The sequence below is a fragment of the Prionailurus viverrinus genome, chromosome B1 (genome assembly GCF_022837055.1).
Source record: "Prionailurus viverrinus isolate Anna chromosome B1, UM_Priviv_1.0, whole genome shotgun sequence".
NCBI lineage: Eukaryota > Metazoa > Chordata > Mammalia > Carnivora > Felidae > Prionailurus > Prionailurus viverrinus.
The window spans coordinates 143,502,729-143,567,445 of record NC_062564.1 but is presented as its reverse complement, the minus strand read 5'-3'; the positions used below and the strand labels follow the sequence as shown (position 1 = coordinate 143,567,445).

Sequence of the window (64,717 nt, the reverse complement as noted above, 5' to 3'; positions counted from 1 at the left end):
CCAATCCACTGTATCTACCAAATGAAACTTCCTTCTTAGTTATTGATGGGTTTTTGCCTATTGGCCTAGCTTATAAGTAAACCGTTCTGGATGTCTGAAAAACTACAGAACCTTCACTGTATTTCAATGCTGTTTCTACACCAAACCTTTTGCTTTGCAGATGACTGTCCTTTCCACCCTGGAGACAGACAGTGGTATCAGTGTGGATCCCTTTGAAGATCCTTGCACTTGAGTTCTTAAGACCATGGCATTTAGTCCTTGTGATTGGTACCATCTGGCTTTCAGATCAGTCTCTAGCAAGTAGCTGAAACCCCCTTGGCTATCAAAGGGATTTAATGTGTTGATTTGAAAAGACTAATTGTAGTTTTGCATAGTTGCACTACAAGAAGAAAAGATGAATTGTGAGCCTAGATATCAACTCACCTCCCTTCCCAACCTTCCTAACCTGACAGGTAGCTATACAGAAATGAGATCTCTTGGCTGTCAGTGGAATATTGTTGAAGCACAAATGAAGATCTAACATCTGCCTCAAATCAGTTACTTGCAGTGCTGTGAGTTGAATGGCACTTTGGTCCATGTAGAAACTTTCAAAATTACAGCACCTAGATCAGAGGAGGCAGAGGCTATTATAATGAGGCTGGCCCCTGTCCCACATTTAAAACAAACAAAAACCCAAAAGTGTGTATGGGGTAGTGCAGAATAATAATTGTTCAAAGAGTCCAACTTAACCATGCCTTCTCTGCCCAATGCTCTTAGAACTGTGAAGGCGCCATTCTAGCACTCCTGCCCTTTATTCACATCCATCCACCCACCTTCCCCACCCTGTCCCTCTCTCTCTTTACAAACACTTTATTCTCTATACCAGGCCTACATTAGATGCTGGGAATGTAGCCAAACACTATGAATTGCACTTGTCTCTGTATATCTTATGAACACAGCAAGTTTTTGGAGCAAAAGGTAAGCCCTTTCAATGCTAAATTGCTTAAAGACATTGTATTCTGAAAAGCAAAAGCTCTCTCCCCCACCTTGCCCAGATTGCTTTTCATTGATTGCTTAAGGTTGCCCTTCAGTCTGGAGTGTCCTCTTTCCTAACAAAATAAGCTGTTTCTGAGAAATGAGAAACCAGTTCACCGGGCCTATACTTTTCTACTACTCTGCTGTTGTGTAACACATTAAGATCAACAATTCTGGCATTTGATAGGCTATGAAGATTGTACTTTATAGTCAAGACAAAGGGAGAGGTTTTTCCCAGTTCACCCTTAACTCAGAAGCTCCTGGAAACTAAAAATGAATTGTGAGCGCTGCCCAAATTTCTCTGGTAAGATATTCTTGGTTACCTCTTATTACACTTTCCAATAATAAAGGGCTTGCAAGACAAGAGGTCTCTATCCTACACCTGGGTCTTAGGCATATTGGTACATCATAGAAACCATAAACTCGTGGTGAGTGAAAGCTTTAATTCCTTGATGCAATCTATGCTATATAAGCATGTACTTCATCTTTTCTGTCTTAATGAATTTGGTCAAATCAACTCAACTCAAAGCTTGCTGGACTCAAATCCAGCAAGGTTTTGGGGGTTGGCTATTTTCAAGTATTCTCAATCGCATTTCTAGGTTATTTTGCAGGACTAGACAACTCACAAAAATTATGATTAGTTTTGTAAAACTGGTTTTGTTTCTGTTTTTGGTAGGAGACCTGTCGTCACAATCTGCTCCATACCATGGCAGATCTTGGGCATTTCCCCTCAGTCCCAGATACATACACAGGTCTCCTGTGCTTAAATGTGAATTTATAACTGCAAATGATGTTAATGTTTAACAAGAGACAAGTGTTCAACTCCTCACTCTCCTACAGTCAGCCCAAGTGACTCAATTTCTCCCAGATACTTAAAAAGATGTTTTATTTTCCTCGAGGCACCACCTAGTGGCCAAAGCTCAAAACATTTAATAACAGGAAGAGGAGACATTCTATTAACAATTTAAAGGCTAATTTCAAGAAATTTGGAGGTTTCAGAAGTAATTACATTAGACAACGCTTTGTGTTATCAAATATAAAGGGCAAAGGTTTGAGTTAGAAATTGAGCCTTATTAAAAATTCTTAGCTATGTGGCATTAGATAATTCTCTAACCCTCAACTTGCTAATGCAGACCAGGGGTAGGAGTTTTCAGGATGGTTGTGAGACCATCTGGCATAGTACCTTCCCTTTCCACCTGAAAATGTACAAACTACCTTTAGGACAAAGACAAGCTCCTTACCATGTTGGCCTAGCATCAGCAGTCACATTAAGTGAAAGGCCAGTGTTGCTCTGGGCAGTAATGTTCAAGCACTTTATTTCAGGAACTCCAGAATGAGTAAATTAGGAAGCTTGAAAATCCAGGTATGTAGAGTACAGCGGACACACATATGTTGTTTCTAACAGAAGAAAATAAATACTACCTGGGGGACAGACACCAATGTCTTAATTCCAACAGTGGAGATGTTAAGCTCCGTCTAATCAGCTCAACTGAGTGAAGAGCTATGCTCTAGCTTCCTTCAAACCAAAGGCAGTGTCAGTGTCAACAACACTTGAGGCAAATTGGTTTTACCTTTTTACTGGCATTTGGGAACACTCCCCATTCCCAGCCTTCCCCCTCCCCCACACTAATACATCATCTGTGGAAAAAACATTCAATTCTCCACAGATAACTTTATACTCTCAAATTGAACAAGAAATAGCTTCTTCGCTATAGTCTGAATTTCAAGAGGTAGAGCATTCACTTTAACTTTTTCTGTTAAATGAAAGATTGGATAATTTATACCTATTTATTCCCTTGCCTTTGTGGAAGTTTCATGGAATGATAGGCTTTCTAACCACGTGGAGATACCAATTACCCATAAAACTCAAGTTTCCAAATACTGAAAGAATAATTTGTGATGTGATGCCAAGATTTAAGACAAGTAACTTGGGACAGAGTAATGAGCAGGAACATAATCAATGAAAAACTCCATGCTGTTCAAGAATATTGTGCTTTTTCTGTCTCGATCCATGAGTTCAGGCTCCTCAGAGCCAAGAACCCATGGTAGCTCAGGTCTCTGGAACAGTGAACTGAAAAGCGTGCTCAGGAAGGTCTGGTCCCCTAAGTACCTTCATTTAATTGAACTATGGGCTAACTAGCTTTGAAGCATGAAAGCTGGCAGCCCAACCATCCCAACTCAGTTTCCCAGAAGAACTACCATGTTCTGGGGCACCTGGGTGGCTCAGTCAGTTAAGAGTCTGACTTTGGCTCAGTTTATGATCTCTTGATTCATGAGTTCGAGCCCCACGTTGGGCTCTGTGCTGACGGCTCAGAGCCTGTAGCCTGCTTTGAATTCTGTGTCTCCCTCTCTCTCTGCTGTCCTGCTTGTGTGCACTCCCTCTCCAAAATATTTTTAAAAACACTTTTTTTTAGAAACAATACTATGTTCCAAACTGATTTATCAGTTTTTGGTAAGATTAGAAAACCTCAAAGTCAACTAATTAAAATCTTATTGCCCTCTTATATTCAATCTCTAGTGGCTGGACTAGAAATATTCTAATGTTAGGCTCAGTTTCATCCCTAGCTTGAACATCTGTTAAATGGAGGTAGGGGGGATTAAGTGCCATTTATTTAACAGAAATGGTGAACATGTGTAGTTGTAAATTTCTTAGAGCTCCCCAACGCAGGAGAATTAAGTAACAGACCAGATGAAAATTAGGGTAAGTGTGATTTTTTAAAATGTGTATCTACAAAGCCAATCTCTTGCTATCTTCACCCATAAACAGTTCATGTTTTTAAAACTTCCCTCCCACTGCCTGTACTTACACGGAAGTAAAAGTTTCCCATTTGAATGGATTGCAAGGTTGTGCAGGCAGTCAAACCTTAGTAATTTCAAAGAAGTGGTGACCTAAGAATACTCTTGCTCTGCTAAACAGGACGAAACCAGTGGGCTAAAAATGATGTCATCCAGACATGGGTGTTCTCACAAACCATTCCATCAAATGAAAATTTACTATTTGGAAGGTAAGAAAAAGAGATAATAGAAAAATTCTTTACGTCAAAACCTACATTCCTCAGTCACATTTAAATCCTGTTTTATTTTCTGTGAGCATATATTTGGGATTTTTGTCCCAATACCAGTGTCTAAGCAATCAGGAACTTGTACCTCTTCACAAGCAGAAAAAAAGTTAAAGATACAAAGGTTAAGGACAACTTTTATTGCTACCAGAGGCTTTTTATCATCAGCACATGGTTCTGACTGCAATACCTTCTTCAGACTGAACAGGGAGCTGAGGATCCAGAAGTCATTAAGAGAAATACAGGGAGGGTGAATAACTTCCATCAAGAAAATCCTAATAGCTTAACATAAATCTAGGGCACTGAATTCAGTTATTACATGTTATAGACCCAAATCACAGAGCTGCCCCGACATCTAGACAGTCTCTCCTACTGATTACAAATGAATGAAAACTGATCAGTTACCAAAAAAAAAAAAAAAAAAAAAATCTTAGTTGTTACATGTTTCTTTGGTGAGCACCTGGATACATTAACTTTATCACAAATTCTTTTATATAAATTTCAAAAATGCTTTCAACAAATCGAACCATATCCTAATTACATGCCACTTTTAAGCTTCAATTTAAGAAAAACAAAAATAAAAACAATAATTTTGTTTCCAGACTCCAGGAATTGAAATAAGAAACACAAAATCAATGTGGTAATGTCAGTCCTTTTTCTATTACCACTTCTCATTCATATGGGGCAATTTTAAAGTACCCTTTTGGATTAATTTGAATCATGGATCAAACATGGCTGTCACACTGAAATGAATTTATTCACTAAATTGCTAAAAAATAATTTTGAGGGTTTCCTAATCAGTGGAAGTCAGGCTATAGATCAACATGCATAAAGTTCATTTAGTATTCAATAAACAAGCAAGCAAAAATGAGGAAAATTAAATCAGGATGCTGGTGACAGAGTGTGCTAGCTATGAATTTTGGAACTTAAAACACTTGAATATAAATTTTTGACATGGGGTCAATCTCCATTACATCTTAGCAGAGAAAAGAATGGAACTGACAAATACTAAAAAAATTTAACTTAAAAAAAAATTTGATCTTTTTTGAAGTTTCTAACTTTTTTGGTCTTTAAATGCTTAAATAATGTTGATTATAATTTGCTACCCAAGTAAATGGGTTTTTTCTGGCTCACTTCAAATCGGCCTGATAAGGTATATAACTTTATAGAACCTTTCCTGGTTTTCCATGTTCCTAATTCCCAGAGTAGTCTACCTTAGTTTGCACTTGAAGGTAACACTTGAAGCTACATGACAGAAACTGGCTGCAAAGGTGGACAAGGAGAAGCATGTCCCTCTTGCCTTGACAGATCGGTGCCACAAACAGAACCCACACTTTCTGAAGCATTATCTTCATTATAGAGCCGTTTGATTCCATCATAGAAGTCATCCACTTCCATTTCCTCTACTTTGCGTTTAGCAGAGGTATGCTTGCACCCACTGGCAGCTGGGAGATGATGGTAGAAGGCTGCTGCACCTCTGACTGGCACTTCTGGTTTGCTGTTGTCCTTGGAGAAATCTAAATCTGGGCCTGGGACAGAGGAGGGATGTAATCTGAACACTCCTTTGTCACAGGTCACCAGGGTGTGCTTGAGGGGACGGTAGACATAAACGGAATTTAGAGGCAGGGAAGACTGCAGAGAAGAAAGGTGATGTGCCACAAGCTCCCGACAGTGGATCAGCTGGGAGCTAGCCATCTGGGCCAGGAAGAAAAAAAAACAAAGGTTGATCATTTAATTAATATGCTGGCAGCTTTTCCTCACTGCGCCCTCTGTCCTCCCCAGCTTTGTCTCTCCCCACATCTTCTACTTGAAATTCAGCTATTCCTCCAGTCTACCCATCATCTTCTTAGGGATTATGACCAAATCTGTACTTCTAATGGAAGTCTCTTTGGAACTTTAATTCTGTAACTGCAATTATATGCAACATCTTCATGAAAACAGAAACTATTCTCTTTTGTTCACTGTGTATATGCAATGTCCACTCTTGTCCAGTGTATTCCTCTTGTCTACAGGGCCCTTCACTCCACCCTCTGCCACTTCCAATCTCTTCATGAGGACCAAGGAACAGATAAACACAAAATTCATTAAAAATTTAAGGAAAAAACCAGAGGCACAAAAAAATTTAAGTAAGGGATGGGGACGATCATCTAGCTAAGAATTTAGAACAATTTAAGTATTTTGTTTTTAAAACAGCAAATGAGAACTTTTGACAAATTATATTTTTGTAGAAATTAGCAGGCTTGACAACTTTAAGAAGAAATGTTTTTAATTTGGGGTTTGACTAATTTCTTCTTAACCTTCAGGATAGTTCAGGTATCCTTTCTGAAGCTACCCTTAACTCCTCTTGCCACCACACACCCAAATTCCAGGGCCATCTACATATCTATTTCAACCTGTCATTACACACCACATCGTATTAAAATAATCAATTAAACATTTACTTTTTCCATTACAGACTATAAGCCCCCAAAAGGCATCCATTGTATCATATTCATTTCTATTCCCAAACTTTCTTTTCTAGCACAGTGACTATAATAGGAGGCTTTCAAGGAGTCCAATTAGTCTCTCTGTCCTCCTTTCCCTGTAATTATAGCTCTAGTTAAAATAATCTTCCTCTAGGCAACATACATTTCTTCCCCTATTCAATTTTTTTAGCGGCACCCCAATGCCTACCAGAAATAAGCTAACCTCTTTAGCTTGGTATAAAGGCTCTCTACAATCTGACCCCAACCCTCTTTTTCAGTCTTATTCCCTGACTTATCCCAATTTCTGCCAAACAGGCCTGCTTTCTCTATTCTGTGTAAATCTTGCCCTTTCTTACTTTATCCTTGCTCATCCTGTTTCTACCTGTTAAAAGTGGATTACCAATTCCATCCAGACCTGCTAACTGCCACCACCTCCAGGAAGCCTATTTAAACTATTAACTATCGGGATCACTTTCTAGTCTTGTATATTTTACAAGTATTTTTGGACATTTCTTAACCACATCTTATTTATACCTATATAACCTGCAGTACACAGCATAACTATGTGAGATACCAGAGAGAAAATAAAGTAATATGGTCTGCGATAACAGAAACATATTTGGTCACAATACTATTTTTATCTGTAAGGATATTATTTGTTATGCAGGAAAGCATCAGTGGAAAGAAGAAATCAACAGCAGGTGTTATCACAGTACAAATGTTAAAATGCCTAAAACTGTCAGAAATAATACATGAAAATGACCACTTTTAATATCTACCGTTTTGTTCACTAAATTTTTTCCTAGTTGAAAAGACACTAGGTAACACCTTAAGGGCAAAATACTATTAACTAGTCTTAGAATTTCTTTTCTTCCCTTAAAAGAATTTATAATACTTAAAGATAGTCCCCAACTATTAAGCTTACAACCATAGGCTAGGGCTTATCATGTCTCAGGGATGCAGAACAAGCTGAGTCATGCTAAGAACAGTGGAACAAAAAACACAGAAGAGGAATGGGGCTTTAAAAGTTCTTTAAAGAAAGAGGTACCCTAGCCAATGCTTCAAGAAGCCCACAAAAGAGTGGTAACAGAAATGAATGACACAAACTGGGAAGTGAAAAAAGGGCTAGAGTATAATACTGTTCTTTAGCAAATGACTAATGCTCGGGGGCCCACAAAAGTATCATAAATACTCTAATGCCTTGGCCATGGGGCATAATACCATAGCAGAATCCTGAAAAGTAGAGTTCATATAGATGCTACTGGTTTGAAAAAAGACATGTATTTCAAGTAAAAGGAAGACTATGCCACTATAATCTTTCTCTGTGGAAAAATTAATAGATTTTAATAGAACATTACACAGTTGACCCTTGAACAACATGGGGCAGTTGTGGGCACCAACCCCCAAAGTTGAAAATCTGCATCTAACTTTCAACTCCCCAAAACTTTATTAACAGCCTACTGTTGACCAGAAGCCTTACCAATAACATAAATAGTTGATAAGCACATATTTTGTGTATGCATTATACACTTACAATAAAGATGGAGAAAAGAAAATGTTAAGGAAATCGTAAGACATATTTATAAAAGCATACTGTAAAAAAATCCATTTATAACTGGACCCATGCAGTTCAAACCTGTGTTGTTCAAGAGTCAACTGTATTTTAGAAAATGACAGAGCTAGAAAGACATTATTCAAACCAATACCATCTATATGAACTCTATTTCATCCAACTAAATCCTTTTTCCAAAATAACCTATCAAAAGAAATTCCTTCTAATTTACTACCTGAATTTGTTCTACTTAAGAGTATGACCCTTGCTGAGATCCAGTGGAGGAAACAAAACAAGCACATAAACTGGAATTACTACAACTTCATACACCAGACAAGTCCTCTAATGAAACAGTTTTAAAGTGAACTCATTCTAATTGTAGGATGTTAAGAGAACATCTATTGTTTTTCATGACTACGTTCACAGACTTCAAATACGGTAAACATTTTTAAGTATCGCTTGCTAAGGAAACAAACACAACTGTAATGTAGCTCACCAAGGAAGGTGGGGCAATTATAGGGCAGACATCCAGATGGGAAAGGGGCGAAGAATACCATCACATAAATGATAGGTTCTGAAGGACCCATGTTTGGTGGACAGCATGAAGGACTGAAAACATCTGCTGCAGCAGTCTGATCTTAGGCACCTTAAAGAAGAACTGGGAGATCTGGTGAGGAAGGCCTGCTTCTTTAATTCCCTACTCTAGTTAAAAAAAAAAAAAAAAAATTTATTTTTTTTTTTATTATTTATTATTTATTTTTTTTTTTTGAGAGAGAGAGAGAGAGAGGGAGACACAGAATCTGAAGCAGGCTCCAGGGCCTGAGCTGTCAGCACAGAGCCTGACACCAGGCTCCAACCCACAAATCACAAGATCATGACCCGGGCTAAAAGCTGGACCCTCAACCAACTTAGCCACCCAGGCACCACATAACTCCCTCCTCTAGTTTTAAACTACTGGAGAGAACATCAACTGTGACTACTGCTTGGCTAGGGACTAGGAAGACCACCACACTCTTTCAGCAAAGTTAACATCCTGAGATTCTCAAAGGTGGGCCACATCAGTCAGAAAGAGGAAGATGTGAGTACAGCTACAGAAGTAGGGCAATGAAAAAAGGGGTTAAGAGAAAGAGGTTTGGCCATCTCAAAATGGCGACCAACATGTAGCTAAGAGGCAGGGGTGGTCAACTAGGAGGGAACTGGGAGGTCAACTAGGCTTGCCTTTCAAACCAGGGAAACTTTGTCTGAATTCCAGAGGGAACAAAGGCAGAGCCAGTGACAGTGGCTCCCGCACAGCATGAGGTATTTAGGATAAAAATCAGCAGTCCTCTCAAACCAGGATACTGGGAAACATGTTATATAAGTAATTCTGGCATGGTCTCACCAATACTCCACAAAAATTTCCTATACTAGACCCAAGAATCCAGGAGGAATATTTATTTGAACACATCTAATTACAAAGATATTAGACCTCGTATTCCTACCTAAACACAAATGAACTTAGCAAACATAGCACTTAGCCTTCAAGAATCCAGATCCACTAGGTTTAGGCCACATATGTTGGCTATCAGTCCCAGCTGGTTTTAGATAACTGTTAAGAACAAGTACCAAAATCTCAAGTGCTGTGACATTGTTTTTATCTTCTCCATTAGAATTTGAATACTACACGGGGCAGAACGTTTTTTTTTTTTGTTTTTTTACAACTACTGTATTCCCAGTGCCTAGATCACAGATTTTCCAGTAAAAGTTTGTGGAATATAACTATTTATGTATGTATAAGAAAATTAAACACTGGTTTTCAAACTATATCCAAACAATATGCAGAAGGGAAGGGGCCATGTTCAGACTCTGCATCCAACAGGTCTCTGCCCCAAATACATATTACAAAGAAATACTTTCCTACCTTACATTCTGGGATTGTGTGTACAAGATTTTACTGGAGTCAAGGGAAGGATTCCAGTTCTAAAAGAAATTCTGAAAACCACTGAACTAAATCTTTAAGGTTTGTATGGACAAAGCATTGGTCCTTTACTAAGTAGTCCTGTGGGTCTCTGAGAAAGTACCAAGTACCCTGAACTGCAGATTTAAAATAAAGGAGTTGAATGGAATTTCTAAGAATATCCCTTCAAATTCCAAGAATTCCAAGTCTATAATACTACCTCAGAAAAAAAGGAACAAGTTTCAATGAACATTTTCTTAACACAAAACACCAGAAGACTTATGAAAGAGAATAAGCATATTTTCCAGTGTTTTTTAGAAACAAACTCTCAAAGCTACAGAATACATACACTATTTATAACATTCTTATTATTTATGCTTCAAAGTCCGTCCTTTCTTTGTGACAGTAACAGTTCATATAACAACTTTTCCTGTACTAGCTTTGGGAATTAGCACAGAGATCAAGTCAGAGCATTTAAAGATGTCATTTGTCCCAATAAAAAAATGAAAAATGAAATGTAGAGGTTTTCTATTAATGTCCCATACCCCACTTCCATAGTCTAATGTAAATGACTAACATTCAACTTCACTTTCCAATACAATAGATAAGCAAAGTAAATTTCCTGTACCACACTATTCTCTTCTGATTTGTGATAGTTTCTAAAAATTCTCACTAAATATCAACTATCTCCTAGAATCTACTTTCACTATAGCATTCATTTCAATGGAAAGAAATACTTTTCAATTATAACAATCTAAGGTACGCTAGAAGAACTTATCTCAGGGTGCCTGGGTGGCTCAATCGATTAAGCATCCGACTTCAACTCAGGTCACGATCTCATAAGTTCATGGTTCGAGCCCCATGTCGGGCTCTGCTGACAAACAGCTCAGGGCCTGGAGCCTGCTGCAGATTCTGTGTCTCCCTCTCTCTCTGTCCCTCCCCTGCTCACGCTCTGTCTCTGTCTGTCTCTCTCTCAAAAATAAACTAACGTTAAAAAAAAAAAAAAATTGAAGAAAAAAAAATTTCTCTCCTGTAAAGGAGAAACAGCCTGTGTTTCTAACTAACATCTCATATGCCTATCTATCCCAGGGATATAGAACAAGCTGACCCATGCTAAAAACTAAATAAAACAAAAGAGGAATGGGCCTCTAGCTAATATACTGTGTTGATCACCAACCTTTTATGAAAAGACCCTCAATCCTTCTCTGCTCACAGACTAGGGCCTAAAAGTTTCAGAGCTAAGAGGTAGCACTGAGGTATTTCTATGTCTGCTAACTTTTACAGTTCATATCTATGACATCAATTATAAGCATCTTACAAAACGCCAAATTCAAGTATTATTCTCATTTTTCTTTAATAGTATTCTAAGTTTTATTAGTTCAATAACTGAAGCTCTTTGCTAAGACTAGTTTATTATAAAATATAATTACTTTAGCTCAGAATTTAAGTCTCTTCTCTAAATAAAATCCAATAAAATATATCAGAATAACTACTACCAAATAAGAATAAATAAGGACATATAAAGGGAAAGTGAATTCATAAGTCTTTTATGGACTCAGTTGGCAGAGGAGTATGGTTTGCAGATCTAAACTTTACATTCTATTGGGTGAAATAAGATTATTCAAAGCATTTGCTAACATATAGTACCATTACTAACTATCCATTTGAGAATTTTCTCCATTAAAACTCTTACATTTTATATAGATAGTTGACAAAAAATTTAACTGGCCTGTAAAATTTTATACCAATTTGCAGATAGAAGTGATTGACTAATTTTAGGCAATAATAGGAACTACCAGGACAAAACCTCTTTCAGAAAGTTAGCTTCTACTTGACAAAGTCTAGTACAAATACTTTACTTTCTAGTCAATTATTTGCTTGTCTAAAAAGCAAACTTCTTGCCATTTATGTTTTTGATTTTTACAAAATAAGCGAAGTATAGAAGTACTATGGTGAAACCTACAAATATAGCTAAGAAGGTTCTTCGTACAAAACTAAAGGACAATATATTATAGAGAATCTTATTAATTTGTCAAGATTCTTAAAAATTTAAGTAACTTAGAAGGGTTGAAAAGAAGCAAAAAAAAAAAGACTAAGCTTTACAAGAGAAGAAAGTTCACCTAGCCCGTAAGTTTGAAGTGTGTATTACTTTACTCTTGTCTCCTCTTAAAACCAGTTTGCCATTATAAGATTAGAAATGTCTCTTAGTTTTATAGTCATCTAGCAACCCTACGTATCCCAATGAGAGCTGAACTTAAAATGAACACTTAATTTGATTGGCACCTACCTGTGCTTTCTGAAGCAGTTCAATTGTAAGAGGAAGCCAATCAGGAATAAGTTTCTCCATTTCCAAACTAACCATGGCCAGAGCAAGCATGGATCCTTTGAATTGCAGAAGTTGGTTGCAGGCCATACAATGAAGGAGTTGCTTGGTAAGGACTGCCAAATGTTGAGATGGGCTCAGTTTGGGCAAACTGAAAAGTAACTGAGGCCTAGCTGACACTGCAATGGCATGGAACTGAAAAGAAATCGTAAGAACATCATACTAGTTTTATTTTAAGTTTTAGGTAAATTATGCACAGAAACTGATATAACCTCAGGTATTACTCAATTTCTTAAGTCTGTAGTTTTAGTTTCATGTAATTTGACATATATGTTAATTTCCCAGTTTTCCTTGGTTATCTATAATTTTTCTTTTCCTAAAAATCACAACAACAAAAAAAAAATGAGTGGGCAATCTACTTTCTAGGTTACTAAAACAAGACTGCATATTCAAATAAAAATCTGAGAGAATCAGGTATACTTACAATGTGAAGAAAATCCAATGGCGTAGCTGTGTGAAGATCCCAATTCAACTTATCCAGAATAATTCTCTCCATCCTCAGAATTTCAGATGAAGAACATCCACAGAAACTGTCTCTTGCCAACACCTTTAATACTGGAATTCTCTGTCAAAAGCAAAGAGGAACACGGCAGGGCAAGAGGACAGAAAAAAATAAGCTAATTTTCAATTTTTGTTCAGATAAATAGAAAGCAAGCTAATAAATGGAGAGAAATTTTCAAGAAAAAGACATAACTAATCTTTAAAGGAAAATATTTACCTCATCCTCCTCAACAGTCTTGGCAGCTAGGAAAAAACAGCTGATTGCAATACAACTCAAGTATTTTGGGTGGGCCTAAAATTTTGAAGAGGAGAAAAAAGCAACTTCAGTGATTTTTCAAAAAGTTGTAAGAGTTTGTTAAAAAAAAAAACCAAACAAACAAAACTAGATATACAGGTGAGACAGTATGCACAAAATTCTAGGAATAATTAATCTGATTCCCACCCATTGTTTTCTAAGACCAGGACCAACTTTTTTAACTTCACAACCCTAGCCATATTATATTCTATGAAAATACTATACTACATTGCTAGAAATTCAACCAATGCTAGTTAGCTAAAGTTAAATTTCTATCCAGCAAAAAAGAATTTAATTTTAGAAGACAATTTTTTATTTAATAAAGTTCCAAAAATTAACTTTGTACATGTGTGTATTTTTTGAGCTAATTTTAATCTTACTCTCTTTACCTGTCACGTCAGTAATATTAACATACTAGATGTTAGGAGAATTAAACCAAAGAATATAAAAAAAAAGACCATAAACACATTCCAAATGCTTTAAAAATTATAGGTTGGCAGATGAATAGAAATTTTCTAATTAAGTGTCCACAAAAACAAGTGTGTATTGTGTGTGTGTGTATATATACATATATACATATTCATATATTCATATGTATATGCATCATATACATATATACATATACATATATTCAAGTTCCATAAGAAAGGTTCCTAAATACATACAGAATCAATTAGTAGGAGGGAAATCTTTCTAAAGGGTTTAACACACATAGGAGGGCTTGAATTTGCCTGTTTTCCTGATCTATGATAAGGTAGGCCTACTTTCTATCTTATTGGTAGTATAAGAGTTTGCCAACCCAGCATCAGAATACAGTTTCAAATAACCAGGACAATTAAGTCCAATTATACTGAATGACATAGAAGTTATGTAACATAAATAAGCCCTGTTTTGACATTTATTTTATACTCAAATATTACATTCCTGTGAAATTATGGAAATCTTCAGGTAACCTGAGGCAGCTTTGACTAACTTATTTAATAAACACGCCAGTGACCACTGCCTTCAAGTGGCATACTGTCTAGAACCTTCTAGTCCTCTGCCTACATGAAAAATAACAGCTGGTTCAAAACTATCAACATTTTTAGATAATCATTAATATTAATCAGAATATTATGATTTAGAAAGCACTTCCAAAAATATTGTCATGTCTATTATGTCTCAGCAGTTAAGGGACATCACACAAGCGATATAGGAAGTGAAGGCAGATCTTGTAGCTAAGACCATTTTCCAGGCTCCCTTATCTCCCCAAGTATACAACAGACCAAATCCTTGAGGTAATCAGAGTTCACTACAAAGAAGAGCCCAATAGTTAACAACTTTAGGTTAGGTAATGCAACCCTTAAATCAAGGGCACCAATAAATTTTATAATAAAAAGAATCCCAATAGCAAGTGTGATTTTTTTTTTTTTTTAAAGAAACAGTAGTTCTCACTCCTGGATGTACACATCAGAATCATCTGTGCAGTTTGTTTTGTTTCTTTAAATACAGACATCCAGATATCACCAACTAGAGATTCAGATTCAGAAGCTAAATAGGGCTCAGGGTTCATACTTGTTTAAAAAATTTAAGTTTATTTAAGTAATCTCTACACCCAAAGTAGGGCTCAAACTCATAAGCCCAAGATCAAGAGCTGCACACTCTTCCAACTGAGCCAGCCAGGTGCCCCATCAGGGTCCATACTTTTCAAGAGCTACGTAGCATTTTCTTCTGCACAGCTAGGATTGAGGCTCCATTCATTGCTGCAGCCTTGTATGGTCTGCTTTTATTTAAAACATGAATACATATTTCAACACAGATTAACCATCTAAGAGAATCTTATGCTAATGACAGGACCCATTAAATAAGAAACATGAAAATAATGACATTATACTTGGCAACATTCTCTCACTGATCCAGAAACTCCCCCAAATTTGTTTAAAATGTTCAATAGTAAGGTAAGAACCTTTTCTGTGACAGAAGCTACAATAAGGTTATTAATAATTTGTGAAGAACATAAAAATCAAGAAAGGACACTATCTTTCTCTGTAAGGGAGGTTAGCTATAGTAGGGGGAATGTGAGGGGGGGACTTGACACAGAGATAAAAGTAGACATCTCAGATTACCTACATTTCAGGCAATTAGTATCATTATAATTAAAAATTCTTTAAGTCTCTTAAGAGTACAAGTGTGAAACTTTATAAAAAGGTAACTGAGTGGCCATCCAAATTCTTCCACTGGCTTCTATTTTTTATAACAAAGAGTACAGCATCCCCGACACTGAATTCGTAGTTCCCCCAACTTACATATTCCTAGGCATACAAATGACAACAAATGATTTACTCTTCTACTTTTTCATGCCTTGCCATTAAATGAATGCTGTATTTCTGATTTAAATCAATTGAGGGCCTACTATGACAAATTTCACATAATATAGCCAATGATATATTACACCAACAGGGACAATATAAACTTCTTTACGTATTTTTGTATGCTGTCATTCAACAAAAATATAACAAACTTATTTTACGTTGTTCATCTTGTTATACTCCAAATGTATGCCTCTAGAATGTATTTATATATTTTCAAAACACTACACAATATGGATATTCAATAAATAAAGAAAAAAATGTGCAATAGGCTTATACTTTTCTAGTCTAGTTCACTGTCCACTTCTAGTACACCAATGTGTTAAAAGACAATGTTCTGCTGATATACGGTATTTAAAATCAGGAAATCAAAAATTTCACAGGTTAAGTATAAGTTATGAATACTTGTAGCAAAAAGAAAATTACAGAATTAGAAATATTTCCAAAAATTTAAAGCAATGGCAAAAAACATCATGTCTTAATAGGCACATATACCATTTCCAGGAAGGTTTTCCACTCTTTTTCACTTTCCAGAATGTTTACTAATTGCCCCTGGTTTAGCATATAAACCCTCAAACAAGAGGTTGTGTTTAACTGTATCCTAAAATATTTACCTTTACAGTAGCTAAAAACCTGTCCAAAAGACTGCTAGCCAAAGCAAATGTTTCTGGGTAAAGGTTGAATTGGTACTTGAGTTTGGCCAGCCACTGAATCACTTCATCTCTCTGGGATGGAGAAACATTCTATAAGGGAACAAGTAAAAGAGAAAGAGAAAAAAAAAAAAAAAAAAAAAGAGAGAGAGAACAAGTGAAGTTCCAAGTTACCATCAAGAATGAATTCTCTCTTATAAAAGGTTAGCAAATGCAATGGAATACATTTAGATGTTAAAAATGTTAACTTTACTCAAAATCTATCAAGCTTGAGATGAATGAAGATAAAATGTTATTTACTGATCATAGCATTTATTATCAATATCCACCAGTCTCTTTTTCTTTATTAAATAATCTTCATTATGTCATTTCACCATATACTTATACTTCAATTAATCTAAGGTGTTCAGGGAACATATAAGACTTTAAAAGTTTAGGTATCACTATTATCAACTGATAGTAACTTTGGAATTAAGTTTCCCAATTCTAGAGAATAAGAAAATACAGGGAATTTCTTTCTAAGGCAGCAAATAGCCATTAAACCATCTTAGGAAATACAAATGGAGTATGGTAATAGGATAATAGCCCATTAAAATTAAAACTAAAATCAACAAGAATAAATGAAAGATACCAGTGACAACAAATGAATTACAAATTTAAAGATCACAGAAGAATACTGAAGAGAAAATCACCTGAATTAATTTACCAATGGAGATATTACTATACAAACATATAATGTTAATGCTTCCTATATATTATTTTAAACTGCTTTATAGGCTTAATTTTTAGATGGTATACACTTTAAAGTAATTATTATTTAGGTAACTTTACCCTTGAGTTTTGCAGGCCCCACAAAAAAAATAAATAAAACCTAATACTTATAATAAACGAAATAGATCTGTAAGTACTACTTCTGCCAGGTAAACACAACAAAGTACAGAAATGACTGTGATTAGTGGAAAAAAGTATTTTTAGTAAGTGAGGGTTCCAGACAAGTAAAGGTTTAATCCTTAACCCAGATTATAAAGCACTGCAGTCTTTATAATCATAACCATTTTAGATGGAAAGCTTTTAAAATATATTATTTATCTAATTCCTTAGAAAGTAGAGAGGTCATAGCTTAAACCTTTTTCCTGATTACTCTGGGTCAATTTTATGAAATTAATTCTTATAGCACAGAAAGATACATTAAGAGCTATTAAAACATGGAGGGCTGGGGTGCCTGGGTGGCTGAGTCAGTTGAGCGTCTGACTTCGGCTCAGGTCATGATCTTGGCAGTTTGTGAATTTGAGCCCCACTTCGGCCTCTGTGGTAACAGCTCAGAGCCTGGAGCCTGCTTTGGATTCTGTGTCTCCTCCTCTGTCTGCCCCTCCTATGCTCATGCTCTGTCTCTCAATAATAAATAAACATTAAAAAAAAAATTTTTTTTTAAAACATGGAGGGCTGTATATCTTAACAACTTTATCTCCTCCAAGTTTAAGTTGGAATTTCTCTCTCTCCCTCCTCCTGGCTTTCTTTAGTCTTGTGAGAAATACATGACTTGGTGTTCATTAAAATCTCTGCCATTGAACTGGCTAGCCAATTTCTCATTTTTTTTTCCAACTTCTCTGTCACTTTTCACTTTGGCACAACATAGTAAAGTGTTTCTTAGTGTGGGTCAAACCAACTAATCACACTTATTTTCATTTTTACATCTAACTCTAAACCCAGTTTTAACTGGTATTTTAGAAGATTAACTGCCATAGCTACCTTCTGGTCAACTCCTTTTGTCAATAAAGAATGACCCTAGAATACTACACAAGAAATATGGACAAGAAAATGAGATAAAAATGGTTTACAACCTCTCATGTTAACATCTCACCACCAAACTGGTGTTGAGACTATGACCAATAATCTGAAAACATCTGACAATCAAAACATTTAATTCAGTTCATACTAATAAACATTTAGTGTCTATGATATGACAGGTCCTGGGAATACAATGATGAATAAAAAAACTTCCTATTTAAACTCTGAAACTTAAAGTCTCATGGTGAGGCAAACTTAAGAAAATATCAATCAACTATGATTAGCGTAAAAGAGAGGTATGTACGAGGCACTAAGGGAGCATACTGGAAGGGCACTTGGTCCTGTGTGGAGGTAGAATGAAAGCTTCTTATAAGAGACAACAACACATCTGCATTTTAAAAGTGAGGAAACAATATGATCATTTTAAAGGCACGGAAAAGAGCTGTTTTTTTAAGCCTGTGAACTTTACTCTGAAGCACAGGAATGATGTTAACGCAGAGGAAATAACCTATTGTTAAGCTCTTCTGAATTACAAATTAAATCAAGGTGGGTGAAAAAGACTGCTAGAAACAGATACTCTAAGAATCAGTGGTATAATGCCACCGACCAAAAAGAAACATAAGGCAGTTCATGAAACTGAAGCTATGGGCTTGACAGGTTCTGGGTGCATAGAGTAGCAAGGGAATTTATATCCTGCACAGACTATTGTCCAACATGACAGAGGAAACTGGAGTTAGGCTATTAGAACCAGGAGCTTCAATTCTCTCTCAAAGAGTCTCAAAAAGGTGGCAAAACATTATCATCTGGAGCTGTAGCTTCTTGAGAAAGGCGAGAGGAAGCAGACACAGACTGACAGCTAGGCCCTGAGTCAAAAAGCAGTTAGCATAGTCACTGGTTATAATATATCACTTTCCACAGAGCCCTCAGGTGCTACTTTAAGAACTAGTTCTGGTCTAGGGGTTCCCTGAGAGCCAAATGAAGGCAGTCACGATACTTGTATATGGAAAGACTTAAGCATTCAAGAGAAATTAAATTCCTACCAAGATGAGCTTTTATCTAAAATGCCAAAACAGAAAAGTAATGTTAAGCAAGCCATCCAAACAAATCAATGACATGGAAATACATGCATGCAAGGAGAAACAGATGGTGACAGAATCTGATGGAACTGGGGAGGTTTTAGGGAGGTGAAAGAACAATGATCTAGAGTATCAATGAAAGAACAAAGACACCATTAATTCCACCTTCAGCTCAGATATCTACACAATGGGGATAAAGGAGAAAAAGATCCCTAACTCATAAATTATATTACATAGTGTGTTTATTTGGTATTTTTGACATTAAACAGATAACACAAATGTATAACTGTAAGAAGTGCCACAAAAGATGAACATAATGTGCTATAAGAGTATGTAACATAGGGAACATGGTTATATAGATTTCATATCGTAGCTATAAAACTAAATGTAGAAACAGAATGCAAAAGGCACTTAAAATACTAGTTTTGTTCTTTCCACTTCTAAAAATACCTGATGCTCTAGTGATCCCAGAAAAAATTTACAAAATATTACATATAATTTTTAAACCAAGTATAATACAACTAGTTATAAAAGGGATCATAACAAGATCTTTAGATTTACATCTTATATTAAAATTTGGGAACAGAGCCAAGAAAGCATTCCTGCATGGCTAGTATTAATATCACTAGTCAAAATTAACAAAAATAACAACTACAACAAAAAACTCACAAAAGGTAACAGTTTAAGACTCACTCTTAGGGAAGTTGTACTAACATCACTTTTTCAAATCGATTCAAGCATGTACTTATGAAACAGTAATATTATTAGGATAGCTTTAGAAAAATTAAGTTCTGTGTCTAAATAATCCCATTCAGAAGGAAGGACAGAAGGAAGAAAGGAAAGCAGAACTGCCTGCCCACTGCAGATAGTACTTCTTGATCAAGGGATGTTTTCTTTTCCGTGGATTCCTCAAATAGGGTTAAGAGTGTTCAGTTCACTGGTTAACAACCAATCCTCAAGAGAATTTATAATGCATTGATTCAACCTGGTAAAACATAGGGCTTTATATTTCACATGTTACATTCTGATCATTAAAATACAAATCCTCCCCAGCTTTAAACTCTAAAAGGCTCACCATTACCTAAAAGATTAAGTACAATCCCCCAGGCATGGCATACAAATCCCTATGATCTACCTCTCCAGCCTCACTCACCTTCCATCTCTTTCTGCCTTAAAATTCATACTGTAAGGATAGCACTTGTATATTTATAGTCCTTCCATGCTTCTGCCATGCTATTTTATTATACCACTGCTCCTCTGTTCATACTGTTCCCTCTGGTTGGAACACACCCCTTCTCTTTTACCTGTCCTATTATTTATCCTTGAAGAGCTATTTCAATGGTCACTCCTCACTACACTTTTCCTAGTAACTCTAGTTGAGCAAAGTACTTTCCTCTGCTCCCACAGCCTCTCCTGTCACATCTCTAAAGTTCAACATTAAGAAAAGTTACATTTCTGCTTTTCGCTATGACAGATTAGGTAATAACCTACAGTCCAGCGGAGAACTAGAAAAGCTATTAACCACCACCACCACCACCACCACCACCACCACCACTACCACCACCACCACCTGTTTTGAAGTCATCAGAACTTCTAGGACCACCAGGCTTTGCAGATCTAAGATCCTGGATGTGAGGTACAGGTATCCTCAAATTTCAAAAGTCCATGTTATGTCACTTAGCTTTTACTGAAAATCTACATTAGTACATGAAAAACTCTGAAGAGAATTTTCACTTTTACGAAAAAAGGCAAAAAGTAAACACAGCATTCAGCACTTGTTTTGCAACAAGATGTTAAGGAGATGGTGATGGCACACCCAGAGCAGCAGATCGGTACTGCCAATCTCCTTTCCCCAGAACTACACTCAGTATCTCAGCATCAAGCCACCATGGCTTTGAACATTGTCTGTGAGCATCAGTACTATCCTGAGTTACTTTGTCCATCTGTTAGCAAGATGTGTCCTAAGGTATCAGAAAAGCCAAACAGATGGTTTAGGAACACTCAAAAAATTTCCCTGATAAGTTAATGGTAATTGTTTCTTCACTTTACAACATTTCAGCTTACAAAAGTTTTCACAGGAGTGCTCTATTCACTTTTGAATATGGGGAAACCTTAAACGAGAGGAATCAATATTCTATAGTAGTTTTCCTTCAGGGCATCTGCCCCTCCTGTGAGTATGCCAAAAAACTGAGTATGGGCAAGGAAACCTACAGAGCTTTTGAGGCTTTTATAGGGCTAGAGACAAAATATGGAGACTTGAGGAGCCAAGAACCTAGAGGGACAGGGAGGGTCAGAGAACTAAATGTGACATTCAGTTGATTTCCCCCTTAATTTTGAAATTAAATTTTATTATTTATTTATTTTGAGAGAACTAGAGAGCACATGGGGGATAGGCAACAGAGGGAGAAAGAATCCCAAGCAGGCTCTGCACTATTAGTGCACTAATAGTGCAGAGCCTGACATGGACCTGAACTCATGAACCATGAGATCATGACCTGAGCAGAAACCAAAAACAGGACTCTTAACTGAGCCACCCAAGAATCCCTTGAATGAAATTCTGAAGTTGGGAAAGATAGAGATGTAAGAAGCTAAGCAAAAGCCTCTGAAAAGGAAGAATGAGTTCAGCACCCTTCAGCAACCTCCCAAGTTCTCAGGTGGAATTCTTGGTTACACTCTAGGAGGGGGGCAAACCAGAGGCAGATGAAGCCATACCCAACTGCTGCCCAGACTTCAATCAGCACCATCTCTGACTGGGTTAAAGTGATTCATCTCCTACTCAGTTTGCCCACCAAAAAAAGACTGAACCCTTCTGTAACAAGAAAACATCTAGAGCCTTTACAATTTTTCATAATGTTCAGCATCCAATTAAAAATTATTGGGTATGCTATATACTATAATGCTAAGCAAAGTCAGTCAGAGAAAGGCAAATACCATATGATTTCACTCATATGTGGAATTTAAGAAATGGAACAAACGAACAAAAGGGGAGAAAAAGAGAGAGACACACAAACCAAGAAATAGACTCTACTACAGAGAACAAGTTGATGGTTGCCAGAGGGGAGGATGGTGGGGGGGGAATGGGTGAAATAGGTGAAAGGGATTAAGAATACACTTATCTTGATGAGCACTGAGTAAGGAATAGATACACTGAATCACTATATTGTACATCTGGACTCTAATATAACACTGTATGTTAACAATACTGGAATTAAAATTAAAAACTTAATTAAGAAAAATTAAGGAGGTATGATAAAAGAACGAAGTGACCAAAAACCAAGAGAAAAAAGGGATAACAACAAAAAGACCTAGATCTTTGAATTATCAGAAAAGGACTTAAGGGACACGTGGGTGGCTCAGTGAGCTGAACATCCAACTCTTGGTTTCAGTTCAGGGCATGATCTCGTGGTTCATGGGATAGGGCCCCACATCAGGCTCTGTGCTGACAGTGCAGAGCCTCTGCTTGGGATTCTCTCTCTTCCTCTCTCTCTGCCCCTCCCCTGCTCGTGCTCTCTTTCAAAATAAATAAATAAACATTTTTAAAAAAAGGAAAAAAGGACTTAATATACAAGAAAATAGAGGAAAAGCAGGAAAATAGATGAAAAAATGAAGAATTTCACTAGAAAAATGATACCTATAAAAAAAATCCAAAAGGAAATTCTAGAACTAAAAAATATAGTAACTGAAATTAAGAACCCCATGAGGCAAATGAGACATGGTTGAACAACTACACTTCGAGGAAACCTTAATTTTAAATGTGTATCTTAAAATAGAAGAATCAATTTTTTAAGCATCTACTTCAAGAAAAGAACAGCAAATTACACAAAGGTAACAGAAGCAAGAAATGAAAAAAAGAGCAAAACTTAAAAAGAAAACACATGTGTGGGGTGCCTGGGTGGCTCAGGCATCCAACTCGACCTCAGGTCTGGATGCCACAGTCTTGAGTTCAAGCCCCACACTGGGTTCTGTGCTGGGTGGGAAGCCTACTTAAAAAAAAAAAAAAAAAAAAGCAAATGTACAACAGGGAATATCAACAGAACTAAAAGACTAATCCACAGATCTCTAGAAACACTAATCAAAAAAAAAAGCACAAATCACTAAGTAAATGAAAAAAGAACACCATTATGAACTTTTTCAATGTTAAAAAGATATTATAGGGCTGCCTGGGTGGCTCAGCTGGTTGAGCGTCTGACTCTTGATTTACACTCAGGTCGTGATCTCATGGTTGTGAGATCAACTCACATGTGGGGGGCTCTGTGCTGGGCATGGAGCCTGCTTACAATTCTCTCTCTCTCTCTCTCTCTCTCTCTCTCTCTCTGCCCCTCCCCTGCTCATGTGTGCACTCTCTCTACCTTTAAAAAAAAGAAACATGATATTAAACAACTTTACACAAATAATTTGACAATTTAAATGAAATAAATGAATTCCTTGAAAAACACAGTTTACAAAACTAAGATTTAAATGAAGACCTGATTAGTCTCACATTTACCAAAGAAATTGAATTATTTAATACTTTCCCACAAATAAATCTCTAGGCCCCCAGTGGAACCTGCCAACCTTTAAGAAAGAAATAACACCGACCTAAACAAATTGAGAGAGAGCATTTTTTTTTAAAAAAAGCAGGAACACTTCCCAATTCACTTTACAAAGCCAGCATACTTTATTATGAAAACCTGACAAAAGGCATTACAAACCAATCTTACCCATGAACATAAATGCAATATTCCTAAGCAAACTTAACAAAATCCAATGATGTAAAAAACCTTAACACCTATTTAGAAAAAAATCTCTTGACAAATTAAGGGAGATAATCTTCCTAATCTGATCAAGATGACCTAAAGAATATATAACAAATATTATACATAATGGTGAAATACTCAAAACTTTCCCCTCAAACTAAAACTGAGACAAAGATACTTGCTACTTATATTCAGTGGGATTCTGGAGGCCCTAGCTAATTCCATAAAACAAGAAAAATAAATAAAAAGTATTAAGAACTGGATAGGAAGAAACAAAACCATGATTATTTACAGTAAACATGTCTACGTATAATATACAAAAATACAAATGAGTCTGGGATGCCTGGGTGGCTCAGTTGCTTAAGTGTCTGACTTTGGCTCAGGTCATGATCTCACGGTTTGTGAGTTCAAACCCCACCTTGGCCTCTGTGCTGACAGCTGGAGGCCTGGAACCTGCTTCGGATTCTGTGTCTCTCGCTCTCTCTCTGCCCCTCCCCAGCTCACGCGCTCTATCTCTCTCTCAAAACTAATAAACATTAAAATTTTTTTAAATAAAAAAAATACAAATCAGTCTGTAAGCTAATTTAGTATAATCAATATATAAAAAGCTATTTTATTTCCATATACATGTACAGAAACAGCATATTAAAAAAATTAAAAATCTAAAATACCATTTGTAATAGCCTCACCAAGACTCAAATATCTAGAAATAAACCTAAACTACCAACCATTATTAAAAGAAACTTAGGACCAACTTTAATTTTTTTTTTTTTTTTAACATTTATTCAGTTTTGAGAGACAGAGCGCAAGCAGAGGAAGTGGGGCTAAGAGACAGAGAGACAGAGAGACAGAGACACAGAGACAGAATCTGAAGCAGGCTCCAGGCTCCGAGTTGTCAGCACACAGCCTGACAAGGGGCTCAAACTCATGAACCGTGAGACCATGCCCTGAGCCAAAGTTAGATGCTTTACGGACTGAGCCACCCAGGTGCCCCAGAGGACCAACTTTAAAGAACATGAAGAGATAGTCTATGTTCATGAAATGGAAGACTCATATTACAAAGAATTCTCCCCAAACTGACAGATTCAGTAACTGACTCCCCAAACTTTTTAATTGATCAGTGCATTTTAAAATATATTCAAAGAGCAAAGGGCTAAGAATAGCCAACACAATCTTGAGAAAAACACAAAGTTTTTGCCACCAAACACTTATTATAATGCTATAATAACTAAGGCAATGCAGTATTTAAAGAGAGGGAGGGGCACCGGGGTGGCTCAGTTGGTTAAGCGTCCGACTTCGGCTCAGGTCATGATCTCACTGCTTGTGAGTTCGAGCCCTGCATTGGGCTTTGTGCTGACAGCTCAGAACCTGGAGCCTACTTCGGATTCGGTCTCCCTCTCTCTCTGCCCCTCCCCCCTCTCACCCTCTGTCTCTCTCTCTCTCAAATATAAATAAACATTTAAAAAAAATATTTAAAAAAAAAAGGCGGCTTTAAAAACAAGTTCAATAAGCCAACATGACACTGCTGCCAAAACTAAACTAAACAAAATTTAGGCTGCTTTAATGAAATTATCAAACCAAGATAAAGTAATAGTTTCACTTCATTGCTTATTATTAACTACAACTGAAAGATCACAACTTAAGAAACACACTAAAAAGAGTAGATCTTGAAAAAGAAACCCTGGGGTGGTACGAGATAAATCTTAATCAAAAAATGGTTAAAAAACAAGAGAGATGTCGCACAGTGAAGGAAACAATCAACAAAACTAAGAGGCAGCCTACAGAATGGGAGATGATATTTGCAAATGACTATTGGATAAAGGGTTAGTATCCAAAATCTAGAAAGAATTTACCAAACTCAACACCCAAAAACAAATAATCTAGTGCAGAAATGGGCAGAAGACATGAACAGACACTTTTTCAAAGAAGACATCCAGATGACTAACAGACACATGAAAAGATGCTCAGCCTCACTCGTCATCAGGGAAATACAAATCAAAACCACAATGAGATACCACCTCACACCTGTCAGAATGGCTAAAATGAACAACTCCGGAAACAACAGATGTTGGCAAGAATGCGGAGAAAGAGGAACATTTTTGCACTGCTATTTGGAACGCAAACTGGTGCAGCCACTATGGAGAACAGTATGGAGGTTCCTCAAAAAATTAAAAACAGACCTACCCTACGACCCAGCAATTGCACTACTAGGTATTTATCCGAAGGATACAAAAATGCTGATTTGAAGGGGCACATGCACTCTAATGTTTATAGCAGCATTAACAACAAAGTATGGAAAGAGCCCAAATGTCCATTAACTGATGAATAGATAAAGAAGATGTGGGGTGTGTGTACATATATGCATACAATGAAATATTACTCGCAATTAAAAAAATGAAATCTTGCCATTTGCAACAATGTGAATGCAACTAGCAAGTATTATGCTAAGCAAAATAAGTCAGTCAGAGAAAGACAAATATATGATTTCACTCCTATGTGGAATTTAAGAAACACAACAGATGAACATAAGGGAAGGGAAGCAAAAATAAGATAAAAACAGGGAGACAAACCGTAAGAGACTCTTAAATACAGAGAACAAACTAAGGGTTGCTGGAGGGGAGGTGGGTAGAGGAATAGGTTAAATGGGTGATGGGCACTAAGGAGGGCACTTTTAGTGATGAGCACTGGGTGTCATATGTAAGAGATGAGTCGCTGGGTTCTACTCCTAAAACCAAGACTACACTGTATGTTAACTTAGAAAGAAAGAAAGAAAGAAAGAAAGAAAGAAAGAAAGAAAGAAAGAAAGAAAGAAAAGAGAAAAAGAAAAAAAAAGGAAAAGAGATGACTTTTTGGGCTTAACACATCTTTGAATAGATAAAGGGCTACCACTTAAAACAAGGAAATTTATTCTGTATTGCTCCAGTGGACAAAACTAGAACCAGTAAGTGGCCACTAGAAAGAAGGAGTTTTCAGGTTCAATTTAGGAAAAACTTGACAATAATTTATAGTTTTTCCATAGTAGAATGAATAAAATATCCAAAACAGAGGATCACTTACCAGAGATGTTAGAAGGAGAACTTTTCTACTGTGTGGTTAGAGTAAATCAGTGATTCCCAAATCTAATTCATGTTAATAAAACTATAAAGCTTTTTAAAATACATATTTCCATAACTGCCACCACAAGCCCAAGAAGTCTGAGTGAGGCCTGGAATCTCTGTAAGACATCTCCTGGGTGACTCTGATACACTCAGAAGCCCAGTGGCTCAAGATCATGTATTGGAAACTACATAATTATATGGCCTTTGAAGATTCCTTAGAGTTTCAAACTTCTAATGAAAACCATCTTTATAGTAACAGCTTCAAGCATAGTTTTGTCTTTGCATATCAAAAGCACTTTAGCAAAATAAAGAATATCTGAAAGTGCATGTCACTTTGACCAGTCTTCAATTTTTCCCCCAAATTCATATAACAAAATTATCGTGTAATTGAACGTACTATTATGTAAAAGAACTTCTCTAACCTGAAATAATTACAAAGAAATGTTAATGTTCATTTAAAAGATATTTACTACTATATTATATGCCAGTAAATGTTTACTACTATATTATATGTCTATTATATGCCAGTAAATAAAATAACACAACCCTAGCCCAAAGGAACTCACAATCACATCATTAGGAAATAATATTGTGTGCTATAAGGGAAGTAAAAAGTGCTGTAGAAGCACACACACAGGGAGTGATAGGTGTATAACATTCTCATGTGACCACTCTGTTCTAAACTTGGGGATACGAGCTGCAGATTAAAAGAGAACTGTAAGAGAGTGATCCAGAGGTAGAGTTTAGGTAGAGAAAGAAACATAAGGAAACTGAAGGAAAGACGCAAAGCAGAAAATTAAAATATTTTATTTTTCCATTTTTACCAGCACTTAAAAAAACATTAGAAAAGTTGGACAAAGTATGTATATGGCTTAACAACAAGACTGTTTCTTTTCTCCAAGAAATCAAGAAGGGAAAACATGATTAGAAGTAATCGTGGAAAGAGAAGTAAAAAAGCCAGTCCGTGAAGAGTGATAGAAGAAAATAAAAAAATTAGAACTAGAATACAGAAGTGTCTTTGGGGGTTACTATGGAAAGTGGCTCCAGCTCTTACAGCTCTTTCCTCTTATCCCTACCTTATTATCCCTATCTCCATCAGAACAAGCCCATCCACATTTGAGAACTAACTTTGGCTTCTACTTGATGTTACTAAAAGCAAATCCTTAACTTCCCTCTTAGAAGTTTAATACTGTTCTATTCTCTGATATTACCTCAGTAGTATTTACTAAGTCACCTATAGAAATAGGCCAGGTTTGGGGCGCCTGGGTGGCGCAGTCGGTTAAGCGTCCGACTTCAGCCAGGTCACGATCTCGCGGTCCGTGAGTTCGAGCCCCGCGTCGGGCTCTGGGCTGATGGCTCAGAGCCTGGAGCCTGTTTCTGATTCTGTGTCTCCCTCTCTCTCTGCCCCTCCCCCGTTCATGCTCTGTCTCTCTCTGTCCCAAAAATAAATAAACGTTGAAAAAAAAAAATTTAAAAAAAAAAAAAAAGAAATAGGCCAGGTTAAGTGATAACATAGCAATATACTATAATCTTGGTAGAGTATCACCTTTAAAGACTATGTTGTAAAAGAATATTACTGTTGGTTACATGCTGACTCAAGGAGACAGCAGAAGAAGGAAGAAAGAAATGGTTCTAAAGCCAGGTGTATTTAAGCTTTGAGGCATACCAGAATGTCAGAACATAAGGACAGGAATTTCAGTTTTCTCACTGATGTATCTTCAATGCTTAGAAGTGCTCAGAATGTAACAGTTACTTAATGAACATTTACTGAATGACTGAATTCCCAAGTAATCTAAAAAAATCACACAAGATGGGGTGCCTAGGTGGCTCAGTTGGTTAAGAGTCCAACTCTTGATCTCAGCTCAGGTCATGATCTCATGTTTCATGGGATTGAGCCCCACATCGGACTCTGTGCTGATGGCGCAGAGCCTGCTTGGGATTCTGTCTCTCCCTCTCTCTTCCCCTTCCCAGCTTGCACTCTTTTGCTCTCTCTCAAAATAAATAAACTTTAAAAAAATAGTAACAAAAAAAATTAAGGGGCGCCTGGGTGGCGCAGTTGGTTAAGCGTCCGACTTCAGCCAGGTCACGATCTCGCGGTCCATGAGTTCGAGCCCCGCGTCGGGCTCTGGGCTGATGGCTCGGAGCCTGGAACCTGTTTCCGATTCTGTGTCTCCCTCTCTCTCTGCCCCTCTCCTGTTCATGCTCTATCTCTCTCTGTCCCAAAAATAAATAAAAACGTTGAAAAAAAATTAAAAAAAAAAATTAAAAATCACACAAGTAGATAAAAGTAAAAACTGAAAACAAAGTATAATGGGAAGAGAACTACCTCAGGTTCAAATTATAACTCTACTACTTATTAAAGTCTTGAGTCCTGGGGCGCCTGGGTGGCTCAGTCGGTTAAGCGTCCGATTTCGTCTCAGGTCATGAATCTCATAGCCCGTGAGTTCGAGCCCTGCATCAGGCTCTGTGCTGACAGCTCACAGCCTGGAGCCTCCTTTGGATTCTGTGTCTCCCTCTCTCTCTGACCCTCCCCCATTCATACTCTGTCTATCTCTGTCTCAAAAATAAATAAACGTTGGGGCGCCTGGGTGGCGCAGTTGGTTGAGCGTCCGACTTCAGCCAGGTCACGATCTCACGGTCTGTGAGTTCGAGCCCCACGTCGGGCTCTGGGCTGATGGCTCAGAGCCTGGAGCCTGTTTCCGATTCTGTGTCTCCCTCTCTCTCTGCCCCTCCCCCGTTCACGCTCTGTCTCTCTCTGTCCCAAAAATAAATAAACGTTGAAAAAAAAAAATTAAAAAAAAAATAAATAAATAAATAAATAAATAAACGTTAAAAATAATTTATAAAGTTTTGAGCAAAGGGACTATTACCTATTTCAAAGGATTAAATATGGTAACACACTCCAGTTAACTAATTTCAATCTGCTAAATGACAAATAAGTAACAATAAATGCAAAACATTTTTCATCAGCTTATAACAAAGAATGACAGAAATAGGTTAGAATTAGAAGATGCATTTAGATTTCAAAAACCTACAAACAAAGGTTAACCTAAACCAACAAAGGAGGAACTCAGATATTTGCTATTCATTTACCTACACAGATCAAAAATTTCTTGGCCACTGTTCTTTATCCCAAGCACAATGCAAGATACTAGGGATAAAAAAGGCTTATACAATAAGCTTTGGAAGTGCATAAACTGAATAATTATTTGTTAAAAAAAAACATTAATAGGATTATATGTTAGAAGCATAAACATTTCTAAAAGAAAAGGCATAAGGCTAATAGTAATTGAGTGGTAAGAAGCCTATCTCTCTAGAAGCATCCAACATTGGCATTATCTTAGTAGCTTACTTGAACCCCTTATAAATATTCAAGAAAGAAAGAACAATTTTTGTGTACTAAAGATAATTTCAGCTTCCATAGCTAACTATATACCTAGAAATAAAGAAGGCTTATTGGTGTTTGCACTGGGCTATAGTGAAAGAGAACAAATGTATCTTCTTAAAGCTGTAACTCAGATAACACAAGCTAACAAAAAGTTCATTCTTGTTTCAGAATGAAACAAGAAGTTTCTTAAATAAAAAATAGAGCATATCCTTTAATAGTATGTATTTCTCCCATGCAGTGTCAAGACACCACTATATGAGAGTAGTACACTTATTTCTAAGTCATCTATCTAGAGTGAAGAGAAAAATCATTACCTGATTGGTAGGCATTTTCGGCACATTCACCTTCCACATCTGGGCTTCCCTAGAGATTGCCTTTTCCAACAGGAAAGACAATCTCTGGTTTTCCAAAGGCCCTGGAAACTTCATGATATCCTTTGGATCTGCCTGCCTCCCAGCTTGATGTAGCTACCTATAAAATCAAATATAAAACAATGCTTTTTCTTTAATTATAGAGTACATGTAGCATTGTACAAATCTGTTGTTCTTATTAAGCAATTCATAAAACAAAATAAGAATGTTACAAGGCAGTATAGGATTTCATAGGTCTTTAAAATACATTAAAACGTTACAATAATTATGTTACCTAAACATATTCACTTTTAATATGAAACCCAGTAGTAAAGACAATAAAAACATGGACATATAATTGATAGAACCTATAGACTGAAGAAAATATATTATTACATCTCAAATTGTGCCAACAAATTTTAAGTCATTGGATTTTCATACTAGTAATTCTTAGAAGTAGTTATCACAAATATTCCTCTTAAAAATCTAATCAGATAAAGGTTACTAACCTTTTCTTTCATTAAAAAAAAATGAAATCCATAGCATTATATCCCACTCATTCCCATATAATCAGTATGAAATCGTCTTTATTTGTGCTTCCAATACAGTGTCCGCTAACACAGAACTATTTATATTAGAATTAAATGAAGTTAAAATATAATTCCTCAGTCACTACTGCCCCATTTCAAATGCTCAATAGCCACATGTAGTTTGTGGATACTGCATCAGATAGTGCAGAAAAGGAACATCTGCAGAAAGTTCTACTAGAGAGTGATCATCTAGAAAACTCAACAATAAAGTGACGGGCACCCTAAAATGAGCAAGTCTAAAGAGCAACAGTCCAGATCAGTGCAGTGCAACTGAAAGTCCAGGAGAAAGGTCTTTAAGTTTTTTAAAAAAAAATAATAGAATAAAATAAAGAAAGAAAAGAAAAAGAAACTAGAGACTGAGATGTACAACCATGCTTAGAAAATTGGACTGAGGGGTGCCTACGTGGGATCAGCTGGTTAAGCATCTGACTTGATTTCAGCTCAGGTCACTATCTCAAGGTTTGTGAGATCAAGCACAACCCCACCCCCCCAACCCCACCCCAAGTGCTGACAGCACAGAGCCTACTTGGGATTCTCTCTCTCTGCCCTTCCCCCACTCACACTCTGTCCTTTTGTCTCTCTCAAAATCAAAAGAAAATTGGATTGAGAAGCTAAACTGTGGCAAGACTCAACTAGATTTGATAAAAGCTAAGGAAATGAAAGGGTAATTAACATCAGAAAAAAAGATTATGCAAGAAGGCAAACGTAATAATATCGACATTTACATAACAATAATAATGAATATACTAAATAGGGACTTTATCAAACGGATAAAACTGCACTGAGAAGATGAGAGGTATTACAAGGTAAAACGAGAGCCACCCCTTTACATGTCACAGTAGGAAAACTATTAATACCTAAAACTGAAATATCAAAAAACAGTAGGGCAAGTTATTTGAAAATATCTTAAATAACAAGAGAAACAGATAAGTGCTCAGAGATTCACCTCAAGAAAGTGAGAAAAGGGTGAGAAGGTCCAGAAGCAGGAGACTGTGGTTCTTCATTATAAACCTCATATAACTATTTCATTTTTCAACTGTGTATATTATGTATGTGCTTCAAATTTATGGGATTAAAAAAAAATTTAAATGCCTAGAATTGACATGAAAATTTGTTTTAAATAAAATTAAAAATTTTTTAAAACAAATAAACTTATTCAATTTCCATGCCACCCTTATCCTCAACTCCAGATACTCTTTCTTTTCTCTAATTTAAATCCAAGTTAGTTTACAGCATAGTAATGGTTTTAAGAAAATTAAGTGACTCATCACTTACATATAACACCCAGTGCTCATCCCTAAAAGTGCCCTCGTTAATGTCCATCACCCATTTAGCCCATCCCCCCAATCAACTCCCCTCCAGCAACCCTCAGTTTATTCTCTGTAATTAGGAGTCTCTTGTGGTTTGCCTCCCTGTTTTTCTTACTTTTCCTTCCCTTCTCCTATTTTCATGTTTCATTTCTTAAATTCCACATAGGAGTGAAATATTATTTGTCTTTCTCTTATTTTGCTTAGCATAATACACTCTAGTTCCATCCACACTGTTGCAAATGGCAAGATTCCATTTTTTTTAACTGCCGAGTAATATTCTGTTGTATGTATATATATATGTATATATATATATATATATATATATATATATATACATATATACATATATATATAGCACATCTTCATTATCCATTCATCAGTTGATGGACATTTGGGCTCTTTCCATACTTTGTTGATAGTACTGCTATAAACATTGGGGTGCATGTGCCCCTTCAAATCAGCATTTTTGTATCCTTTGGATAAATACCTGGCAGTGCAATTGCTGGGTCATAGGGTAGTTTATGTTTTTTGGGTATTTTTGAGAAACTATTTTCCAGAGTGTCTGCACCAGTATGCATTCCCACCAACAGTGCAAAAGTGTTCCCCTTTCTCTGCATCCTCGTCAACATGTTATTTCCTGAGTTGTTCATTTTAGCCATTTTGACAGGTGTGAGGTGGTATCTCATTGTGGTTTTGATTTGTATTTCCCTGATGACGAGTGAGGCTGAGCATCTTTTCATGTGTCTGTTAGTCATCTGGATGTCTTCTTTGAAAAAGTGTCTGTTCATGTCTTCTGCCCATTTCTGCACTAGATTATTTGTTTTTGGGTGTTGAGTTTGGTAAATTCTTTCTAGATTTTGGATACTAACCCTTTATCCAATAGTCATTTGCAAATATCATCTCCCATTCTGTAGGCTGCCTCTTAGTTTTGTTGATTGTTTCCTTCACTGTGCGACATCTCTCTTGTTTTTTAACCATTTTTTGATTAAGATTTATCTCGTACCACCCCAGGGTTTCTTTTTCAAGATCTACTCTTTTTAGTGTGTTTCTTAAGTTGTGATCTTTCAGTTGTAGTTAATAATAAGCAATGAAGTGAAACTATTACTTTATCTTGGTTTGATAATTTCATTAAAGCAGCCTAAATTTTTTTTCACTGTGCAGCTTTTTATCTTGATGAGGTCCCAATGGTTCATTTTTGCTTTTGTTTTCCTTGCCTCTGAGACATGTCTAGTAAGAAGTTGTCACAGCGAAGTCAAAGAGGTTATTACCTGTGTCCTCCTCTAGAATTTTGATGGTTTCTTGTCTTACATTTAGGCCTTTCATACATTTTGACTTTATTTTGTGTACAGTGTAAGAAAGTGGTCATTCTTCTGCATGTTACTGTCCAGTTTTCCCAACAACACTTGCTGTCTTTTTTTTCCATTGGATATTCTTTCCTGCGTTGTCAAAGATTAGTTGGCCACACATTTGTGGTTCCATTTCTGGGTTCTGTATTCTGTTCCATTGATCCATGTGTCTGTTTTTGTGCCAGTACCAGGTTCTATCCCTTCCCACTATACCTCCTATGAAATAATAAACAATAGGATAATGAAATGATACCTACCAATATTATCTTTTTATCACTCATAGAACCCTGATAAAACTGGGACTCAATCAAAGGCTGGTTTCAATCCTTGGGGCAAAAAACAAAAACAACCAAGAAACAAAACAAACAAACCCAAATCTAATCTTTCACAAGCCAATCCTTCAAATGTTTGAAAGCGGCTACCATGCCCACCAACTCATCTTTTTCATAGCTGTAAAACTGTTCAAGGTTTCCTCACATGACATGATTTTTGTTCTTCTAAATTAGCACCAGTTTCAGTATTGATACAGTCTAAGATCATTAGCTATTTTTTTGGAGTCTGCATCACACTATCAATTCAGATAGAATTTATGGTCAACTAAAACTCTTAAGACTTACTAAGGTACACTCAGGCAAATTCTCTTCACCTGCCCCACTCCATTGTGCGTGCAGTTTTGGTGCCCTTTTTTTGAAGGTAGGCGGGACCTTGTTCAGGACCATAAACATACTCTTTATTTTTAAAAAAATCATCTTGAAGGAGAGTCACCTTATTAGATTCTAACTATTGTTACATTATGCTGAGGTGTTCTGAGATTCCAATTTTGTTGCCTTGGTAGTTTTCCCAGATTCTCTAAAATTAGATGAACAAAGTCACCATAATTTCATCTGAAGCAGATATAAATATTAACCTTGGAAATGGAGTATAAGCTAGATGACCATCTGTTAAGAGATATTTAGAAAAAACACCTATATTAGTTGGAGATTAAACTTCATTGGTTCTAAGGCTTCTTCTTTACCATTTTAGTACATAATTAACTCTTGTCGAAAGTTACCTGTTTCATTCCATTAGCTATACCCAACAGGGTGACTCACCAGGATCCCCCAACTTTCTCAACATTCTCCAATGGCTAGCTGCCCCTGTGATTACTCTTCCCTCAAAATGTTTGCTTTGAAAATTACCTTTAAATCGGATGAATAGGGGACAGAGATGCACGCACAGCATCAAATCATGTAAAGAAGAGTAACATCAGATTCAAGAGATTCCTGTTCTTCAATCTTCTACAGTTAAGATTCTAAGTAAGACCTTCAAATATTTAGATTTGAAATTTAACAATTTCAAACAATTGGGCTCTTTCCATACTTTGTTGATAGTACTGCTATAAACATTGGGATGCATGTGCCCCTTCAAATCAGCATTTTTGTATCCTTTGGATAAATACCTGGCAGTGCAATTGCTGGGTCATAGGGTAGTTTCTGTTTTTTGGGTATTTTTGAGAAACTATTTTCCAATTGTTTAAAAACAATTTAACAATTGTTTTTAAAACAAAGGAATCTGGGTCAAAGAAGAAATCATGAGGGAAATTAGAAAATACTTCAAGATGAATGAAAAAGAAAACCTAATATGCCAAAACTTATAGGGTGCAAGTGGAGCAAACTATACCAAAAGCAAATCAGAAAAAATATGAGCAGAAATTAATGAAGGAATAGAGAAATAGAGAAAAATCAATGAAACCAAAAGTTGGTTCTTTGAAAAGATCAACAAAATTGGCAAACCTTTAGCTACACCAACCAAGAAAAAACAGAAAGGTTAAAGTACTAAAATCAGGAATAAAGAGAAGACATTACCACCTATGCTGTAGAAATAAAAGGTATTATAAAGAAATTTTATGAATTGTTTGCAAATAAATTGGACAATTTGCATGAAATGGACAAGCACCTAGAACCACAGATTATCAAAACAGACTTCAAAAGAAACAGAAAAAGCTGAACAGCCATACAAGAAACTGATTCAGTAAACAAACAATTGTCAAAGAAAAGCCTATGCCCAAGTGGCTTCACTAGTGAATTCTACCAAACATCTGCAGAAAAATTTAAAAAATTCTTCACAAACTCCTCCAAAAAGTAAAGAGCATTTCTCAACTTACTTTATGAGGCCAGTGAAGCAAAGACAACAGCACTAGAAAACTATTAATGCACATCTATTCTTTTTTTAATTTTTATTTATTTTTGAGAGAGAGAGACAGGCAGAGAGCAAGCAGGGGAGGGGCACAGAGAGAGGGAGACACAGAATTCGAAGCAGGCTCCAGGCTCTGAGCTATCAGCACAGAGCCCAACGCAGGGCTCGAACCCATGAACCATGAGATCATGACCTGAGTCGAAGTCAGACGTTTAAGCGACTGAGCCATCCAGGTGCCCCATGAACATCTCTTCTAAATGCAGATGTGGAATTCCTTAACAAAATACTAGCAAAAAAAAAAAAAAAAAAAAAAAAAGACTATACACCGTAATCAAGTGGGATTTAGCCCAGGAATGCAAAGTTGCTTTAACATTCAGGAAATCAATTTATGTAATACACCATATGAAAATGAGTAAATAAAGGAACCATTCTTTGCTCACACTAGGGGAATGTAACAAAAAATAAAGAGTTAAAACTTCCTTTATCTTTCAAAAATAAGACATAAATAATCCAAGTGAAAGAAAAAAGCATGGAGGACACTTGCAGAAATATTCCAGATCAGAGGCTACAGAAAAATGGAAGTTCAATATCTGACCGTAGACTCAATCCTGTACTGGGAAGATAAACTGCTAAAAGTCATTACTGGGTCAACTGACATAATGGGAACAGACAAATTAAAGTAGATGTTATCAATGTTAAGGTCACCTGGGTGGCTCAGTCGGGTTGAGCTCAGGTCATGATCTCACCGTTGGGAGTTTAGCCCCATGCCAGGCTCTGTGCTGAGTGCTCAGCTGAGAGCCTGGACCCTATTTGGATTCTGTCTCTCTGCTCCTCATGCTCTCTCCTCTCAAAAAGTAAACATTTTAAAAAGATTTTTTAAAAATGTTATCAATGTTAAACTTACTAATGATAACTTTACTGCAATTCTGTAAGAGAATATTCCTATTTTTTGGGAAATACACAGTAAAATACTTAGGAGTAAAGGGCCATAATGCATGCAACATATATATGCGACAAAGAAAGAGAGGATAAATGATAAAACAAGTGGGGTGATATATTAATGATAGATGAATCTAGAATAGGGTTTCTTTTTGAAATTACTCTCAAGTTAAGAATGTTGGAAAACCTCCCTCCCCCCTACCCCCCCGCAACAGAAGACAAGTTATGGAAGTATTTATATTACCAGGACACCTTTTAGATTCCTTTTTTAAGATTCTAGTAAGACAAATAATGGTACAGTGAAGAAAACATTAACTTGAGTTTTGTTTCTCTGATAATGCACAAGTTTGTTTTCTGATGTGTAAAATAGATTAAGTTAGATGAATATGAAACCTGCTGAAGAATAAAATACAGGGGCGCCTGGATGGCTTAGGTCGTTGAGCGTCCAACTTCGGCTCAGGTCATGATCTCACTGCTCATGGGTTCAAGCCCCATGTCCCGTGGGTGCTGACAGCTCAGAGCCTGGATGGAGCCTGCTTCGGATTCTGTGTCTCCCTCTCTCCCTGCCCCTCACTTATGCTCTCTCCTTCTCAAAAATAAACATTAAAAATTTTTTTTAAAAAAAGAATAAAATACAAACACTTAAAATATAATTTTACTGTTTGAAATACTAGAACTTTATGGTTATATATATCTTATTATTTTATGCCATTAGTTACATCCAAAACTTTGAATGCTCAGACAGCTAGAAGTCTCTAGGAACTAAGAAACAAAAAGACTGTTTTGGTTGGCATATTCCATACACTTCCAACTTTACAGTAGTTTCACATTTCTCCTGCCATTCTTTCAATTACCACTGCTGCTTCTTTCTCCATGTTTATCAAATAACTTAATGTATGAGTGAATAGTTTATAAAATGCCTACTGTACAGTATAAACTATATTACAAATCTACATACAGAACCTCCTGCTCTTCTAAGAAAACGTGCTGCACAGAGCTGGATAAACAACAGAAACTTTATAAATACAGAATTCTTATATTTATTATCACCATAACACCAACTCCATTAAAATAATTCTGTACTGATGCTGACTTCTGGAACTAAGTTCCTATTCTAAAAGGAGGGATTTTAATGTGACCATCTTGACTTTATGTTCCTAACCTAATAATGAACTGCAGGTACTTGTAATTCCAAAACAGCCTGCTGTTTGCTTCCCTAGCTCCATGCCTTTCCACACACTGGTCTTTCAACCTGAAATGTCCTTCTCTAGCTGGCACTTCCCTTTCTACGGAGCTGTCATTTGCACAGGTCTGTAAATAGTACCCTGCCTTCTCACATCTGTACTTGGACATAATCCTACTTTTGAATTTATCTGCTCTGTGACAGACCTGTCTCTCCTACTAACCCTGAGTTCTTTGATAGCAAACACTCCAGAGTTTAGCACTATGCCTAATAAATAGCTTATGCTTAAGTTCTGAATAAGTAAAAGCAATCAGTGCTTACGACTCAGCCAGGTATTGTTCAAAGTATTACACCATATGACTCATTTAATCCTTATACAACCTAACAAAGTTGGTATTATTATTACACCCATTTTTAAAGATGAAGAAACGTACAGAAAGGTACCTTTCGTTTTTAAAGTATTTTACAATCGGAATAAAACGTGTACACGCTCTCAGCTTCCAATCTTCACCAAAAACCTTCGTAGAGCTCCATTCTAACCTACTAGGAGTCACACTGTCACTTAAACCCAGTTATCGGTCGCTGCAAATCATCGCTACCGTGCCTTCCCCACACATGCTGATTCTAACTAGTCTGTTCTACATCAGTAGTAAGAAATTTATCCCAGTCCAGAAATTCAGAATCTCCCATCCTTCTGGTTCCAAATCTGCAAATCTAAACCCTGTTCATTCTTCATCTATTTGTCCACTACCTTCTATCTCATCTACCACAAATCACGTGGAAAAAGCAGACGCAGATAATCCTATCGTTAATGTTTTCAACAAATGCATTTTTCGGTAAAGAGACTCTACAACATAGGCTGTTCGGGTCTGAATTCTGGCCACCCGGCTCTAGCTGTCACCTACAGGGTAAATTACTTCATCCTGTGGACCCTCAGTTTTCCTCTTGGATAAACTAAGGCTCCCGAACTACCTGCCTCACCACGAGTCCTTTTGAGGCTTCAGTGAGTTGCAAACTGCTTTGAACAATGCCGTCAGATAAAAAGGTTCAACAAGTGTTATTTATTAACATCATACCCTGCTCCTCAAACGGAGGCGCTCTCCACTGAGAGAATAAAAAAGCTGAAGACTTGAGCTTGACATTCAGAGGCCTTCAGTGACTCCATTCTACCTCCCCAGGAACACCTTCCACTACTTTGCTACCCAACTCTCAACCCTTGCCCAAATGACCTGCAAAGGAACCTCCAGCTCAAGAGGGGGCCGTTCTGTCCTCTTTTCAAAATTTCGGGTACTTCAACCCCGCCTTTCTATCTCACCTCCTTTCCAATTTCCCCCACCCACTCACACCCGGGGTAACATTCCCCTCCCGCGAGTGCCCGCAGTACTGGCCGTTCAACGGATCGTTTGGCATTCATTCCGCTTTGTAATGTCAATTATCTTCCTTTGGCTCCCGCAGTAGTGTTGAAGTCTAAGGGTGGGGGTGTGTCTCCTTCTTTGTGTGTTACACAGGCTCGAGGTGCCCAGTGCACCAAAGTAGACAATTTGCTGCTGCTACAAAAAAGTTACTCACTGACAAAAAAACTAGCCCGAAAGGGAACACAGCAGAACCGTTTACAAACTGGGCAGGTGCTGAACCGTTCTGGCGTGGAGAGGGCGGAGTGGGGGGTGGTCCCCAAGGTTTCCTTTGGAGGGGGAGGCGGGGGCCGGGCCTCAGCCAGGGAGCGCGGCTCCCGGAGCTTCCCTCCGGGTGGCACGGGGTGGAGGGGCAATGGGGGGGGGGGGGCGCGAGCGCGGGGCGCGGAGACGCGAGTCCCCCCCCCCCCGCCCCCTCACCTTCTCCTCCTCTTCCTCCTCCTCCTCCTCCTCCTCCCCGGCGGAGCTGTAGGCCTCACAGTGGTGACGCGGGGTCATCCGGGGGCCCGTTACCACCCCATTTTCCTCAGCGCGCGTCGGCGGGGCGCGCGGGACGAGGACCGGACCGACTGAGGAGGGAGAAGAGGGGGAACCGGGCCGGGGGAGCGCGGGCGCTGGCGATCGAGCGGGACGCACGGCTGTGGCCGGTGGGTCAGCGAATTAGTTCCATGACTTCCCCGGACCTGAGGCTGCCGCGGCCACCGCCGGTCCCACTCCTCCAACCGCCGCCGCTAGTGCCCGGGTGGGGAGGGGGTTCCCTCTCGCCATAGGGCGGCGGGGGCCGGGGAGAGGCGGGGGGTGAGACCGGCTCTGCCCCTGCCCGGGGGAAGCGCCTCCGAGGGGAAATGGTGAAAAGGGGGGAAGGGGAGAAAAAGGAAAAAAAAGGGGAAGGGGGGGAAAATAAGAAAAAGCGAGACAGAGGCGCTGCCGCGTCCGCTCGCGGGGAAGGCTGGGGAGGGAGGGGAGGGAAGGAAGAAGTGCCGGTTCCTCGGCTCCGCCCTCGCGGACCGATTCCTAGACTTGCTCACTCCCTGTAAACAAGGCTGAACTGGTCTCGTGCCCTGTCGTTTTTCCTCTCCGCCGTCTTCCTCGTCCTACGAACGTACAGAGGAGCCCGGCAAAAAAAAAGCTGAGCTGTTGGAGACGGGAGGGAGAAGTCTTTAGCACTGGGGTGGAAGAAAGGAAGACGTTTTCTGTGTGCTGAGGGAGGTCAAAAGTGCACGGACTCATTTTCCTTGGAGAAGCGGAAGGGCACATCATCAGCTTCACGGTGACGTAAGCGCTCTCCACTCGCTGGCAGAGGCGTGCGGTGGCCGGAGAGTACGCTGCGCATGCGCCCCGGGGAAGAAAGAAGCGGCTGAGAGCTCCGCTTGGGGGGTGGGGTTTTGTCTGGATGCTCTTCTGGACGACCCCAGAGCCACCTGATTTTATCCAACCTAATAGGTCTCTAGAGCTTGTAAGAAAGGTTTATTGGGAAGGGGCTGGTACTCTGTTGTGTAAAGATCTTGCATTCTTTGTTGACCTCGCAAAAAAGTGTCTGACAATTACGTATAAGTAGAATTGCGGTTTTTCTCTGTGGCGCATAGTGGATGGAGGTAGATTCTCAAGGGCTTTAGAAATCTGGCAATTCGGAGGTTCATATCCATAAGCACCTTCTTGGGTGCTAAAGTCGTCTTTTACAACCGTAAATTATACTCCTGATGGTGGGGAACCTTCTTGGTAATGCGCCAAGGGAATTCTATACACTTAACCAACACATCTGAGTATTTGAGTAGGTTTTATTACCAGGTCTTTAATGAGTGTGTGGGGACATATAAATGTGTTTTATTTGAGGTTCTTTTATTCACCTATGATAATTTTGGGCTCATCTTTTAGTTGCTGCAATTATAGAAAGAATATGTGAAATTACAGAAAGGAAAAAAAAGCCCTCAAAGTCAACTATTTACAGGAGTAGCTCCTATTTTTTATAGGCCTATTTTACCAGTCATTGACAAAAATTATATTGAGCATATTAAGCACTTAGACTCAGTGCTAAGGTCTAGCAAACTGGAAGTAACCAAGACAGAAATAGCTCCTGCCTTCATGGAGTGTACAATCCAAACAGGATAAACATTAATCTGATTATCACTATCTAAAATTACTCAGTACATTTTTACCCAAAGATTACAAAACACTAATTTGAAGGGATATATGCACCCATGTGTTTATTGCAGCATTATTTACAATAGCCAAACTGGAAGCAGCCCACCTGTCCATTGATAGGTGAGTGGGTAAAGAAGATGTAGTGTGTGTGTGTGTGTGTGTGTGTGTGTGTGTGTGTGTAATGGAGTATTATGCAGCCATAAAAAATGAACTTGCCATTTACAACAACATAGTTGGATTTACAGAGTATAATGCTAAGTGAAATAAGCTAATCAGAGAAAGACATATATCCCTCGTGTGGTATTTAAGATACTAAACAGCTAACAAAAAAAGACAAACAAAAACCAGACTCAGCTATAAGAACAAACAAATGAGTTACCAGAGGGAGGTGGGGGGGGGAGGGGGTGGGGAATGGGGGAAATAGGTGAAGGGGATTAATAGTACACTTAACTGGGTGAGCACTGAGTAATACATAGAACTGTTGAATATATTATACACCAGAAACTGATATAACACTGTATGTTAACTACACTGGAATAAAATAAAATGAAATGAAGAATAAAATTACCCAGTATATTGAGTTGTATACATGTAGATGTATTCCCACCCTAAAATAAAAGATCTAGGATGACAGGGATCTTGCATATTTTGTTTCATCCTGTGTCCCTGTCCCTTTAATAACCTCTCAATATTTTATTACTAAAAAATTACCAGATTCAAAAGTATTAAGATGGAAAATTGCAGACTGCAATGGAAACACTTAACCTTAGCCTAGTTAGGGATATCAGAGAAGGTTTCTCTGAGGAAGTGACATTTAAGATGAGACTTGAAACCACTAGGCAAAGAAGTGGGGAAAAAGTGATACAGGCAGATGAAACAACACGTACAAAGGTTCTGAAGCTGAGATGTTCTAAAAATCTCTCAAAGGTAGTATATATACCTGTCTTGAGAATTGAGGGGGAGAGAACTGAGGACCACAGGTCCATAGGACAGAGCAGAGAATGGGAAGCCCAGGAAGGATTTTAAGTGGGTTGTATCCTGCTTTTTTTTCACTTCATGTGGCCTTTTCCCATATTACTATGTGGTTTTCCTTCTACATGGCAAGCATTTTTCTGCAGAATACTTTTGAGAGTGTAACACTTCTGCATAATACCTTTGGGAGCGCAGCGTAATTACATTGTTGGACCATGATTTTCACTCCTGTAAGAATCATTATAAATTTTACTTCTAGGGGCGCCTGGGTGGCGCAGTCGGTTGAGCGTCCGACTTCAGCCAGGTCACGATATAGCGGTCTGTGAGTTCGAGCCCCGCGTCAGGCTCTGGGCTGATGGCTCGGAGCCTGGAGCCTGTTTCCGATTCTGTGTCTCCCTCTCTCTCTGCCCCTCCCCCGTTCATGCTCTGTCTCTCTCTGTCCCAAAAATAAATAAATGTTGAAAAAAAATTAAAAAAAAAATAAAAATTAAAAAATAAAAATAAATTTTACTTCTAGATATGTAGCCAGGAAAAATGAGAACATGCCCAAGCAAAAATTTGTTCATGGGGAGCACCTGGCAGGCTCAGTCAATAGGGCATGCAACCCTTGATTTCAGGGTTGTGAGTTCAAGCCCCACGTTGGATGTAGAGATTACTATAAAAATAAAATTTTTAATTAAAAAAACACCTGTCCATGAATATTCATAACAGTATTATCCATAATAGCCAAAAAAGTGAAATATCACAAGTATCCACCAACTGATAAATGTATAGATTAAATGTGATACATCTAAACAATGGGATATTTGGCCATAAAAAAGGAAGTACTGGTATATGATGTGACATGGATGATCCTTGAAAACATGTTGTCTTTTGTGCCTGGTTTCTTTCACTTAGTGTAATGACTCCATTTATATGAAGTGTCCAGAATAGGAAAATCTATAGAGGCATAAAGGATTAGTGTTGCTTAGCACTGGTTGCAAAGATGGAATTGGGAGACGATAGCCAAAGGATGTTGGGTTTCCTTTTGAGGAAAATGTTCTAAAAATTGATTGTGATGATGGTTGCACAACTCCAAATATACTTAAAACTATTGAATTGTACATTTAATTGAATGGAATGAAATGTGAATTATATATCAATAATGCAGTTGTCAAAAAAAAATGAAAGAAACAAAAAGAATCCAATTAACATCTTCATTTGTGACCTTTTTTGGGTTATTACTGGGTCCAATAGTACTTACAGCTTCATGGCTTTTGATGAATACCAATTTGCCAGGCCATTTGGCAGAGGGGTTAAACCAATTAAAATGTAACTGGGAACATTTAAGAGCTTCTACTTCATTATGTACTTAACCCTTTTGAACTTTATGTTTATTAAAACTGTCTTACTGTCTGTCAGAGTGCCAGTGACAATTTAATCTACAATACTATAAACGGAATTTCAAGTAATTAATAGGTGGTAAGAACAAGTTTCAGTTGTCCCAACAAAAACTATCAACTTTCTTCTACCCTGTTCACCCATAAGACCTTGCAATCAACATCTCTATTTTCTTAATAATTGTGAAATTGCTTTTACAATGAGTATAGTTGTAAAAAAGGAAAGCCTTTGAAGTTCCCTTAGAAAAGAAATAAGGCATATGAAGTAAATATATTAATATCTATGTATTGGCAAGAAATTCATCGTTTTTCATTTTTTTCAGTCTTTTTAGAAATGTTTCCCTTTTGTCCTAATAGTAAAAATAAATATCTTTCCATATGGCACTTGAAAATAATGATAACTAAAATACATTGATTACTTACTATGTACAGGCAGTGCACTCATGTTGCATTCTCTCATTTTTATTCCCACAGCACTCCTCCTCCTCGATAGTAGGTATTTTTTGTTGTCCCCATTTTACAGAAGATAAGGAGGTAAAGTAAATCTGCAGGCGTGAAGAGGCATAGCCAGGATTCAGACCTAGGATGTCTAACTCTGGAGCCTGGTGTGCTTCCAATTACTACCCTTTCCTGCCTCACCCTGTGGATATTTCTGGCCTACATTAAATCTTTGAACAAAAATACTAACCCTCTGGTTATTTTTGTCTTGCCTTTAATCTTAGAACACATAATTTTTTTTTAAGTTTTTAGTTAGCAGTTTATATTTGTATTTCTAGAGAGTTGATTTCTGCTTAAAAAGGGGTTATTAAATTTTCTTAGACCTGTTTCAGTTCATGACTGGAATATTGAATCTTGAAATAATAAACCTGCCTTGCTCCAAATGCAGAGTGGTAGAGTAGGGAAACACCTGAGAAACAGTGTTACTGTCATAAGAAAGGCTCTGTTCGGAAATGCAAAATAGTGTAAAGTGAGACAACTGAAGGGAATCAAGTTGATGAGCAGAAAATGGTTTGCCATCCTTAATCTTTAAAGAAAAATAATTAGAAGTACACTGCTTACACTTTTATGAGTATAGAAGACAGGCTATTGAATCTTTAATGACAGAAATTTCTGGTCTCCTTTGTCTTAAATGAAACTTTTAGGATAATGTTCCCAGCAGAAGATTTATGAAGGTTCTGTCTTGAAGGAGAAATACTGAGGCCTACAGGAACCAAGGAAATGATTTATTTCCACTATAACCACTTATCTTTAGCATCTGCTTACACTTAAGGATCCTTTTTACAGCTTCCAAAATATGTTTTCATTAATCACTATGGTGACAGAATGTAAGAGGAATAAACCTCCCAAATAGACATCAAGAGAAATCAAATAATATAAAGACCTCCTACTTACTAGTAAGTGGGGAGAAAGGGCTCAGACAAAACAAGTCAAAAATTCAAAAATAGGAAGCCACAAGCTGCTTTCCAGACTGACCAACTCTGAAGGCAAGCTGGCTTTAGTTTAGGTTTTTCATATTCAGGTGCTTATTTAGAAAGACCTCACCCAAAGGGATCATTGGTTGCATGCTTCATTAAGAAGGGCCTCAGAAGTCAAACAGCAGTCACCTATTTTAAATTTGTAAGTCAAAGAGTCTTCAGTAGAAATATTCTTTTCTTGTTCTTGTTGGAACAAAAATACACCATTCAAATGCCACCACTTTACTCTTTCACAAACTGTTTTGAATCTTGAACGACCAAATTTAGTAACTTCAGGGAAAAAAATCTTTTTAAACATATCTAATATAATCAAACTACCAATACATATTGTTTCTTGTCAAACATTTATGGGGGATGTATGGACAGAGAGGTAAATGTCTTCCAAAGTTTTAGTCTCATCACAACATATGTTTACTGCAACTCTTCTTCTTGTAAGTAAAGGAAAAGAATTATTTGGGGAATCAATTGAAATTATCCACAATCAGGGTTTCCAAAACTTCTTTCTCACATAGCTAAGCTACTTTTATTACCAGATGGTGATTTAGTAAATACTGAGTCCCAGTCGCATATTGGGCTAGGCACTGTATGGAAGGTGAGTCATACATGGTCCTGTTTGTAAGAAACGTATTCATTCATTCTGTAATTCAGCAACATTTACTAGCTGTGTGCCTGTGAGCAAGTTAATCAGCTTCTCTATAACTTGACCTCAGTTTCATCATCTGTAAAATGAGGGTAATAATATGTCTCATAGGTTTTTATGAGGATTAAACGGGAAAATATTTGCAAAAGACTTAGATCAACGTATGACACTGGAGACACTAACAGGCTAACTATTGTAAGAGTCCTTTATGTGCCAGGCTTGAATGTGATTTTTTTTTTTTTTTACACTTAATACAGTTAAAGATGGCCACCCTCAAGCAGCTCTCAGCCATGCAAGTGAGACAATCGCATTAACGAACATTATTCATATAACATGAAAAGTTTTATAATAGTTTTATGCAGAATGCTATGGGTAAACAGAGGAGAAATTCTGTTGATCAGGGGTGCTTTTATAAACTTGAATGTGGCATTATTTGCTGTGTATCAAATTTATATTTACGAAATAACAGCCATATAAAACAAGTATTTAGGGTCTTACACAGTCTTGGAGGCTCAAGATCCAGGAGTATCTTAGCTGCGTAGTTCTAATTCAGGGTTTCCAATGAGACTACAGGGAAGTTGTTGGCTGGAGCTGATGCCATGAGGGGCCTGGAGAATCCGCTTGCAAGTTCATCGTGTGGCTGTAGTCAGGAGGCTTCAGTTCCTTGCCACTGGGCCTCTCCAAAGGGCTGTTCATGTTGGCTCCCTCATACAAGTGATGAGAGAGACAGAGGCAAACAGAAACAGAGAATCAGAATACCAAGGTGGAAGCTGCAGTCATCTTATAACCTAAACTGGGAAATGATGTACTGTCACTTCTGCCATATTCTTCTACTAGTTAGAAGCAACTCACTAAAACCAGGCCATACTTAAGGAGAAGGGAATTAAACTTGAAGAGCATCAAAGAATTTGTGAACATATTTTTAGAACCATCACAGGTATGGAAAGAAGAGTAAGGTTTAGCTCAGTAGACAGGAACAAACTTACGACAGGCAAGGGAAGAACAGAAACAAAAGAATACAGAATTAAGGGAGTTATTGTTATTCCCATTTTAAAGATGAGGAAACAGACTTAGAAAAGTAAAGTAACTTTCCCATCATGTGTTAAATGGTAAGTGGCAGAGCCAGATTCTGAACCCTATTTTCAGTTCTAGAATCCAGATCTTATCACTACCTGTATTAGGCAAGTTTCTTCAGAGAAACAGAACCAAAAGGATGCAACTCCATCTATATCTACATTTATCTCTATATGGAGAGAGAGAAAGGGGAATTTATTCCAAGGAATTAGCTCCCATGATCATGGAGGTTTGGTAAGTCCAAAATCTGCAGAGTAGGCCGGTGGTCTAGAGACCCAGGAAAGAGTTGCAGTTCAAGTCCAAATGCAGTCTGCTGGCAGAATTCCTTCTTGTTCAGAAAAGGTCAGTCTTTGTTCTAGTAAGGCCTTCAACTGATTAGATGATGCCCACCCATGTTATGGAGGGTAATCTGCTTTATTCGAAGTCCAATTTAAATGTTAAATCTCATCCAAAAAAACACCTTCACAGAAACATCCAAGATAATTGTTGACCAAATATCTGGGGACTACAGCCTAGCCAAGATGACAGATAAAATTAACCATCATATTACCCTGTACAGTACAGACAATTTGGGGTTCAGATTGCAAAGGGCCCCAAATGCCATACTCAGCAGATTGCTGAATTTACAAAAATTAACCAGTGGCTCTCTCATGGCTTTCTGATGTCTAACCAGACATGACTTTGAACATCTGATATTGGTGGGGCATTCCCATAGAATATTGTAATTCTATTAGGGAATGTATATTGGAATATTTGTCATGCTTCATCTTCAGTACTATTTTGACAAGTGAAAAATTTGGTTTTATTAACATTACACTTTTTCCTTTCAATGATTTCCTTTCCAATCCACATAGTTTTAGTAATTAGCCTTTCCCATATTTCAAAATGTTTACTCATTTCAAAACTATTTTTCTCTATTCTCCTCACTTGGACTTTTTTCTCTTAACTTTTTCCTTTGTTTTCGTGCCTTTTTTCAAGGATTCCTTTTAAGTCATGCCTCCTACCAGACTGAAATGCAAAATTAGGAAGAAAGACAAAAATGTAGGTGGGAACTAAAGGACCCAGTTTGTATACCAGCTGGACTTGGTGGTTCTAAAAGTATAAATATTGTTCAAGCATCTTTTCTTTGCAGAGGGTGCATAAAAGAAAAGCTGTTTCATCCTTGCTGCTGCAGATATTTTTCTTTGTAGCTAACATCGAGCAGGAAATTCTTTATGTTTATCTCGGAGCTTCAGAACTTGAAGTCATAATGGTTCCAGCCTATTCTTTTGGCCCACTCCATTCTGGGCCTTCATCGAGAACAAGACACATATAGCGTGGGCAGGAGAGTCTTGTGAGGCCACTGGAAAGTGATCTGAATTACAAGTCTGCGGTTACATCCTGCCATAGCCGGAGAGAACAGGAAGCAAAGTCTGGACAACCAGCAGAGCCAAAGATGCAACAAACTAGAAGGGAAACAGAGCTGGACTTGCAAAATAAATGGGGGCAGAGACCTGGTGGTAAAGCATAAAAGAAGGTAAGAGAGTTTGGGAGTTAGTTCTATGGATATAGGCCAATTTTCACTTTCCCTCTTAAACACATCATTATATAATTTGTGAGTTTCAGAGCACCCATGGGTGGATAACACCACTAGATGGGTTGGTGAATTCTATTAAATGAGCAGATTTTGTGGGTGAGTGAAGAAGACATCAACATCGTTTGAAAGAGATGCTAGCTTCCTAAAAAAGAAATATTTAATGCATCAGTGCTGCTCTGTGTTCTTTTCTTTCCCCCACCATCTCCTCGTTGCTACTGATCATCCTACAAGCTCAACCAAGTGTGATTTCCATATTTAGTGTGTTAGGAAAAGGGCTTCATTAACAGTATGAAGAAACAAAGGTTTTATCAAAATCAGTTTATTTTCAAATATATCAACACAAATACTAGGTCAATGAATAAAGGAGATTTTGATTGTTTCTTTATCTTTCTGTCTTTAGTAAAATTAAATCTAAACCATCTTGGAAAAATAGTTTTCCTGTTTTACCTAGAAAGATTGCCACTGGAGGTATTCCATAAATCCTCTTAACTAATCCATTCTAAAGGAATATACTCCTCCTTTTAATTGTGTTCCTTTGCATATTTCAGAAAACTATTCCTTATATTATTACTCATTTGAAGTCTGTGATGGCAGAAATGAAGACCCCAAAATCTAACTAAACAAAATACTCTTTGGATCAACCTGTGTAGAAAATGATCAGCTAGGGGCGCCTGGGTGGCGCAGTCGGTTAAGCGTCCGACTTCAGCCAGGTCACGATCCCGCGGTCCGTGAGTTCGAGCCCCGCGTCAGGCTCTGGGCTGATGGCTCAGAGCCTGGAGCCTGTTTCCGATTCTGTGTCTCCCTCTCTCTCTGCCCCTCCCCCGTTCATGCTCTGTCTCTCTCTGTCCCAAAAATAAATAAACGTTGAAAAAAAATTAAAAAAAAAAAAAAAAAGGAAATGATCAGCTAATTTTGACTTAAATTTTATCTATATTTATAACCACTTGCATTTTAAAGCAAAAAAAAAAAAAAATACCCCAAACTCAATTTCTATTCCTGAGTCCATATTGTCTTCTGAATGCTTGGGGATAAGGTTGGTAAGGAGGAAAAATAATGCTGCAGAAATAATATTGAGAGGAAACAACTATTGTGCTAAAGAGACTGCAGTATTCCATGGGACCTTCCATTCCTCCTAGGATATCAGATATTCTCCATCATGCCTCTCAGAGAGAGCCACTGATCAATTTTTATAGGTCCATTGAAACTTGGCTTCCTGACCACTATAAGAAATTTATAACATACATATAAATAGGTAATGAATATTAAAAGACTGATTTGAATGCCAAGTCAGGTTTTTTTTTTTTCCACCCAGAGAATTGTTGAATAGAACAGACTTCTTTTGACAACTACTCCCACATGCATTATAATATATGCACCATATTCTTTACTGTAGAAAGTTATAGTTAAGGCCACAGAAACTGGATCTTGTCTATGTGAAAAAACAAGGCTATCTATGTTACTGATAATGTTGCTTTTGTATTTATACATAGTATCTTGCTATTTGCCTTTGCTTTTAACATATTTTAGTGCTTTAGTTTCTAAAACTATTCAAAAGCCAAGTAGTTATTCACTAAGTTCTCACTATTCACTGAATTCAAAATGAATTTATAAAACTTCTAATGTCAAGTGGTAGCTGTTGACTTTTATAAGTTTGATATGCATTAAACTAAGGAACCGAGACAAAATGTAATTTCTATGCTAACAAAACCAGGATCCTTTATCATAATACTAAAATTATTTCTAATTCCAGGAGTTGAATTACAGTAAAAGCCAGCATTAGAAAAGATTTTCAACAGGTTTTTTTGAGTGGGGGGCTTTTTTTGGATTAAGAGTCAACCATCTTACATTAAAAAATTTCATTAAAGCTTGCTGCAATCAGTACGTAGCCTCATGTCCTACAGCAGCTTGAAGGGGTATAACCCAAGGGGTAGATGCCATGACAACAGGAATTGCTGGCTCTGAGCAACCCCTGTCAATGCTGGTGCCCCAATCCTCCTGGCACTCAAACTTTCTACTTTCCCTTGGCAGGTTCGAGAAGAGTAAACTTTGATCTGTTTGATAGACATTGAAAGAAGTTCATGTCTGTTCTCTGCCTGGTTGCCTTTGCACAGCTGCGCTGCTGGCTCTCTTCAGATGTGTACTGACCTTGGCATGACCTGTGGGGGTCACTGCCTCACATTTTATGCTTAGCCAACCATCGCTGTCCTCATTGCTGCTGTTGGGTTAGGTCCCTTGCAAGTCAGTATGTATGCTGTTCTAAGTAAAGAAAGAGTGAAGTGAACTGAGGGATTCTCTCTTTACTGGTGTTATAATCCTTTCAATGAATTTCTAAACGGTGTGGACTTGCTTTCCATTTTTATAGAGCTCACAGTGTCAAATTTTATGTTGACACATTTCTTACAGCTTTTAGCTCTTAATGCTCTGTTGTCGACTTATGTGGCACTGGATCAGGTAACATTTAATGTGACACTACTTAACTCCTGAAGTGTCTGTGTCTGGACACTTTAACTTGCAACTCTGCAGAGTGAGTTCCCTGCCCACGTTAGGTAACCCCCAAAGAAATTAGGGGGCAGGCTCTCTCTCACCTGATCCTTTCCTATAGAGACTACTGTGAATTCCAAAGTATTCTCTCTCTCTCTGACCCTCTCTCCATCTCTCTTTCTCAAGATCCATTAGAGCCTTTGGTGGCCCTACTTTCTATAAAGTGCATAAGTAAAGCCCCTGTGTTAAACATAACTCTCACTTTTTAAGAGAAAAATTCACTTTCTGTTAACAAAGGAGTAGAAACATAAAATTCTTTTTATAATAGACTTATAATTACTTACTAATAGAATTATTACTATGAACAATAATATGACTTTTCATTTAATATTATGGTTAGATAAGAAAGAGATAAGGAGAAACTGTTGTAGCTGAAGATTATATATGAAATCAATCTTTATTATTCAGTTTTGTAAGTTTTATTTTTCTTACCAGAAACTTTTTGTATTTAGGTTGACCATCTCCATTCTTTAGAGTTAACTGGGTTTTTTAAAACTGTTATCCACTATCATTCAATAGCTTTTTTTGGGTCAAGCCTCTTTTCTGAGTAGGACCCCCAGAGAAGCTGCTAGAAAGAATTATTTCCTGGGATGAAATATCCTGGCCAGAGCAACATCACTCCATGTTGTATTTGCCAGTAAGTTGATGAGATTATACCTTTTCATTAGAGCCCCCCCCCCCCATTTCTCCTTCTTTCAAGAGTAGGTATTGTAAAAGATACATTTTAAGTAACTTCCAAATTCTTTAGGATGAATGCAATAAATTCTTGAAGGCATATTTAAACGTATCCTGGTACATCATGTGGTACAGACTGAGGCTAATGTCAGTTGATTTTGCAAGCTACATTTACTAGTAAGAGCTGCAGCCATATGGGACTCCGTCTGACTCTGTAAATACCCAAATATTTATTGAGTATCAACTGTGTATAAGGCCTTGGGCTGAGTTGAAACATTAAGCTGAGCACAAGCTGACCACAAAAGCAGGAGATAATGTTACAAACACAAGTATACTTATTGGGAAATATGCAGTGATCATAATTTTAAGGGAAAACTGAGAATAGCTATGCAAATATTTTGTGTAACTTTCCTATGTATTCTTAGAAAATACTTAGAGTTTCTACTTTCCTAAATATTCTTTTTTTTTTTTTTTTTTTAGTTTGTTTATTTAATTTCAAGTTAGTTCGCAGTGTAGTATTGGTTTCAGGAGTAGAACCAGTGGTTCATCACTTACATATAACACCCAGTGCTCATCCCAACAAGAGCCCTCCTTAATGCCCGTCACTCATTTTGCCCACCTCCCCACCCCTCTAGCTAGCACTTCCCTGAGTATTCTTAAATATTCTCTTTATTCTAAGATCCTGTTAAAATCTTAGTGGATCTGTTTCACCTTCCGGGACTCTGTTTCTTGCCCCTGATACGGATTTACTGTATCTACCATCTCTTCAAACATGTTCTGTGCTCTTCCCTTAGATTTATGTCAGGTTCCAGTAAACGGGGAGAGAATCATCTGAAAGGTCTGCACAATGATGGCCTTATTTAGGCTACTGCCTAGGTTGTTGAAACAAAAGACTCAAAAATAAAGATACCAAAGTGGTGGCTCTATAATATAGAGAATCAACTCTGTCCGTCTTGTTGGTTTTCCAGCCTTAGAGATTTGGCTTCATTTTTGTGCCCCGAAAAGAGCTTACCAGCACATCCTGATTCCAAGCTCACTTTGAAGGAAAAAGAGTGAAGAAAACACCTGACCCAGAAGTTGCATATGTCATTCTGCTTACATTCCATTTACTATGCTGTCTTTAGCTATATTTAGATGTAGCTTAAGCTGTCATTAGTATGGAAGACAAAGGATGTTGAGAGGACAATTAGCAAACTCTGCCACATATTAATATGATCCGTATCTCTTAAAAACATTTTTTGGGAAAACAACCTAGCAGTTGGTGCTCTGGCGGATACATCACTTTCATCCTAGTTCCCTTGAGGTTCTTACTAGTCTTTGGAGCAAAGGAGTGGAGGTAGTAAGAAAACAGTAAAGAAAAATCTCAGCCCACTGTGCAGCAGTATCCCTTAATGCTGACTGTCGCTGCAAAAAGTGTCACCTTTGCACCGTCACTGCACTGTCACAAAGGGCCAGCCCATCAGGCTGAGCTTCAACACTCGACGTGCATCCCACAGGAAGCCCTGCAGTCTTGAGCACATTCACAGGATGTGTGCTTCCTTCCTAGTTAACTCTGAAAACTGTGGCTGATAAGCTCAGATAGTCTTGCTTAGGGATCTCTGCCAATGGCAGCAGAAACCCCCTCGACTTAACTCTCTCACCATGTGTGGGAAGGTTATTTATTGAAGGGATGCAGGGAATATCAGGGAATCTAATTTCAGAAGGTAGAGTCCTATTTCACAGGAAGTAGCTGGCCGTCCAAAAGCTACTTTTTCTCATCTCTGCTCCTCTGGGTATGTCCACTTGTTCCATCTCCTCTACATCCCCATTTCTGATCTTTCTAAAGCTTTGGAAGTTCATTCCCCTGTAATTCTCCTCTGAGACTTTGATTTGCCATGGTATCATATTTGCCCCAATCCTCCATGGCTGAGAGCTCCTCTGCACAATTTGACTAGCCTCAATCTCTGTGTTCTCATTCAGCTTCCGACATGAGAACATCTAATTGGCTCAGGCTGAATCAGATGTCTACCCCTGGTTCAATCAGTTGTAGCCAGGAAAGCAGAGTCACCTGAAACAAGCATGACCAAAGGCAGAGTCTTTTAGAATAGTCATGGCCAAAGGCTAGAAGGCAGATTCTCTTAGAATAGTCTGTGAATGGAAAAATGACTGATATATCTAATACAGACATAATATTTTTTTTTATGTTTTTAATCCCAGTTCAAATTGGGCTGATCAGAGTTGGTCCTAGAATAGTGTTAAACCTCTGGTTAGTTACAAAACACCATCTGACCAAATACCATAACTGGTACCAGGGGTGATCCCCCAAAAGGCACTATAGGTCATCTATTCCCATGAACGTATAACTTTCCTCCCTTGCCTTCATCCACTTTATGCTCTAGAATTGGCAGCTTCAGTCTCCTCTCAGGTGGCATCAGTTTATGAAAATGTGGTGCATTTTATCACCAGGATTTCTTCTTTAGTTTGGATAAATAATAATAGATAGGAAGAAATAATAGATTTCTTTATCTCCTTTTGAAATCTTTCATGATTTCCATCATTTCCTTTGAATTACATGATCTGTGAGTAGCATTGATAAGTGTCCTTGGCATTGGTCTTGGCAATGATTTTTTGGATTTGACACCAAAATCAAAGGAAACAAAAGCAAAACTTAACAGGAGGGACCACATCAAACTAAAAATCTGCACAGCAAAGGAAACAATCAACAAAATGAAAAGGCAACCCACAGAATAGGAGAAAATATTTACAAAACACACATCCAATAAGGGGGTAATATCCAAAATATACAAGGAACTCAGTTACATAGCAAAACAAAAATGGAAACAAAAGAACAACAACAACAACAAAACAAAAACAAAGAAACAAAAACAAAAAAACAAACCCACATAAAAAATGGGCAAAAGACCCAAAGAAGACATAACAAATGGCCAACATCTGAAAAGATACTCAATATCATTAATCATCCGGGAAATACAAATCAAAACCACAATGAGATATCACCTCACACCTGTTAGGATCTCTATTCCCAAAAAGACTTGTCTTTACTGACCTCTCCCCATTTCCCCCATTGCTAGTGAGATATGGAGGAAAAGGGAATCCTTGAGCACTGTTGGTAGGATGTAAACTGATGCAGCCACTGTGGAAAGCAATACGGAGTTTCCCTCAAAAAATTAAAAATATAACTAACATGTGGCCCAGTAAACCCACTTTTGGGTATGTATATTCAAAGGAAATGTAATCATTGTCTTGAAGAGATATATGCACTCCCATGCTCATTGCAACATTATTCACAATAGCTGAAGTATGGATAAACCTAAGTTTCCATCAGCAGGTGATAAGAGATATCTGTATATCTATGTCTATGTCTATATATCTATATCTATATCTCTAAATCTACAATGGAATATTATTTAGTCTTTAAAAAAAAAAAAGCAAAGCTTGCCATTTGTAATAACATTGGTGGGCCGGGAGGGCATTGTGCTGAGTGAAATAAGTCAGATAAAGACAAATACTGCACGGTATCACTTATGTGTGGAACTAAAGGAAAAAAATCAAACCCATATAAACAGAGAGCAGGATGGTGGTTGCCAGGAGGGTAGGGGGCGTGGACACAGGTGGGTAAAGAACACAAGCCTTCGGTTATAAGATGAATAAGGTCTGAGGATCTAAAGTATAACCTGGTCCCTATAGCTGTTAAATTGTATTGTACAATTGAAACTTGCCGAGAGTAGAAGTGTTCTCACCAAAGGTGGGGGTGGGGTGGGGAAAGAAGGTAAATATGTGAGGTGATGGATGTGTTAATAAAGTCAAATGTGGGAATCCTTTCACAATGTATACACATATCAAATCACTTTATATACTTTAAATATATTGCAATTTTATTTGTCAATTATAGCTCAGTCAAGCTGAGTAAGCACACATATGTAAAAGATGTTTGTAAGAGTGTTACTTGTTGGCTACTTTGAGAGAAAAACCAGATTCCTGGGTCAGGTCTGGACTACTGAATCTGAACTTCTGAGATGAAGTCCTGAATCTGCATTTTAACTGCTGCACCCTCAGGTAGGCTGAAGACTGCATTTTGAGATAAGCTAAGTGAACTCTGTAGTGAATTAATAAGATTTTAATGATACATTTACTAGAGATTCCAATTATTATTACTATTTAAATGTTTATTTATTTTTGAGAGAGCACAAGTGGGGCAGGCAGAGAGAGGGAGACAGAAGATCTGAAGCAGGGTCTGAGCTGACAGCAGTGAATCCTATGTGGGGCTTGAACTCACGAACTAGGAGATCATGACTCGAGCTAAAGTCAGATGCTCAACCGACCGAGCCACCCAGGAGCCCCATAGGGATTTCCATTATTATCAGTGCCTGAAAGAATACTAATTTTGTATACGGAATTTAAGAGGGATTTGTCATAAACTTATATTTTAATTTAGCTGTTTTATAACCAGAAATAATAAGTCAATGAAGAGAAGGAAAATCAGAAGCTTCAAAAGGTAACAATGAATATCATAATGTTTCACAGAATATTTGCTGTATTTGGGGAATAAAAATGCCCCACAGATGTCATTTTTCCATATCATAAAATAAGAAATAAACACATGAATACCAAATGTAACTTTAAAAAATGAGGGGCACCTAGGTGGCTCAGTCTGTTAAGCGTTCAACTCTTGGTTTCAGCTCAGGTCATGTTCTCACAGGTTATGAGTTCGAGCCCCACATTGGGCTCCGTACTGACAGTGCAGAGCCTGCTTGTGATTCTCTCTCTCTCTCTCTCTCTCTCTGTCCCTTCCCAGCTTGCTCTCTCTGTCTCTCTCTCTCAAAAATAAATTAATTAAAAAAATTTTTAATGAAATTAATTTTTTAAAATTACTCCAAGTACTATAATGATTGTGAAAGAAATATAGAATATGTTTTAAAATGCGAAGTGTTTATGTTACATGTATAAAGCATACACACACACACAAAGATTTAATAACAGTATAAATATACTCTGGTTAACCTTATGAGTTAAGGATATTTTGAATGAATAATTGCTAATTAATTCACACTGATTATTAATATGCATAAAGTTCAAACCACACATGTCTGAAAAGAGGACTTACATATTTATTTGTGACAGAAAAAAAAATCAGTTAATAGAGTTGACTGAATTATGTTACTGAACTAACTTGACAGCCTAAACTGTTAGTACTCAAGCAAAATCTCTGTGCATCTCATATTTATAATGAAAACATTCCTGAGCTAAGGAAAAAAAAAAAAGCCTGCCTTTAAAGCTTCAGGGAAATACTGTTAAGTAAATTTAGGGGACTTCCAGAGGTAGCAAAATGAGGAGGGGAAAACCATAGAATGATCTCACTTTTCTGATAATTGAAACTCAAACTCCTGGAACATAGCTGCCCAATTTCTACCCTTTTCTTTTAAGGTTCGAGGTCCTCCTGGACCTTGAAAATAAAGGGCAGAGGGGTAGTACCTCAGAGTTGGGAATCAGAAATCAGATCCTGAGGGTTTGGGAGTCATAAGTCAGCCAAGGATACAGAGTTCTCTAGAACGGAGCTTTCTTGGGACATGAATCATGTTTATTTTAGACGCAAAACTTTCTAGCTCCAAATAGAAAAAAAAAAATCATTCTTACTTTATGAAAAATGTCTCTGCCAGAATGTTAGGAAACAAGTGAGTCGTCCAAGCACTGAGGCTCTGTGGCTCATTTGCAAAGTTCCTCTTCTTCATCTGCTCTCAGTGCCTCCTCCCTGGCCCCGGGCCAGTCTCAAATTCTCAGTTCTACCATTGTGCTAAGGACAAAAGTATGTCTGAAGTGTATGCTGCATTCTCTAATGAGTTTGTCTACCTACTCCAGGTAAATCAGAATGTCTCAAGAGGATCCTTGGGACACAGAAAGCATGTTGTGCCTGATGAATGCAACCTGTGTGTGAGCCTGCTTCAGAAACTGTCATTGGACAATACCATAGCTCTCTGCTTCCTGGAGAGGTTCCTGCAGGAGTTTTAAAGTTGTTACATGATGTGCAACTTTATTAATTTTAGTTGCAAATGTGAGCGCATACACAATGCGCTATTTAAAACACTAATTTAAACACTACAGTGAGTGGGGTTGTGTTCAGTTGGGCCCTTGCAGTTTACTATAGTGTTGTAAAGATGAAGTCTCAACTCTTAAACTAAGATCTCCAGATGTGGTGCCTATTCCTGCACAGCCTCTTTTGGGCAGTACCCATATATTTACCACTACCACTTTTAAAGTTGGTTACCAATAGATTTTTGAGGTCATGGATCTAGAGTACCGTAATCTGATTTGTTGTCCTCAGACCTAGAAACTGGAGCAAGTGATAGCCTCCATTTGGAGCAAGGTTTCTCAATCTTGGCAATATTGATGCGTTAGGCTGAGGAATTCTTTGTTGAAAGAGTTGTCTTGTGCACTGAAGGATGCTTAGCAGTATTTGGTTTCCTCTAGGCCCTAAGCTTGTTAAATGCTGTAGCTAAATGTAGTCAGCAAGTTTTGTTTTGTTTTATTTCCCCCTTCAGGCAGTAAGAGCTGATCTCTGGTGCCTTCTGTTTAAGTGGAATACTGTGAGCCCATTTTTCCTTTAGGAACCCTAGTCTAATGATTGCCAACTTCTGAATCCGAGCTCTCTACCAACTGGGAGCTTCAATCCACTCTTTTACATTCCTTTTTATTCTCTTCTGTGGGCTACCCCATATCCTTCTAATGAGTTCATTTTACACTATTAATTTTTCCCTCAGTTCAGTAAATAGCAACTCCATTCTTCCAGATGGTCAAACCAGAAACTTCCAAGTCATCTTGGACTCCTTTTTCACCCCCTGTGACCTCAGGGTCCCTGCAGGATACAAATAGCATACTAAAAGGGTATCTGAGGAAAATTCAAAAGATTGTTTAGAAGTATGTGGTCTGGTTAAGGGAAACTAGTAAGAAATGGTGAAGTGCCCAAGAGGTAGTGGAAAGACTTTACTCCCTGTAGGCAGGAAGGAGCATGGAGTGGGGAGGGTTTGCCAGAGCCAGCAAGAGCTATAGCTATGGGAGATTGCTGCCTAACAGGAGAGAAGGGTAGTTTTTGCCAGACTGAAGGGTGGCAGGGAAGGATCCAGGAGAATAACCGTCCTGGTCTTGTTCTCCTCCTGCCCTCCAATCTCCAGTTGTCTGAACCCAACCAAAGAAGGACAGGAGAATCCAGGTGTGTGGTCTGTGGAGGTCAGACTTCCAGCCTATGGGAGAGAATGGAGTGTGGATCTGAAGGGGCAATCAGAGAACATCTAGGCACTCTCACCAGCAAATCTGTCAGCTCTACCTTGAAATACATCCAGAATCCAACTCTCACTACCTCTTTCATTACCTTCCTAGTCCAAGCCACGATTTTTCACATTGACGATTGCATTAGCCTCCCACCTCTGTCCCTCACTCAGTTTTTAAAAAATGTTTATTTTGAGAGAGAGACAGAGAGAGTGCAATTGAGGGAGAGGCAGAGAAATAGGGAGAAAGAGAATCCCAAGCAGGCTCCTCGCTGTTAATGCAGAGCCCTATATGGGGCTCAAACCCATGAACCATGAGATCATGACCTGAGCCAAAATTAAGAATCAGACACTTAACTGACTGAACCACAGAGGCGCCCCACCAGTTTTATTTTTTTACAGCATTTATGACTCCCCCCAAAATATTATATATATATAATATATTATATATATTATATAATCTCCCATAGCTATAGCTCTTGCTGGCTCTGGCAAACCCTCCCCACTCCATGCTCCTTCCTGCCTACAGGGAGTAAAGTCTTTCCGCTACCTCTTGGGCACTTCACCATATATATATATATATATATAATATATCTCTCTCTACTGGAATGTGAATTCCATGAAATTATAAACTTAATCTGTTTTGCAATACTATTAAATTCCTTATACATTCTAGGCAGGCAATAAATATTGAATTAGTTAAGTAATTAATCTTAAATTAATCTGATTTGGTTTCTGTTGCTTATATCCAAAGAACTTTAGATGATTCAAGTGTGTATAATGTAATCTCATTTTGTTTTTTGAAAAGTTTATTTGTCCACAGAGAAAATAGTGAAAGTATATTCAAAATGTTAGATTTGATTACCATTGGAGAATGGAATTTGGGGTAATTTTAATTTTCTTCTTTGATTTTAATACTTCTGAAATATTCTACCATGACCATGTATGATCCTTGTAATCAGATAAAGAGAATAGCTTTATTTTAAAGTATGGCCTAGATCAGCTGGATCTTCTGGAGAAGCCCAGCAATTCTTTTTCATGTTTTGGCTCCCCATCCTTTTTCTCACCTGTCATTGCTGAACATTTCCCACTCTTCTTAAGCAGTTGTGTTGGACCCATTCTACACCTTACCTACCCTGCTCTGTGCCCAGGAAGCTGACCATGAGGTTGCAGCAACCTGGATCCCTTGCCCTAAAATCTAGAGGGTGGGAGGAGAGTGGATCAGATTATTTACTCCCGAGCTACCTCCTTACCAGTTCCCTGCAGGTGGGCTGTATCCCTTTACCGAAAGGCCATAGTTCCAGTCAGATGGTCCTCTCCAAACAGCTATCTCTGGTCCCAGTATGTGTCCTTCCTTTTGTTTCTTCAGGCCTACGGATGGTCGTAGTCCCACCTACTTCCAGCCCTGTGGTAATGCCCCATTCCTTGTTCTTCTTCCTAAGCCTTGCTCACAGTTCTGTAAACTCCCCTCAAATTACCCAAATTCCAATGGTCTGTATCTTTTCTTCCAAGGTCCCAACTAAGCATTCAGCCTCATCCTCTTCCATTCACTTTCAGCAACTGGTCTTGCCTTATTGTTTTTTACTGAGGTTGAGGCCTTTATTTCTCAGCTTTCTTGGCATTCCTTGAATGTCTGCACCATCACTTTACTAACAGTAGTCCATGTAATGGCCTGCTTTCACCTCTAATCCTGACCTCTCAGAGCACATAACACATCTGGCTCATTAGCAGGGCTTTACCCTGTTTTCCTCTTACTCTAAGAACTTTTCATAGAGAACAAACTGGTGGTTACCAGAGGGGAGGTGCGTGAGGGGATGGTGACATAGGTAAGAGGATTAAAGAGTACACTTAACATGATGAGCATAATTGTACAGTCAGCCATGATAATCTTCTTGCTAGTGTTGCCATTTCTGGACCCAAAGCGCTCTGTCACCTTGCCAAAGACCATCCAACTACTCAGTCTCAGTACACACAAAAAGCTGGTTTGTCTTGGGTCTAGCATTTGCCATGGACAAGATAACAAGACTAATGTGATTTGGGATGAAATTCTATTCATCAAACTTCTTCCCATAGGTGAACTTACTAGTCCCATTATGAATGAAGCCGCCACCTGGCACATAAAGTGCAGAATAATTCTGTGAAAACAAAATTCTTTCCAGTGCTCACAACTTGAAAGTTTTCTGCTGTCTTTGGAAATTTGTCTGCAAACAGCTGGAAGGAGATGCAGCCCGAGAGCTCACCATTGATGCCATGTTGAAGAACATGGGGATGACCATGACCGGGCAGCACAGGCAGCTCAGGAGTGGTGGCTTCTGCAAGGCAGGAAGAATTTTAGAACATTTAGGAAACTCCCAGGATCACCTAGCTACTGGTGGTTGTGGGATGCAAGCCCCACATGAAACTAGAAGTCTGCTTTTAATCTTTTTTCTATGCTATCCACATCCTTCAACATGACTTCCAAAGCATGCCACAAATTGCTCCCACCCTTCTGAGCTAATCTTTCTTTTATTTCTCTCTATTACACTGAGTTTGCCAATATACTGTAAACACACCATGTTCATTTCAGTTGTTTGCCTTTACTTTTGCACCTGCAGCTTTTCTCTTGTCATCAAATCAAATCCCTTCTTGAGTTAAGGTCTCATTCCAGAGCACAATGAAGTCTTCACAAATGCTATAGTACAGCTGGATCTTTTCTTGGAGCCCCTAAAACCACTTATTGTCTGTCCCATTAACTTTCACATTCAATTATGGAGCACCTTAAATTTTTATTTAACTGATACATGTACAATTGCTATTCATTCATCCCAGAAGAAAATACTGAGCCCTTGTCATTTGCCAGGCACTGTTTAAGTGCTGGAATACAAAGATGGGTATGATTCAGACTCTGAAAGAGTTTAATCTTTGGGGGCAGTAGATACGTTAACTAAACTATTACAATATGCTCTAAGTGATAATATTGGAGCATTGTGTTGTATAATAGTTTAGCACATGAGTTTCAGAACTGCCCAGATCCAGATACATTTTCCAGCTCTGCTCTTCAATCCTCTACATTTGTACTTGCCTTTCTCCACTGCCAACCAGTATTTTCTTTTTTTTTTTTTAATTTTTTTTTTCAAAGTTTTTATTTATTTTTGGGACAGAGAGAGACAGAGCATGAATGGGGGAGGGGCAGAGAGAGAGGGAGACACAGAATCGGAAACAGGCTCCAGGCTCCGAGCCATCAGCCCAGAGCCTGACGCGGGGCTCGAACTCACGGACCGCGGGATCGTGACCTGGCTGAAGTCGGACGCTTAACCGACTGCGCCACCCAGGCGCCCCGCCAACCAGTATTTTCTAAGGTAAATGCAAACTAAGGGTGATATTAATCTAGAAAACATAAAATTAGGAATATAAATGGCCTGTTATAAAACCATTCAAGTATACGGTGTACTTTTTAAAAATACTTATTTGTAGACCATTCTTATCTTTTTCACTCTGCATTAGGTTGACATATTTATCTAATTCTTGTCTCAATTTTTTTTCACTTTATATAATTTGAGGCTATGGTATTAATAATGTTATATTACTGGTGAAGTGAATTTTCCATCATGTATGTCTTTTATCTCTAATATTGTCTTTTAATCTTTTTTTTTTTAATTTTTTTTCAACGTTTTTTATTTATTTTTGGGACAGAGAGAGACAGAGCATGAACAGGGGAGGGGCAGAGAGAGAGGGAGACACAGAATCGGAAACAGGCTCCAGGCTCCGAGCCATCAGCCCAGAGCCCGACGCGGGGCTCGAACTCACGGACCGCGAGATCGTTACCTGGCTGAAGTCGGATGCTTAACGGACTGCGCCACCCAAGTGCCCCTATTGTCTTTTAATCTTAAAGTCTATTTTAGTGTAGTGACATCAGCTTTTGTTTTTTCTTTTTTTAGTTGGTATTTGCATGCGCTAACATTTTCAACCTTTTCTTTTCAGCCTTTTAGTGTTATTATGTTTTAAGTGTGTCTCCTGTTGTGAGTCAGGATTCTGGTAGGAAATAAAAAGGCAGTACCCTCAAAATGTTCATTGAGGAGAGTTTAACAAAATTTCTTTAGAGAGGTATTGACAGCATTAAGGAATAAGCAATAAGAGATAGTAAAATACTCAGACACTAAAAATACAGAAAAGCATTTATACCCTAGTTCTGAAGGGTCAAAGAGAGGGAGCACTGTTAGTAGAACCCAGTATAAGCTGTTGCTGGGAGAAGGGACACCTGCAGGATCTGTGATCTTAAGTAGAGATAACACTAAAAAACTCTGGCCCAGCATAAGGAAAGCTGGGGGAATTAATACCCCTACTTCTCTCTCCTCCTGCCCTGTGATCTTCTGCCACTATCAGCTACTGACCAAACTCAACTGGAAGTTAAAGAGCAAAGGATCTCAGGAATGCAGAGCACAGACCTGGGCATAGAGCCAGACAGAGAAGAGTAGAGAAGACCCAACACACATGTAAACAGCTCAACAGCTGGACTTTGTTGTTGTTATCCAGTCTAATAGCTTTCTTTTAAATGGAGCATTTAGTCCATTTACTTACATTTATTGAGATTGCTTTTGTAACTTATTTCTCAGCTTTTCTTTCCCACATTACCTATGTTTTTTTTTCTTCTGTCATGACTTCTTTTTTATTATTTGAGCAGTTTTTCTCATTCCATCTCTATTATTTTAGTGGTTACTTTAGAAATTTATACTATCTCTAATTTCCTGCTAAACCATAGAAAGATCTTTGGATCACCTTTGCTTTGATTACCCCTCTCCTGACTTATATACAATTGTTGTTGGCTATTTTAACCCAATAACACATTATTGTTGTTATATTATATCTATATATGTTATATTTAGATAGAACTATATATTTATGATATATAAGCAATATTTATTTAGATGTATTTTCTTTGCTCACCATTCATCCTTATATCTTAGACTTTATCTGAAATTACTTTTCTTCTTTCAATCTTTTGGACATTCTGTGTTAAGATATATTGGTGATAAACTCTGCATTTTCTTGCTTCTGGAAATGTCTTAATTTCACCCTTTTGCTAGATATATAATTTTAGATTTACATATTTGAAGATTTTATTCTATTGACTCAGGGCTTTCATATACCTATTGAGAAGTCTGATGTCAGCATAACTGTTAACTCCTTGGGAGAATAGATTTTAAAATATTTTTTTTGTTTGTTTCTGGATTGCAGTTTCACTATGATATGTCTAGGTATGGATTTCCTCTTATATATCCTGCTTGGGATTCATAGATAATTCTAAAACTGTAGACTGGTGTCTTTCATTGGCTCATAAAATTATCAGATCTTATCACTTCAAATATTGCTTCTACCTTATTCTCTCTCTTTTCTCCTTTTTGAACTCTGAA

The 64,717-nt window shown here is 37.8% G+C and overlaps 1 protein-coding gene across 2 annotated transcripts; it reads right to left on the bottom strand.

Annotated features, from left to right (window-relative positions):
- Positions 1-4,198: 4,198 nt before the first annotated feature.
- On the bottom strand, positions 4,199-40,555 carry CCNI (cyclin I). 2 transcript variants are annotated; one of them, XM_047856194.1, is made up of 7 exons: positions 40,015-40,555; positions 30,604-30,760; positions 16,168-16,296; positions 13,128-13,202; positions 12,834-12,974; positions 12,314-12,544; positions 4,199-5,768 (listed from the first exon to the last, which is right to left on the bottom strand). In XM_047856194.1, the coding sequence occupies exons 2-7, from the start codon at positions 30,715-30,717 to the stop codon at positions 5,319-5,321; spliced, it is 1,140 nt and encodes a 379-aa protein (XP_047712150.1). In that variant the 5' UTR covers positions 30,718-30,760; positions 40,015-40,555; the 3' UTR covers positions 4,199-5,318. The 2 variants fall into 2 exon arrangements, with proteins under 2 accessions (XP_047712150.1, XP_047712151.1); XM_047856195.1 differs by lacking the exon at positions 30,604-30,760.
- Between the last annotated feature and the right edge of the window lie 24,162 nt (positions 40,556-64,717).

What these genes read in the sequence shown, in the direction of transcription:
- CCNI (XM_047856194.1), bottom strand. Translation starts at nt 30,717, where the DNA reads ATGAAGTTTCCAGGGCCTTTGGAAAACCAGAGATTGTCTTTCCTGTTG. An exon ending in AGACTGTTGAGGAGGATGAG is followed by an intron (nt 12,975 to 13,127) that starts GTAAATATTTTC and finishes TGCTTTTGACAG; the next exon opens with AGAATTCCAGTATTAAAGGT. An exon ending in CATTGGATTTTCTTCACATT is followed by an intron (nt 12,545 to 12,833) that starts GTAAGTATACCT and finishes ATTTCTTTTCAG; the next exon opens with TTCCATGCCATTGCAGTGTC.